Consider the following 72089-nt stretch of genomic DNA (forward strand, 5'->3'; position numbering starts at 1 on the left):
CCAGATGTACACACACACACACACACACACAGGCATGTACACAACACAGACTCACATGGGGACCTACCCACAGACACAAACATATGCCTGATTCTTCTTACTCCCCCTCTTCCCCCCTGAGCACAGTAGTTAAAAGCCAAGGTTCTGGACTCATATCTCAGGTTCAAGTCCCTACTGTCCTACTTGGAGCTATTTGACCTTGGGCAGGTTGTCTTCAGTTTCCCGTCTATTAGAGAGGGCTGTGCAGTGGAGTCAAGAGCATGTTTCGCACGTCAGGACCAGGGTGGCCGCTTGCATTTGTTAGCTGTGGCTTTCCCTTGGGCCCCACCCAGGTCACTGGCTCAGGGCTATTCTAAGAAACGGTAGCAGGGAGAAGGGGTATGGCCAGCCCTCAGGGCTCCATAGAAAATTCATCTCTGTGCCCCCTAACCAGAGCTTGGTGCCAAGCCAGGGACATGGTAGAGACTCAATCCAGGCCTATTGCAGGAAGGTAGCGGGAGGCAGGACCAGAGTGTTGCTCTCAATCTTCTGGTTGTTTCCCTCTGGGAGAGCCTTAACTTGGTTTACAGCCTGGAAAATCTCTATATAGAAGGCCAGGGTCTGTCTCTTTTCTGGACCAGGTAAGCTGGGAGAAAGCCACTGCAGCCTCCTCTAGGTTGGCTGAGGGGCCCCAGGAGGTAAGCCCCTGACTTTGCTGCTGCTCGCCTGGGCCCCATGTTCTATGCTTTCATCATGTCCACCACCCTGGCTGGGCCCTGGCCAAGCCCTCACTTGCTGGTGAGGGCCAAGCCGGGGCCGTGCCAGGCTCAGGGGAGGCCCTTGGCCAAGAACAGCAGAGCCATTCTCAGGAAAGCTGGGGGATTAAGGCGCAGGCCGGCGGGGACTCAGGTATCCGCCTCCTGCTCCAGCCTAGAGATGGCAGGCAGGATGACCTCACAGGTGCCAAGGGCTATGATATGACGGGACTGACATGAGCCCAGAAACGTGGGGACACAGGGCCGCCTGGGCCAGCTTGTTCAGGGACCACCTTTGGAGAGGAACCAAGGCCACCTGTCTCCTGCCCCCTGACCCAAATAGGCCCAGGTCTCCTGACTGTGTCCCTCTTGCCCGCAGGCTGTATCTGTTTCCAGCTGAGCTCCTGTCTCTGATGCTAGGCAGAGCCCTGTCCCAGAGCTCAGAGGCTCTCCACTCCTCTGAGTCTCCTGAGGTTGGGACCCCCACCCCTGAGGAATGGGCAGGGGATGTGGATGGCTCAGGGTGGACACTGCCTCTGCTGGGGCTGCCTTTGCGCCCACCAGGGTGTGTGGGGTTGACAGCCTGGCTGTGCTGCTCAGCCATGGTGTAAGGGGTAGATCCTGGTCAGAGGGCCAGGGCAGGTGCCCTCCTGGGCTTTCTGCATCTGCCCACCAAGGGACCAGGTGCCCAGCTCACTCTGGTATGAGCCCCAGTGTCTGGGTTCTCCTCCGTGCTGGGCCTCTGTTCATTTTACCCCCAGTCTTCAGTGTGTTCCCCTTCTTCCTGTCCTTTCCAGATCCAACCCATCCTTCAGGGCTTGCTTGCTTCTGGTGGCCTTCTCGGACCCTCGGCTGGGTTGAAGGCTCCCTCCTGCTCCCCCAGCCCCCTACTTCTCCCTCTGGTATGACCTTGACCACACTGGCCTGCCACTGTCTGTGCATACCTCTGTCTCCCTCAGGCGGGAGCCCCAGCAGCCCAGCCCTCCCCTCTACTCCCCAGCCTCCCTCGCTTGACCTGAGTGGTCTTGTGGCCCTCTGGACTGTGCCTACTACTGGCTGGGCCCCACTGGAGCAGGTGGCCGCCTGACCTGGCCCAGTGCCCTGTCTGGGCTGCCTCTAGGCCCCTCCCTGTGGGCCCCGGCGGGTGGGGGTGTCTGCAGGGACACTGACTCAGATGTTATTTTGGGCTCCTCCTGGGCCCGGCAAACTCTGGGGCCTCAGGCCTGTTTAGACGGCTGGGCCGGATATGACCGACTCCAGGCACTTAGGCCTCCACGGGGCTGGGTGAAAGGCTGGCCAAGGCAAATGCTGGCTGGGCAGGGGGCGGGCAGGAAGGTCTGGAGGATCAAGGGACCAAAGGGGTGACTGAGGTGCTGCCCACCTCAGGTCTCGTTCTCAGCTCCAAGGTCCCAGCTGGGGGGCTGGCACCTGGGTGCGAAGAGGTCATTCTCTGCTGGATGGGTAGTCCCAGAATCCCCCAAATTAGAGCACCAGTCAGAGGAGGCCAGGCCTCAGAAGACATAGGCTGGATACCCATCACACAGAGACCCCTGTGCCCCCATGGCAAGGGCCAGGGGCCTAGAGAGGGAAGGAGGAACAGGCCCACTTCATATGGGGAGGCCCATCCCACCTGGAGTCTCTGGCCCCCAGAAGATACCCCTATTTAGAGTTGCCACCTCAGAAGCAGCTTGGCCAAAGGCCAAGGGGCAGGTGCCCTGGGCTGTTACCTGGGCTCTGCACCCTGTGCTCAGTGGGTCTCCACTCCCTGTCTTGTGAAAGGAGCCTTTTACACACCCCCACCCTTCAGATCCTGGCACCCTGTGACCCTGTGGTCCAGGACACCCCCCAGGTCTGCTTCTCTGACGTGGCCTTCCAGACAGGGGCTGCTTGATTCCTCTCCCTGACATCATCTGTCCTTAGCCCCTGCCCACAGCCCCAACCCGAAAGTGTTTCAGCCAACATGAAAATCCTTACGCACTGTCCACCATGTCTGAATTGAAAGCTGAGGGGGCTGGAGAGCTGCTGGTAACTCCTGCAGAGCAGGTGACCAGCTGAGGGTGGGGGGCAGGGCCCAGGTGCACATCAGGGCTGCCCCTCCATGGGTTCCATTGCCGGCGTGCTCAGGACTGGCTGGCAGGTGGATGCTCAGTGTCAACCAACCTGCTCTGCGCAGCTTCTGGGTCCCTGACATTCCCTCTCCTGCCTGGGAAGCGTAGCCATTCCCGAGATGATTCAGAGTTTCCTGATGGCAGGGCCTAGGTTTCCCTCTAGAGAAGGGGTGAGTACAGACAGCACCCCACTTCCCCACTGCAGCTTCATTGCCCCTCACCAGGATGGGGACTTCTAGGGCCCTGGAAGACAGAGATGCTGGGTGAGAGGTCAGAGGGGGCTTCTCGGGGAGGGTCCTGTGGCCACTTCTGTGATCAAAGCAGGAAGAGAGAAGGGGGCTTTGGCAGGCAGGAGACCAGTAGAAACAAAAGCTGCCATTCTGGAGTATGAGTGTGGGGACACTGGGGTCCCTTTCTATCCTGTAGGTGTCAGCTACCCAGGCCCAGACCCAAAGGTCCTAACTTTAGACCTCTTGGAGTTGTCAAGTGCTTGAGGGGGCCCATTGTATAGAGAGTAAGACTGAGGCTCAGAGAAGGGTGTGATTTGCTCAAAGTCATGTGGGTGACCAGTATGGGACCTGGCCTTATGTCTCTGTCTCCCACACTCAGGATAGTGCTTGGCCAGCAGGGCCTGGGCCAGGGTTAGGGGGCAGCTGACCTCCATTCTTCGCCGCACTCCCAGCCCCAGGGATATTCCCACCTGGTGTCCCAGGCAGGAAGTGGAGAGGGTGGCCTCCTAGGGACCAGACCCCTCTGGACTGAGGACGCAGCTGGCCCGGGAGGCCCAGGGTTCCGGCAGCCACCCAAGTATGTGGACAGCAGTGTGGACAGCCACTCTCCACGTTCCCAGAGCACGCACCAAGGAAAACACGGAATGTTTCTTGGATGACACAGTCTCCATCCAAAGTCATGCATTCCTGTGGGAGGGCGGTGAGGAGGGGTCGCAGCTGTGTCCAGGCGCGGGGGCTGTGCCTCAGCACGCACAGTGCTGTCTGCACACATGGGTCCCTGGTTCTCATCCACCGCCAAGGGAATCTGCTCTGGGAACCTTGCCGGGTGGCAGTGCCGTGGCATGAAGCTGTGGTCTTGCCTCATGCACGTGCTGATGCCCTGGTTCTCCTTGCCCTGGGCACTCAGCTGGCATGTATCCCTGCCCCCCAGTGGACAGCTGGTACAACCCTGACCTCATATGCCCTCAGCCCTAAGCAGGCACCAGCAGCCCCTGCCCTTGCATATGCTGGCCTTCCCCTGTCCATCCATATGTCCCATGCTCTGTACTTAGAGTGGGAATATCCTCACCTGCTCTGGACACAGGGCTGTTTAAAGGAGTCAGCTAGCTTAGGCTCTGCCACTGTTTGACTATGGCTCAGATAGAGAAGTCACCCTCACCCCAGCCTCTGTTTCCTCTTCGTTAAATGGGCCTGGTCATTCCCTTTGCATGACCACTGTGATCAGGATAAGTGGAAATGGCCAGAATACTTTTTGTCCCTGGGCCCAGAACAGGATTGGGGGGCATTACAGAGAGTGGAGGATGGTATAAGAGGTGATTATGCTGGAGGCCTGATCCTTTGGTTTTTCCATGTAGGGCCTCTTCACAAAAGGAAGGAGTGTCTAGCCTTAAACTTGGAGATGCTGAACCCTCAACAACTCAAGGTGGAACTCAGGGGTGCAGAGAGGGCACACATGGGGCTTCTGCCCTAGAGCTCCCATCAAAGGGGGAGCAGGTTGGAAGAGAGCTGAGTACTGTGTCTAGTGGGTCTGGGATGGGGCAGAGGGCTGAAGGACTTGAGGGCAGACTCTTCCCTACTTTAGAGAGGCAGGAATGACTCCAGAGGAGGGGATTTATAAGACAGGTTTTGAAGGTTGAGCAGGAGTTTGCCAGCAGCTCAGACTGAAGAGGGACTTTAGAGCCAAGGTATCTTGTGCTGCAAAGACCCTCAGGTGGCAAGAAGCATGGGGCATACTCAAGAGAGTGCAGAAAGTTGTGAAGGCTGGACTTAGAAGGCCATGATGAACCCTGAGAGAGGAGGGACTGATCTGACCTGGGGACAGTGATGAAGGGCAGCCTGAAGGAGCTGGGTAGGTTCTGGGGCAGGTTTGCCTTGAGAGAGGATGGAGAGCTGGGCAGGGTTCAGTGGTGAAGCAGAACTTCAGAGGGAGAAGCAGTCTGAGCAGCAGTGTGGGGGTGGCAGCATGGGGAAGGATTCAGGGTCCAGGAGGGCTGGCGGGGGGAGCCGTGCCAGGCCCTAAGAGGCCCTATGCTTCCTTCTGTCCAAGATGGCTGCCTCATTCTGCCCCATCTCAGTGTCTCTGGCTGGTACAGGGGAGCTGGGGTGCACCCCCATCCCCCTTTACATAATTCACATACTTTTGGGCTCTTATCTCTAAGGGTCTGTGGTACGTGCCCACCTTGCCAAGTGGTCCCATCACTCTTACCTCATAAATCAGGCCTGCCTTTCCCCAACACCACCCTGCTCCTGCCACACCCTCCCCATGTTGACCATCCCACCCTGAGTTCCACCCAGCTGGGGAGACCAAGTGGGGTCCAGAGGCAAGCCTTGGCCTGTTCAGAAGCTTCCCGGCTCTACAGCAGATATCCTGGGTGACCTGGTTCTCGGGAGGTGTCCCCAAAGGTCTCCAAAGTCAGTTTCAGTGGCCACCTCTCTTCCCAGTGCCTGAGGGGTGATCAAGCCAGCTTGCTTCCTAGGGGGCTTGACCTGGGGTGGGGCAGGGAGTAGGCAGAACTAGTCACTGTTCTCAGGAGGTCATAAACCAGGCCACCTCCTCTTAGAAACTCAACGGCCTATGTCTGTACTCCACAATGGATCAGAGCCACTGTCACTGCTCTTCCAGCCAGGCCTTACATCCCTTGTCTATAAAACAGGTGCCTTCACTTATTCATTCAACACATACTTGCTCTGCTCTGGGCCCCAGGCATAGAGATGAATGATGAGGAGCTTCTGCTCGAGTCCTCAGGCTAGGGTATGCTAGGCAAGTACAGAGGAGTGTCCCAGCAGGTCTCGTGGCCTGGGACAGAGGGGGCGCTGCAGGGGTCTGAGGCAGAGCAATCAGTCCTCTGGGGAGAACAGGACGCATTTATAGAGAAATTGTGGCTGCGTAAGCACATGGAAAGGGTGATCCAGGTGGAGGCAGTGGTCAGCCAAGGCTCGGGGGGAATGGTTTGGGGGCCTGCCCATGGTTTACTCTATGTGGTGAAGTGCTGGGGTGAGGGATGGGTGTTGAGCAGACCATGGGCATCAGAAACAAGACTTTGCCCTGTAGCACTGGGAGCCACGGAGAGTTTGAGGCAGGGAGCATTACAGTCAGTTCAGTGTGTGAGCAGGTGGGCTCTGGCTGCCATGTGGAGAAGAGGCTGGGGCATATGAGGATCCTGGGGGCTTTGGGGGAGTCAGAGGAGGCCCAAATCAGACGTGCTGTCCAAGACTAACTTCTGACCAAAGGGTCATACTCCCCTTTGCGGCTGCCTGGCATGAGGAAAGGCTGGTGACCTTGTGGAGACAGTCCTATTTGGGCCACCTGGCCAGCACTCCCTGGTATCGTCCCATGGCCAGACGCACCCAGGGCTCTTGCCAGTCCAGGCCACAGAGACTGATACAGAGATGGTCTCACATCTGTCTGTTGTGCCAGACTTGCTGGGCCACAGCCCTCATGCCATTGGCCTCAGGGCTGGAGGGGGGTATGCTCAACCCCAGCCAGGCCTCCTTCCCAGCCCCAAACCCACATGGCCTGTGGACTGCAAGGATGCCCTCAGGTGCCCACAACCACATGCCCACACAGTGCCCTCCTCAGTGCCAGCCTCTTTCCAGGGGCCCCAAGTCCAGCAAGGGTGCAACTGTGAGGGAGGAACAGGGTGCTATGAGGTGAACACGGGGCTGTGGGAGCCCAAAGAAGGCCTTGAGCCTTCCTCAGCAGTTAGAGAAGGCTTCCTGGAGGAAAGGACCTTTCAGCCAAGTTTTTGAGGACAAGGAGAAGTTCGCTAATTTAAAGGGGCAATGCAGTAGGGTAACCACAATTCAGAAAAAGTACGAAGGCAAGGAATATCAGGGTGGAGAGAAACTGAGAGTGGAGAGCAGAAAGAAACAAGCAGGGAGGCCAGTGTGGCTGAGTCCTGCCAGGCATGAAATGCTGGCCTGAGAGCTTGAACTTTTCCATGGAAGTAAGGGAACCACGGGAGGCTCAAAGCAGAGGTGCAAGCAACACGGTCAGATCTGCACCCAAGAATGACCCTCGGGGCATTGCCTTCTCTGTGCAGAACACTAGCCCAGGGGTGCCGGCCTTGGGGCCCAGGAGGGTTGAAGTAGCTTCACAGAGGTGGTACCCCTTGGTCTGGGCATCAAAGGAGAAGGAAGGAAGGACATGTCTGGCCCATGTACAGACTCAAGGCTTGGGCCCAACCCTCTGGTCTACCATTCTCATTCTCTGCTGCCCAGAGTCAGGGTCACCAGCCTCAGAGCTCAGCAGAAGCCCCCAGGGCCACCCCTGTCTCTGGGAGGACAGCAGCTTCAGCGGGCCTGGGCTGTTTGTCCTCTCAGGAAGGCTCCCTCTAGGATTTTCTTCTCAGTGGTGGGCTCCTGAGAAATCGGGCGGGGTAGGGTAAGATGAAGGGAGGCGCAGGCCATTGCCTGAATCAAACACACACACAAAAAATATACTGTGAGCAACATGCATCAGCTTCCGTGACCCTTGGACATAAAGAGAATGTGCTCTAGGATTCTATTTACATCTAGTTCAGACACGGGCGAAACCAGCCTGTGGTGAGTGAAGTCAGAGGCGGCTATCCCAGGTGGTAGAGCAGCGACTGGAGGGGGTGTAAGGGGAGATTTTCGACAGATTCTTTATGTTGTTCTGGGTGCTGTCAACACAAATATGTTCAGTTTGTGAAAATTCACATACGGTTGGCACACTTCTCTCTATAAATAATACAATAGTGGGACTAAAAAGTTCAAAAATTAGTGGCAGTATTTTAATAGATACATATCTGTACATACATATGTGTGTGTGTATGCAGATCTCTGTCTATCCTACACCATCATCATCCATGTATATTTGGGAGAATCTGGCTCTAGCCTTTTCCGTATGCTCAATCGGATTCTCTGCTGGTGGGTGGGCAGAGGGAGGCATGGACTATGGAGTAGTTCCTCCTCTCACCCTGATCGGAGACCCAGAAGGAGAGGGGCTCCCAGGAGATGCTCCAGCCGCAGAGACAAACAGCAGCACTGGCTCGGGCTTGTCCCCTTCCCAGTCCCCACAAGGAGGCAAATGGAGATGGGCCGGGTCACAAGCCCCTCAGGGCGGGCCTGCATACCCCTAAATAAATAACTGTTGATCAACTGCTGCCCAGCTCACAGACTGCTGCCTGCCCTGGCCACGACGCCTGGACCCAGGCGGGAGGACACACCATCTTGTCCCAGTTATCAGGGACCTTCTGGTGAAAGAGCACTTGGCACAGCTGGCATAGACTCAGGAACAAAGCCAGGGGGACAGACAGTTGGACATTCGCGCGCACACACACACACACACACACACACACACACACACACACGTGTGTGAACCCCCCCACAGGCCTGCCAGACTCACACTGATCCCGCTATTGAAAGGGACCTGTCCCACTCTGCACTCAGAATGTCTTGTGGGGACAGGGCTGGTGCTGGCATTGGTGACCATTTGTTGGATGACCAAAGAGGTGAGACACAGACACCTGAAGTGCCCCAGGGAGATGGCCAGTGGGGCGGATGCCCTGGGAGGGGCAGACACGCCCTCGCTGCTTCCCTCCCTGGCTTCCCTGGCTTCCCCATTTTCCCTGTCTGGCCACATCTTGGCAGGAAGGGCTGGCTCCAAAGAGCCTTGGAGAGACTGGAGAGGATCTGGGGAGGGCCCAGGTGGTGTGGGGGGCTGTGCATAGAGCCCCAGATTGGAGATCCTAATCCAGGGCCCTCGGCTCCACTAGGCAGCTATGTGTGTCCCTGTTGCCCACAGCCCCGTCACCCCCTGGTGACATGAGTCTTTCACGCCCCTGAGGCTGGCCAGGGCCCTTCCCGAACCTGCTCTGCCTCCCCCACCATACACACACACACCTTGAAATGGCAAAGGCAGCTTTGCCAGTGACCCCTGACCTCTCCCTGACCCCTCCCCTGTCTCCTGCCGGCCACCCTCATCACATCCCCCACCCTGACTTCATGTCTGCAGGGCTGAGGGTGAGATAAGGTGGGCATTGCACGCTGCTCCCTCCAGGGTACTGACGGGAAGGGCGGGCCGCGCTGCCAACCTGTGGGGCGCCCATGACTCACCAGGTGGGCAGGGCCGCCGCTGCTTCCCGAAGGAAATGCCACTTCCTCTGGATAAGGCTGAAGGCCTGCTGTTCCTGCCTCATGGTGTGTGCATTTGGGGTTTTGTTTTAAGAAGTCCTTCCCCACGCCTATGTTACAGGTATTCTCCAACAGTTTATTCTAGCAAGTTCAGTCTCCCTTTTCATGGTTAGCTCATTCTCTAAGTCATCTGGAGTCACCTTTTTACGACAGATCAGGAGGGGATCCAGTGGTGATCTTTCTCCCTAAGGTGAGCCCTTCTCCCTAACCGGCCCACCCTTCCCTCGTGGACCTGAGGCGTGGGGTGTAACCTCTCTCTGAGCTTGCTGCTCTGCTGTGTCACCCCCACCACATTGCTTTCCTCCCAGGGGCTCTGTCGTATGTACTGAGATGGGCAGGCAAGGCCCCCTTTCTTGTTCTCTTCTTCACAGTCATCTCCCTGCTCACGAATCTTTATTTTTCTGTATGTTTGAGAGTAAGTTTATCGAGTTCCTCAAAAATACCCAGCTGGAATTAGAGATTTCGGTCACTGAAGGACTCTGCAGACTAAGTGATAGTGTGATCTTTGGGCAACAAGGAACTGCCATCTGGAATATACCAGGAACGCTTGCAAAGCAAAGAACAAAAGATGGCAACCCCACGGGGCGACGGGCTCAGGGGCAGGAGGCGTGATGTGCAAAGAGGTAACAGAAACAAGTAGAGAGCACAGGAAGAGACTTGCACTCCCTTATAATGGGAGAAGTGCAAAGTGAAACAATAATGAGATGTTGTGAATGCCCCTCAGAGAGCCGGGCATTCGAGAGGTGGTTTTTGGGAGGGATGTGGGCAGGCGCGGCCCCCTGGAGAACCTTCTCACAGGGCTTCACTAGATCAAGTGCGTGCATACCTTAAGACCCCGCTCTCCCCGCTATCTCCTCAAGGCACTCCCACCCAGGCCCACAGGGGACGTCATGCAGCATTATTTATGGTGGCAGGAAGAGGGGTCCCCTGGGTGCCTGTCACTGGGGTGTAATTACAAAATGTGGCCGCGCCCACTCTGGGCACCACACCACAGCTTGAAGCAGCAAGCCAGGGGAGAAAAGATGATGTTGTTCAGGTGAGTGAAAAAAGGAAGAAAGCAACGCAGCCCATAGCCCAGTTCCACTGTGTCAATAAAAATCCCCCCAGTGATACACATTTTAAAAAATTGACATAAGCTTCACATAACAGAACATCAACTATTTTGCAATGTTACAACCAGTCCAGCGGCTTTTAGTGCATTCTCAGGGCTGGGCAGCCATCACCTCTATCTCACTCCAAGACATGCGATCCCCATGAGGATAGCCCTGTGCCCATGGGGCAGCCACTTGTTGTCCATGTTTTGCAAGAACACACACGAATACAAGGAAAAGAAAGTTGCCCATGTTAGTGGGTGGGGAGGAGGGGGCACTGAAAGGAACCACATATATGTAACCTCTGGGCTTGGGAGCCAGAAAGAGAATGAAAATAGAAAACAGAAAAATGGATATTCCGATTCCCTCTATTTCAGGCCCCCAGGGAGACATGGGGCCCCAGGGGAGCACCTCCATCCCCTCCCACAGAGCAGTAGGACCGGGTGAAGGTTGGGTGGGGAAGGAGATGGGGGGACAGAGGTGGGGGGGAGGAAGCAGGCAGTGTCAGGCAGGGGTGAGCACATGGACACAAAAAAGGTGGACCCCTTGGGGGTGCAAGGTGTGGCACAGTTGGGGTCGCTGGGTGGCACTGGCAGGACCCTGAGGGCTGTGTCAGGTCACACTCTCCACTGGTCCCTGGTCTCCAGGGCAGAGCAGGACCTCATTTTCCGAGCAAGAAACTCAGACATGTGGTTTGCCAGAGGCCTTTTTATTTTTTGGATTTGAGAATTTATTTATATGAAAAGTCTTACCAAGGTATAAACATTCTGGGCCTTTGCACATGCTGAGGACTTAGCTGGAATGTTCCCTGCAAGCCCCCCTCCCACTACATGTCTGCCTGTTGAACTCTGGCTACCCCTTGGGACACCTTCTTCGGATGCTTTCTCTGACCAATGTCCTTCCCCCATCCCAGGATGGTCAGTCTCTCCTGGGAGCACCCACAGTCTCTCACAAGATGGTCACCTACTGCTGCCATGTCAGCCTTCCCTCCACCCCCACTTGGAGGCATGTCTCCGGGACAGGAGGCTGCCTTGTTCTTCTCCAGGTGCCCAGCACCCTATTGGGCAGTGAGCATCAGGTGCGTGGGTGATGTGCAAACGTTTAGTTACACCTGAAAGTGGTCCTGGCTGGGGTGGGGCTGTCTGCCCAGCACCAAGTTATCAGGGTTTGAATCAGGTTGGTCTCCAAGCCCTACCTTTCCTCTCCTCGGCTACCCTAGGAGGCTGGAACAAGGCCTGTTCTCTGTTTGTCCCGGACCTGTGACAGGGAGCCCCGGTCCCAGGGTACAGGGCATCTACCCTTTGCAGGCAGTCAAGACCCTGGACCCCAAAAGGAAGAGAGGAGAGTGGACAAATCAGCTCCCACCTTGGGGGCTTTGTGACAAAGCCCTGCTCACCTCCCTCCATGTCAGCTGCCCTTGGTTGGCTAGAAGGAGGGAGGCATGGGGCAGCCTGCCCGACAGCCCCCTCCCTCAGGCCAGATGGCGGCTGCCATGCTAGGGTCTCAGTAATGGGGCCACTTTCAGACGCTCCACAGGCCCAAGGGAGCCCCTGGCAGCTTCACAGGCCCTGTTTCCAAGCGGGGCACTGTTCCCAGACAAGGGACCTTTCTGGGCCAGTCTGGAGGACCTTGTTTGAGCCCCAGTTTGGGAACATGAGGGAGAGAAGGGATATTTAAAATGCGTGTACTTTGGTTTTCTGTGCAGCCGGCTCCCAAAGTTGCTGCTCTTCTCCTCGCTTGGCAGCGCTGCCCGCCTCGTGCTGTTGACCTTGGCTTCAGGGCTGTGGGGGCTGGAGCTCTCACACCATAAATTCCTGTCTTCTAGGAATCCAGCCTGGGAAAGAAAGGAAACACAGAGGAGAATATTTGATTAACATTTTTCCAACGTGACCACATCACAGAGACGTGTGGCCGGAATTCTCACCCTGGACTGGGCAGGGCAGGATTCGGCTTGCACCCAGCTGTGGGGAGGGTGGGCTGGGCTGGGGGCCCTTCTGCCCTGAAGGAAGGAAGAGTGGGTCTGGGCCGGCAGTGCCCCTTGGGGTGGAATGGTTCTTGGACAGGAGCTGGAGCAGGTCAGAAACTGAGAGTTTGATCACTTGGGAGACCTCCTTTGACCTCAATGGCTCTAGAATTACACCCTGAGCTCGGGATGGACCCTAGGGGTGAGGAACTCTGCCCTTGTCTTAACCATCAGCTCTCTACTTTGGACAGAGCCATCTCAGATCCCAGATTGAACCTTGACCCTAACTCTACACTCAGACCTGGCCCCAGCCCACAGGGACCTCTGACCCCAGCCCCATGCCAGTTCTGGGCTTTCCTCAGTCACTGAGCTGTCACACAGAAATCCTTCACTGTTCCCAAGCTCTGAGCCCTTGTCCTCAGCCTGAGCTGGTTCTATGGGACTGTCCTCCCACCGCTGAGCCTCTGGCCGTCTGCCCACTCTGTACCCCCCCTCCATACAGAAGAGAAGCCACCTCTACCTGCCCCCTGCCTTCTACCTGCCCGATCTCTCAGCCTGCCCACCACTTTTAGGTTTACAGCCTTTTTATCTGTCCCTTCTCATTGGCACTTAAAATAAAAAGAAAACCCTCCTTGAACCCACTGCCACCTCTGGCTGCCCCTTATGTCTCACCTCCCTGTCACAGCCAAACTCTCCAAAAAGCTGTCTGTACAGTTGTTTGTACTCCTTACCTCCCGTCTCCCTCCTCAGCCCAATCTTGTCTGGCTCCTGCCCCCAAGGGTGCCCAAACAGCCCAACTAGCCTCTCCGAGGTCAACGGTGACCTTGTGATCTGGCTGAGCCCCACGGGCATCAGCAGCGTTCAATGCTGTGGACCCCCTACTCCCCAGACCCTCTCTTTCCAGTTTCCTAAGACCCCACTCAGCCATCCTTGGCCCAGACTGGCAGTGCTGTCTCGGTGCCAGTGCCCCTCAGCACCTGGTCACAGAAGTCTACCCAGACTCCCCCTCTTCTGTCAGACTGCTCCCTCTGAAGTGCTCACTGCTCAGCAAATCACACTGGCCCTGTTGCTCAAACCAAGTCATTTTCCATGCATTCCTCTTCCTTCCATCCCAGGTCAACCCATCACCATATCCCAGAAATCTCACCTTGTGAGCATCTCTCTTATTTGGCCACTTCTCAGTTGCTACCCCACTGCCATGCCCATCACCACCCCAGCGCTGTCTTGTTACCCCCACCTCCACCCTCATCTCCACCCTCACCACCTCCCTATGTCTCATCACCCCTCACCTCTTACCCCACCCCCAAGTTGCCCCCCTCCTTCCCACCATCGAACCCTGGTCCAAGCTGCCATCACTTTTCATCCAATCTACTGGTATGGCTTTCCAACTCGACTACCCTCATCTACTCCTGCCTCTAATCCACCTTGATTTTTTAAGAATGCTGGTCTAATCATGTTGCTTGCCTAAAACCCACCAATAACTTCTCACCACTTGAAGGATAAGGGAAGAAATCCTTCCTCAGCCCACAAGGCCCTGTATTGTCTGTCTCCTGCTACTGCAACCATCTCACCTGGGGCTCTCTTGTCCCAACTCTGCTCCAGCCATCCAGGACACACCTGAGAGTCCTGTGCTCCCCTCTCAGCCAGAACTTGGTAAGCCTCTCCCTGGAACCCTCTCTGCCTTGTCTCCCTCTAGCTGGAGCCGTGACTGGCTAACATCTGCTCATCTACCAACTAGCTCAAACATCACCTCCCCCAGGAAGCTTTTCCTCATTTCCAGGGCTGGTCTGGGGCCCCGCTTTGGGATGATGGAACTAGATGAGCGCAAATCACAAGAATCATGATCTCTTGGCTCTCTGACCTCAAGTCTGGAAGCCCCCCAGCTGCAGTTGTGGTGTCTGGGAGCCTACCACCAGGCACATGGCAGTCACTGAAAACCATTGTTAGAATGAATTAGCATAAAAAGAGAGTCTGGTTATACACAGGTCACCCACCTGTGAGCTCCAGGTGGGTGGGTTCCTGGCTTATCTCCCTTTGCGTTTCCAGGGTCTGGGAGAGGACCAGTGCAGAGGAGGGACTGTGAGGTTGGCTGGACTCATGCATTAATGAGAAGCAGAGCTGGTGGGGGGCCAAGAGGAGGAGGGACGCTACCCCAGAAGTGCACACAGAGGTGTGCGCAGGGAAGGGGTGGAGTCCAGACACCTGAGTGCTTCCCCTGTTCAGCGACCAGGAGAACATTGAGGACCAAGCAGAGAAATAGGGAAGGAAAGCGGGCCTAGGGTGTCTGGGGAAGAAAGAGTGGCTTGGCGGGCCGGGAGACCCCTTCAGCCCAGGGGAGAGGTTTGCAGCACTGTACACAAAAGGGCCCTCATTTGACAAAGGGGCTCTGAGGCCCAGAGAGGGTCTCAGCAGCTTGCCCAGGGTCACACAGTGGCCACGGCAGACCTGAATCCTGGGCCAGGACCCGACCACAGGACATGGGCTCAGCCCCCAGAAGGTCATACCTCCCTTGGCAGTGGCCTTCACTTCCTGTGCTCGTGTCACCCCCACTGGGAGCCCGCCCAGCCCTCCTGGAGCCATTACTCCTTCACAGTCTGTTCACAATCCCTGCACTCTACTCCCTGGAGTCAGCTCTACCACTGGCCCCACATTCTTTAGAACTGGCTGACCTCTCCACTCACCTCTACCGTGCACTGCCACCTAGATCCTGTCCTGGACCCTCCATCTCTCTATAACATTAACTTCCATTTCTCTGGGTCGCACAGGCCATCCTTCCCATCCCTGCTGCCATCTTCATCCTGTACCTGGATGAATCCCACCTCCCCCACAGGATCATTTATATGTTGATGTAGCACCTATTGAAATGGTAGGGTGGGGCAGGGGTTGGAAGGAAGCATCTTTTCTCAGAAGACCAGCAAAGGATCCTATATTTTATCTGGAAAAAACACAAAGGTGACAATTTTTTAGAAATTCAAGACAATAGGAGAGAATAAATGGAAAAAGACCTTCTTCATATAGGTAATAATGTGGCACTTACTGTGCATCTGCTGTGTGCCGGACACTGTGCTGCATGTCTCACTGGCATCATCTCACCACATGCTCACTATGGCCCTATGTGAGGCTGTCATTGGGGGCGTCTCTAGAGCCATTCCCACCTCATATTTCTATGTGAAAGGATTTCAGCTAGAGGACATTCCTGTCTTCTCTCTCAGGCCTGTTTCTCCTCCCTGGGAAACTTGCATTTTCTTCTGTGCTATGTAGTAACTTTTGGGGGAAGTCTCTGCCTGGCAAGAATGGAGGGAAGGCCTGGGTGTCCAGTACTACCTATGCCTGGGGTCCAAGTCTGTCTGTGTCAGGGATGAGGGTTAGGGTGCCCACTGAGGCTTTGTTTTATGGCTTGTTTTTCCAATAATCATATCTTTTATTTCTTTTTCTTGCCTTATTTCAATGGCTCGGCCCTCTAGTACCATGTTGAATGTAAAAGGTGGCAGTGGACAGCAATCCACAGTGATAAGGCTGATGTTTTATCTCTGTAAAATACTCCATTTTACAGATGAGGAACTGTGAGGTGACTTGCCCAAGGTCACACATTTATTAGATGGCAAAGTTCCTGTATAAATCCTAGTCAGTTTGACTTCTAAGGCCATATTCTTAACTACTGTGCTATAAAGACTTCAATAAGTGTGTTCTAAAAGAACAATAATTTAACAGTGTGGTAGTAGAGTGAGATCAGAAGCATGCACCATTGGAATAGAATACAAAGCAGCAATTATATATATAAGAACCAATCATATATAAAAATGCAATATATGGTAAAGCAAGTATTATAAAATGAATTAAGTGGTCATTAACTCAGGGTGGGAGGAAATTAGCTAAGACTATATTTAGCACTAAAATTATCTCCAGGCAGATGACAGAGTTAAAACTTATATAAATAAGTAATAAAATCTTACAGTAGCTAGGAGGAAATATTGAAGTCTTTCGTACCTTCTGTAAAAGCATTTATAACTTTCCTTAACTCCCTTAGCTTTTCTTAAATTTCCTGAGGGCTTTATAATTTTCTGAGCAATAGAAGAAATCACAGGGCAAGAGATGAATCTTTTTGGTCTTGGGATGGGTGGTGTGGGGGCATTCCCTTAAGAGGGACCTTGGGATGGGGGATGAAGCCACACTGACCAGCATTATAAATCATCTTTGAAGGCTGAAATGGACACCATCACACTGCTGCCGCGTTGCAGGTGCCTGGAATCTCCTGGCAGCCCTTGGCTGCTCACAGGCCGCACCCTCGGAGGACATGCACACCCTTGGTTCTGCGCTAGATCCCTGGTTTGCACTTACATACCCTTGGATTTGCACAGATACTTCTCTTGGCTTCATGCACCCCAATGGTCTCCTGCAAAAGTACTCTCATGGGGAGTTGCTTTGAGGCATGTGCACACCCATTGGGAAGAGGCAGCTGGTGGCTGGGCACAGGCCAGGGCCCCATCTGTCTGCACAGCCTGGGCCTCTCTGGGTGGTCACCTCACTCCAGAGTGTGGCAGCCAAGGGCCCTGCCAGACCCCAGGCAATGAGGCCTGAGGCCAACCCCGACTGGCCCAGAGGGAACCCAGGGCCCAGCTCACCCTGCTGCTCTTCTCCAGCTCCTGATGCCCTGCCACGCCTCACCTGGGGCCCCTCTCCAGCCCAGGCAGTACGTTGCATCTGCACCTGTTCTGAGCCCTGTCTGCAGGCCCTGAAGGATGAGTGCCATGCCCAAGGTCCATGCCCACCTCACTGTTCCAGGCAAAGACACAGGGTCCTGTCTTCTCCTTCACCTGCAAGTTCAGCTCTGTTCTCCAAGTTCACCTGCCCAGGTTGGCACAAGCCACCTCTACCTCCTCAGGGTCTCCACGGAAGCAGTGCTGAGCCCCGCCTTGGGCTTCTCAGGTCTGCTCCCACTTACCAAGCCCCACACTGCTCTCCATGCCCTTACAGCCAGTCTAACCCCAAACCCCAGGGTCTGCCTGGGCCTGCCGCTGGTCCCAGAACTTTCACCTAGAACTTGAATTCTGTACCAGGCTCTGTCTGGAGCTTGGCTGGTCCCTTGTTCCAGTGGGTTGGCTCCCCTGCCCTACCTCCATGCCTGGAGACTCCAGCCAGAGCTAAGCACAGTGCCTGGCACATTGCAGGCCTTCAATAAATGGTTTGCCAAATTAGTCACAAAGGTGACTCTTCAACAACACCCTCAAATAGTCCTGTGTGCTCCTTGACCCGTCCCCTTAGCCTGGACCCCAGTAGTGGGCTTCGTTTGGCCAGGAGACAAGAACTTGCTTGATGTTCATGCCCCCACCCATCTGCTCCCCACATATACACCCCTTTTTTCTTTCCCTTCCCTAGGGAGGGTGTGTCCTTTCCAGTTCAGAGCGCTTCCTCCTGAACACACAGAGCAGGACCCCAGCACCATAAGGCACCCTGGCCGTTGCCCCTTCTGTGGTCCTGAGGTTTCCTGCGGGTCTAGCTCACCCTGGGCTGAAGTGTCTCCATTCCATTTGCCAGCCTGGGCCTCCCCACAACCCCTCCTATGTCCAGTGTCCTGGTGCTTTTTCTGAGTGGGTCTATTTCTCCCAGGGCTTGACTGAGGGCTTCTGGGTTGCTCCAAGTCCTCTGCACAGGTGGCCTCTCTGGGCAGGAGGTATACAGAGCTGCAGGACACCTCAGCTGCAGGTACACTGAATGGGCTCAGCTGGCCCTTGCTTCCCCGGCCTTTCCTCCTGCAACCTTGTGGTTCAGACCATATGAGGTGATTAGGTGGCATTCATTGCTGCTCTGAGATATACAGAGGGTGTTAAGGTGGGTGTCCAGATGTACCTCTGAGGGCCTCCCAGACTCCCTTTTCTATGACCTGACGGAAAGCCAGGCCTCCCCATGTCTGACCGTGAAAAGCAACTTGACCATCAGCCCCAGCACATGACACCAGTCCAGTGTACCCAAAACAGGACCGAAAGCTTTGGGGAGCAGCCCAGAGTTGGGGAGATGCCTCTATGCTCCAGTGGTACCCCAACCTCTGACTGAGCTGTGTGTCCCCAAATTGGATAGTTAGAGCATTCCCTCACCCAGGCACCCCTCTGAGAAGGGACAAAGCTGCAAGTGGGGTACAGGCTGACTCTTCCAGTGAGTTGCCCCCAAACATGGATTTCGCAAGCCTTTGCTTGAACCCTTGATGGGACGCACAGCCAGCTCTTAGACACCCAGTTTCAGTGCTGCCCAACTTGGTCTTCATGGAGGGAAGAACATGTTTTTAAAACAAAAAAACCCCATCCCATCTGAACTGAACATTTTCTCCTGCTTGTTCAACAGCAACATCTACATTCTTGGGCGGGTCAGTGGCCAAGATATTTATAGCACTGCCCTGGCACTCCATCTTGCTTAATCGCCCAGCCCAACAGGACCCCATCTGTCATGGTAAGTGGGCCTTTCACCAGCCTCTGGCAGGGCCTCAGCTGGCCCAGGTATTCCCAGGCCATGGCAGGAAGGCTGCCCCCTGCCCAGCCTGCACCCCTTGCCCCTCCCCAGTGGGCCTAGCCTCACCAGGGGAGCCCCATACAGTGAGCATGTGACTCAGGCCGTCTGCACAGTCCAGCCCGAGGATGACTGGGGATCCTTGACAGCATCTCCCCAGATGTCCCCAGGCCTCCACCCTGCCTTCACCCTTCCTGTCACCCCTCACTCCATCCTTCTAACTTACAAAGGTGGCCTTGTCACTCCACTGCCTACTGACTTCATGGGTTCCCTGCCCTGCATTAAGAAGCCTCTGAACTCCTTCATCAGCCCTGGAAGGACCATCACCATCCAGGCCAGATGTCCCTGGCCTGCTCTAGCCACAGTGAGCAGCCCGCCATTTCCCAGGAGGGAAGGTGTGTTTGGGCCTTTGTACGGGCTCTTCCCCGTGCCTGGCACTCTCCCCACCCCCTCTCAGTCTGCTTCTCCACTGCAGCCAGAACAGTCATCACACTGGATTGTCCTTATTCAACCTTGAACTCTCCAGGGCCAAGGGTGGGGCTTCTCTGTGCTCCCGGGTGGCTGCAGAATAATCCTTAGCACTGCTGAAAAATCCATCTATGAGTTTGTCCCTTGGGTCCTAAGGACTGAATGGTGTTTGTTCCCCAAATACTGTCTTACATAAATGCCCACTCAGCCCTGTTTTCAAGTCTTTGAGTTGGGGTGGCATGTCATAGTTTGTCAGCGTTTTTACCTTTCCTCATGGGCCATAAAACAATGGTGCATCCATCAGTCAATGACTTCTCAGGCTTGATGGCACATAGCAATGGTGTCCATTACAGTATGTCACTGAGACAGCTGAGCAGTTGGGTAAGACCTCAGATTTGCCTGACCTGGGTTCTGAACCTGGCTCTGCCATATCCTGAATGATATGGGGTGGTTATTCCTAACTTCTGAGCCTCAGTTTCCATATCTGAAAAGTGGGAGCGCTGATACTACCTCCCTCATCAGGAGCTTGAGATGACAGCATTCAGTGAGAAAGAATTGAAGCTGCCGCCAGTGTGCAGCTGTTAATTAATTCAGCAGAGATTTAAGTGCCTACCAGGAACATGGTAGAGAGCAAGGCTGACATGGCTCAACTCTCATGATCTTATAGTTTTCTGCCAGAGATAGAGGATAAATAGATAATTATAAATTGAGGCAAGTTCCTCTAAAGGAGATAAACAAGGGAGACCTAGTGGGATAAAAAAAGTGAGATACAATCCAAGACCTGAAGGACCAGAAAGGACCTGCTGGATGAAGAACTGCAGGGAAGAGCTTCCAGGCAGAGGGAACAGCATGGGCAAAGGCACAGATGTGAAGAGAAGACAGTGCAGGGAGAGGTGAAAGAGGTGAGATAGCACCAGGTCACGAGGGACCTCATGGCCATTGAGGGGGTGTCAGTGTTGTTCCCAATGCAACAGGAAGCTGCTGGAAGGAGGTGAGTTCAAGTTGGGGTGGAGGGGAGAATGTGGATCTGATTTATGTTTTAAGTGGATTCCTCTGGCTCTTTTGGGGGAGGGAGCCAGAGGGGGGCAGAGAGGAGGCTGGCACCATGGCCAGGGGGAGTGGGTGGTGGCTTGGCCGCAGTGGTGGCAGCAGGAACAGAGAGAAATGGATTTGGGATTTATTTTGGAGGTAGAATTGACAAGTCTTGGCAATGGACCGATGCGGGTGGTGAGGAACAGGAGGATCCAAGGATGCCTCCCAGTTTTCTGGCCTGAGCAACTGGGCGGACGATGGTGCCATTTCCTGAGACGGGGAAGACACAGGGAGGAGCAGGTTGGGGAGGAAACCAAGAGTTTACTTTTGGATGTGTTAACTTGAGCTGTTATTTGTCTTTGCCTGGCTAATTGCTGACAGAGCTCCATGGGCCTCAGAGCTGCAGGGAGGCCAGAGAGAGGGGCCAGAAGAGGCCCTGCCCATGTGGGGCCCCATTAGGTGTTTCAAAGCACTGAAATCGTCCAAGCATCCTTTATCCTGGCTTCGCAGTGCCAGAGGCTGAGGAACCTGCCCAGTCCCCAGCGGGGAAGGAACTGATTTGCCCCAACCTCTTCATTCTGTGGCAAGGACTGTAGCCTGGACCCTAGACTCAATGTGGGGGAGCCCACATCTCTGTTGGGACCCCCATTACTGTGAACTCCAGGCCTGCCCCTTCTCTGTCCCCGAGTCCAGCCACCACCTGCACACCCTGGATCCTCTCTGTGGAATTCCTTAGAACAACACAGACTCCAAATTCCCTTTTCCATCCACATCTACTAGAGTGGTGGGCCGGGCAAGTTCTATCTCTGTGACATAGGGGTGGTGACATCAGTGGCCCTCTCAAGGGTGCTGTGAACATCCATGGAGCAAATTCTTATAAGAGCCTCTCACAAAGGCTGCTGAAAAGCCAGTGCATGTGTGGCTCATCTCACTATCTATTTTTGCCCAGCCCCCAGTCAAGCCCACTGTAATGCCCTGAGTGGGACATCCCCAAGCCGGGACCCCCAGAGCCTTTGCTTCTCTCCTTGCCTTCTGCTCTGTGGCATCCCGATGAAGCTTTGATGGTGGGATTCTGGGCATTGTTGACCAATGTGAAGGGAGGGGCACTGAGTCACCCCCTGTTGGCACATGGTGGTCTCTAGGGCCTGCAGGCAGGGCTGGCCTTGTCTGGTGACTGGGGTGGGAGCTGGCAGGGGGCCAGAAAAGGAGGGACAATAAGGCCTTGTCTTTGCTGAGCTTTCTCCGTCGTCCAAGATGTTCCAGTCCCTAGACAAATATGACCTCATTCCTTCTCAGGGCTCCAGGATGGAGGGCAGAAACAGGCCCAGAGTTGAATGCACGCACCCCATTTCACAGACTGGAAAACCAAGTCGTTGAGGGAAAGACCAGAGTGCATGGAGGCCCTGGCCCTCATACCCAACCGGAATTCACACCCTCTTGGTTTGCTGAGCCCAGAAAGGACCTTCCTGGAGGGTCTCAGGAAGAGGGTTTTCTAGGCAACCATGGTCCAGATAGGTGGTGGGTAAGCTTCTGGGTCAGACAGCTCTGACTGGATCCCAGCTCCGCCACCCATAACTGTGTACCCTGAGCAACTCTATCAGCTTCTCTGGGCCTCACCTTCCACATCTGACCAGGGGCCTGGAAGCTCTTTGTTGGCAGGGTTGTCATTGGACATTATTGTCTAAGGCAAGGGCTGGGAATGGCCTGCTTGAAGGCCCAGTCCCCATCCCCAGCTGAGACAGCAATTCCCTGGGGATGGGGATTAGCCAGCCCAAGGCCCCAGGGATCGTTGATGGGCCCCACTCAATGGGAAGGTGTAGTAGCAGCCTGGCATATCCCTCTGACCAGTTTCTAAAGGACATTTTCAGACACTGGCTCTGCTAGGCTCTCACCCAGACCCATGGTGACCCTGACTTCCTATGCTGCTAACCCTGCCCCCTGGGGACACCCCCTGTACCCCACCTCCCCTCTAAAGTGAAATCCAGATGGAAATTCACAGAGGCACTCCAGCCTCGGGTGAGAGCAGGGGTGGGCATGGGGTCAATCTTTATGACACGGTAGGTTTACTGCTCATAACAATAAGCTCTTTTAAAGTCATTTAGAACAACCTCCACTCACAGATGGAGAAAGTAAGGCCCAGAGACAGGCAGTTCTTGGCTTGGTCACACAGCCCATCAGTAGTGGGGGTCCATCCAGAACCTGGTCTTTGGGGTCCCTGTTTGGTTTTCAGAGCTAGCCCCTCCCTGCAAGGCTGTCCCCAGAGACACAGGTGAGAGAAGCAGGCGGCCCATGCTCTGGCCTTTCCCTTGGCCCCAGCTTCCACGGCGGCTGCATTCCCAGAGAGATAAACAAGGGATCAGTGAGAGCAAATGAGTGAAGTAACGGGGAAGATATGAGTGGCCGCGCCCAGCCCCTGGCCTGCCCTGCCCGCTGCCTGACAAGGAAGGCTTTGGGAGAGGCCAGGCACCCCCGGGCTCTGACTGGTGCCAGGCACCAAGGGAGCTCAACTCAGGGCAGGCCTTGGCCGATGCCTGGGCTTAGGACACAAGCCCCTCTCAGAGCCCCCAGACCTTCCCTGGGTCCTGTCCCTGAGCCCCACCCTTCTCCTGGCCTCCTGAGCCCCCCAGCCCTCACTGAGCTGGGATGGTTTCAAATCTGGAGCCTTGGCGATGGGCAACGTCTCACTCCCGGGTACGAGCTCACTGAGCCCCTAGCTGTCTGGAGCAGCACGAGGTTCCCACCCTGGTCCATCTGGGCCTGGGGTTTGGCCCAACACAGCCCATCCACATCTCCGGGCAACCACTGAGCCTCTGCTGGTGAGCAGTAGAAAAACTGTTTATTCCCGAGGCCTTCCCAACCCCTGTGCCAGCTCCTTGCCCCTGCAGCCATCCTGACCTCTCAGTGGAGCCCTGGAGCAGTAGGGGGCGTCTCCAGGGCCAGATGAGAGGCTGGCGCTACTGCCCCAGCCTGGACACCAACCCAGCACCTTCTTCTGCTGAGATGCAGACAAAGAGCAAGTGTTGGCTGGATAGGGCTCCACCCACTGGCCCCCAACCTGGGATCCCAGAGGCTTGCTTGGAAAGGAGAGATGGAAATAAGTGGGCCCTCTGACAGCTGGGAAACATCCAGAGTGCCCACCTGTGTCCTGAGCCAGGAGCCTGGCATGGGTGGGGCATGGTGTGGACCCCCCCAGGGGCCACCTGCCTGGATCACCCTGAGCTTCAGATGCCCTCTGCGAATGGCCCCATGACTGCCCCAGGCCCTGACTATAGCTGAGCTGGGGCTATGTCCAGCTTCCTTCAGACTCCTCTGCCGCCAGCTCGGCAGGGGCTGTGGCCCTGCAAGCCTGGAATTTGCATTTTAGCAACTCTTCAGGCGATTTGAAGCAGGTGGTCTCTGGCCACATCTGGAGAGACTCTGCTCCAATCCCTTCCCTGTTTAGCCATCCCCTCCTGGTTTCTAGGGTGATATGCCATTCTGCTAAGCTTCACTCAACTCCTCACCCCCTGGTCCCCAGTCCCCCACTTTTACAGCTGACTTCCTGTTTCTCCCCCGCCACCCCACCCCACCACGCACCCTCTGCTCTGACCACTGAGAACCACATCTGTTTCCCCAACACACAGTACCCTTCCCTCTTCCATGTGCTGGTCCCTCCATCTGGAATGCTCGCTCATCAGCCTCCTTTCTACCCACGATATTCCTGTTTGGCCTCCCGGAGCAGCTCCACTGTCACTCCGAGAAGCCTTTCCTGACCTCCACCTCATCCTCACTTATTCATCTTCTGCCCTACCTTCTAGTAGCACTTGTCACCCTTTACTAAACTTGCCTACCCCTCCTGGCTGGGCCATATCTGAAGGTCCGGCACAGCGCCAGCCAAGGAGAGTGGGGAGAGCAGCGCAGACCCGCCTTGCAATGACACGCACACCGGGATTCAAACATCTCAGGGATTGCTGAAGTCTTAGAATGCACTCGGTTCTCCTCACCAGTTATCAAAGAAGACTGAGCCCCAGCACGGGAAGTGACTTGTCCAAGGTCACTCAGCTTAGGTTGTGGTGTTGGCCCTAGAACTGTACTGGTCTGACTCCTGTGACCATTCTCTGCATTGGTGGCCACAGTGACTAGGGCATTGAGTCTTGGACGCTGACTCAGACACAGGCTCACCCAGTCCCCAGGCCCCAAATGGGCCTCAATGATACACTCTGCAAGTAGAGTAAGAAAAATTCTGAGAGCAAGGGCTTGCCCAGAGCCTGGGCCCTGGACACCTCAGGCCAGAATGAGAGGATGGAACACAGGAGCCCAGAACACAGTGGCTCCTCACGTGGCACACTGTGAACGTGGTGGTGAGGCTTGCCAGCTCCTGCTCTAATTAGGGCCCAGGGCGACCTCTGGCCAGTGGTCCACCTGCCCCAAGGGGCTGCCTCCCTCAAAAAAGTCACTAGGGAGGGGCTGGATCTTGGAGCTGAAGCTAAACACACTCGATCGCAGCAGATGTGGGACACCCCTGGAAGAGAGCAACGCAGTTTGAGCAGAGCAGCAATGAGGTGACCCTTGACTTGCTGCCAGGAAGCCACTTAGCGGCAGCCACAGGTGCGTCGGAGACACCCAATCTGTTAGCACAGGCCGCATTCCAGCCATGGCTACAAGGGGGGCCACAAAGGGGGGCCAGATGAGGGTCTAGGCACAAGCTCAGAGGCAGGAGGGGCTGATGTTGCCATCCTGAGGGACCCACCTTGCTTGGTGGCAAGCTCCATGTCCTCGAAGCCAGCCTTAACCATTGTCCCTCCACCACCCAGGCTGCCTTCTGTGTCCTTTATCCAAAGAACACCTAGGAGGCTTGGTCCCAGGCCTGCACCTTGGCCACTTCAACTGTGTGGTGACTAGTGGCCAGTCCCCTCACTGGGAACCTTCATTTTTCTTCTCCATAAAATGGACTAAAAATCACCACCTCAAAGGATGCTGGCTGCATCCTACATATGAGGTACTCACAGAAGGGGTGCACAAAGAGAGAGAAATTAGGTTGTTTATCCCCAGCTGGTCATTCCTGGTCATAGCACTGCCAGAGGCTGTCCCTCTAAGGTCTCGGCTACTGGGGTGAAGTGGGGTGACCCTACTGCGTGGACCCTACTGCAGAGCTCTCTCTGCACCCTGTAACACCTTCCCTTCCTGTGCTCCTCTGGGCCTGGAGGCAGGCTGGTCACAGCTCCCCGATCTGCCATGTGAGGCCTCAGCACCTACTTGGGTCCCTTCCCCCCTGCAACTCTTTCTGTAAACTCTCCTTCCCTTAAAGTCACTTCTGTTAATCCCTTTGGGTGTATCTCCTAGATGTGCCTCCAGTGTCCAGCCAAGACCCTCCTCTGTACCCTGGTACAGAACCCAGCATAGCATCTACCGCCCAGAACCTGCTTAGCAAGGGAAATTTGCCCCCAGCACCTTCCCCACCCAGGTAGCTAGGAACTGGGTCCTTTAGCTCTAAGACTCCCACTACCTCCCTAGCCAGCTGACTTTTCCCAGGGGCCTAGGTATTGCCCTTTCCCTTTACCTGCTGTGCAGCCTGGTCCACAGGTCTAGGCTTCTGCCTCAGTTTCCCCACCAGGACAAAGGTCCATGCTGAGCTCCCACTCCCTTGGCCCAGGCCTGCTCAGGCTGGCACTTTCTCCCCTGGGAATTCAGGTATGTCTACCAGCGACTCTCCTGATCTGCCCCCTCACCTCAGCTGTGTGAATCACTGGGTGGGCCATCCTCTGCAGCCCCCTACCTGCACTGCCCGCTGTGCCACGCCCAAGCCTGACCTGATCTGTCTCACCTGCTAGCCGGCACTGTGGGCCTTCCATACCTTTCCTCTGGCTTGCTCCAAAGCCTGCCTGGTGAATGTGTGCTCAGGTCCACCCCCACTCTGTGCCCCCAACAGCTCTCATATGTTCACAAATTGTCTAATGGGTTAGAGAGCAAACACAGTGGGCTATGGAGGCCTTGAATGACAAGCCCAGGGGCTCAAGGTTTAGCCTGAAGGCAGTGGCTCCCCTGAAATGTTCCAGCAGGGGCTGGCAAGGCAGCACGTGGATGACAGATATGATGGCCTCTAGTTTGCATACTCCTTCTCTGGCCCAGTGTCAGTGCCTCTTTCTGCCCAGGGACAGCCTGGACAGCCTTTGGCTTCTTTGTCACCTTCACGTCTAATTTATTTCTGCTCACAACTCCCATCCATCCCTGGGCCATGTTATTGCCTATGATGATCCCACTCTGCATCTACCACTCTCTGACCCTAGCACCCTGAACCCCTAGTTCTGGCTCACAGCATCATGACCTTTGGTCTGTGGACCTTTCTATTTCCATCATCTTTGGTCCTCACTGCCTTTCCTCTCTTCGGCAGATTTCACCTCTCTAGTGATGTATCACTTAGGAAAAGATTAGATCACAAGTGATAGAAAATCAAAAATATAAGAATATTAAACAAAAAAGATATTTATTTTTCTCTTTGAAGAGTTTAAGGCAGTCAAGGGTCAAGAGTGGGGCTTCAAAAATCATCAGAATCCCAAGATCCTTCCTTCTTGCTTCTCTGCTATCTTCACCATCAACATAGAGCATCTACCTCATGGCCCAAAATGGTAGTTCAAGCTCCAGCCATTGCATCTTAATTCCAGTCACCAAGAAAGAAGAAGGGGAAAAGAAAGCATATTCCCTTCCATTTCTATCACCACTTTTCCTTTTTTCTGTTTTTGAGCTTCCTAAAAATAGAGTCATGCAGTATATCTTCCTGTGTACCTGGTTTATTTTGCACAGTAACATGTTTCTGAGATTTATCCACATTTTATTTTTATATGAATCAGTGGTTAGTCCTTTCTTTTTTTTAGTAGCTGTGTGGATTCCATGGTATGGATGTATCTCAATTCATTTATCTATTTTCTGCTGGTGGATGTGTGAGTTGTTTCAAGTTTGCAGCTTTATGAACCAAGCTGCATTGAATGTTGTTATGCAAGTCCTCTGGAAGACCTATGAACTTATTTCTCTTGGATATAAACCTAGGAGTGAAACTGTTGCTTCAGAGGGTAGATGTGTGTTTAATTTTATTAGAAATTGCTAAATAGTTTTCCAAAGTAGTGGTACCGTTTTACACTTACTCCAGTGTACAACACTGTAAAGTACTCTCTACATCCTGTGAACACTTGGAATTGCTGGTCGGTTTTCATTTTAGCCATGCTTCCAGGATGTCAAAAGTGAGGGGTGTCTCACTGTTGTTTTAATTTACATTCCCCTGCTGAATAATGATGTTAAGAATGTTCTCATATACTTATTAACCATTGGGACATCTCTGTGAGGCTCAAGATTCTGCCCATTTTAAAAATAGGGTCTTGAAAATTATTTTGATTTATAGGAATTCTCTCTCTCTCTTGCTCTCTCTCTATATATGTATGTAAGTTCTTTATCAGATATATGTGTATCTTCTCCAGGTCTATGACTTGCCTTTTTACTTTCCTTCTTTTCTATCTTCTTTCATTGAGACATAAATTGAAAGCAATTAAATGCACAGATCTTAAGTATGCAGCTTAATCTTTGTTTTGAAAAATGCATGCATGATAAACTTGCAACTATTAGACAAATAGGTCCTGGGGATTTAATGCACAACATAGTGAATAGAGACAATATTTTATTATAATCATCAAACTAAGAGTCCAGATCTTAATTATTCCAACCACAAAAAAAGAAATGATAATTACGTGGTGTGACAGAGGTGCTAACTATCAATACAATAGCAATCATGTTACAATATATAAATGTATCAAATCAGCCTGTTGTATGCCCTAAATTTACACAATGTCAAATACATTTCAATTTTAAAAAAGTAAACATCTGAAAGAAAGGAAAAGAAAAGAAAAATTCACAAACTAATGTGACCCCTACTCCCATCAGGACACAGAATATTTCCATCACTCCAGAAAGTTCTCTCATACTTTTCCCAATGAGTCTGCAACCCCTGATCTGACTTATATCACCATGTTGCCATAGATTAATTTTGCTTTTAAATTAAGTGACTTTCGATAAGCAGAAGTTTTAAATTTTTATGAAGTCCAATATATAATTTTTCTTTCATTGTCATTGCTTTTTATGTCACTTTTATTAATAAGTTTTACCCACTCCAAAGTCATAAAGATATTCTCCTACAATTTCTTCACAGTTTTAGCTTTCATATTTGTCTATGATCCATCTTGAACTAATTTTTGTGTGTGGTGTGCAGTAGGGATCATTTTTTCCCTTATACATATATCCAGGTGCTCCAGCAGCATTAATTGAAGAGATACTCATCATAGAATTGTAACTGTGCCTTTTTCATACATCTGCTGGCCACATAGGTAGGGTCTATGTCTAGATTCTATTTTGTTCCGTTTTGATTCCTTTCTGTTAGCAATTAAGCAAGCCCAATCTGCCCCTGCCTAAACCTCTCTAGCCCTCTACGCCACACTCTCCTCCACTTCAAAGTCAAGTTATTTATTCCATTCTTCACTTCCTACCTACTTCTACAATTCTCTCTAGGTTCACCAGTGAACATTTTGTCAGTAAATCAGTGGATCCTTTTCATTTTTCCTTTTATTCCATGTTGCCACCACACTGACAGAAGTTTCAACTTCCTGCCCTGTGAAGGCCTTTTCCCTGTTCTTCTGTGACCCATACTTTGGATTTTCCTCCTATCTCTCCAGCTACTCCTTCTGTAGCTACTCCCATCTCTTGCTACTCTCCCTTTTCTGTCTTTAAAGCTTGGGTTCCTTGAGGCTCTGTCCCAGGTCCCCTTTCTCTTTCATTCCCCACAACACCTTCAGTTACCATCCACAGCGACAGTTATTGGCCCTGGCTGCATGTCAGAGCTCCCTCAGATCTCTAGGAAGATTCCAGTGCTATGCAGACTCCCGAGGGATTCTATTGGTCTAGGGGGTGGGGCCAGGCATCAGAATTGTTTGAAACTTTCCAGTTTTCATTCTAATTTGTAGCTAACATTGCGAACCATTGGGGGAGACATTGGAGACTCCCAAGTCCTTCACTCCAGTGTGTCTGTCTCTAAACTGTCCCCCAGCACCGGAAACTCAGCATCCCCCAGTATGAGCTCACCTTCCTCTCCCTTCCAAATACACTGCAGGGCAGTAGCATTTACTTGAGCTGGAAACATGGGGGTTATTTTTGTTTCCTCAACCTCCCTCACCTCAGACATCTTCAAGTCAGGCCAACTCCTTTCTAAATTTTTGAGACAATCCACTTGTCTCTGCCCCAGTGCCTGCAACAAGCTGGGCATTAGGAACATGGGGCAAGCAAGGTGGACTTCATTTCTGCCTTTAGGGGAATTTCAACTCAATGAAATGTAAGTGAGCATGGGAGTAAACAGACAATCATATATTTAATCTCCCTGCCCTGGTCCTGGACGTTATTCCATGCCTCCCTGGTTGCCCACTGTAACTTGCAAATTTATTTGATTCTTTTTTACAGCTTTATTGAATTTCAATTACCAGCAATTATCTAAAATGCACAATTTTATAAGCCAGGGGAAGAAAGACAAGTACCAAATGATTCCTCTCATTTGTGGAGTAGGACAACAAAGCAAAACTGAAGGAACAAAACAGCAGCAGACTCACAGACTCCAAGAAGGGTTACCAAAAGGAAGCAGCTGGGGAGGGTGGGCAGGGTGGGAGGGAGAAGGGGATTAAGGGGCATTATAATTAGCACTTACAATATAGGTAGGTCACTGGGAAGGCAGTACAGCACGGAGGAGACAGGTAATGACTTTAAAGCATCTTACCATGCTGATGGACAGTGACTGCAGTGGGGTAGAGAGGCTTGATAATATGGGTGAATGTTGAAACCACATGTTGCTCATGTGAAACCTTTATAAGGTTGTTTATCAATGATACCTTAATTAAAAAAATACAAATAAATGAATAAATAGAATAAAATGCACAATTTTATACGTTCTGATGATGTATGTATACACCCACGAAATCATCGTCACACTTAAGGCGATGAACACACCATTACCTCCAATGAACAGTTTCCTCATGCCCTTCAGTGGTCCCTTCCTCCAGCCTCCCACTGCATCCCCAGACAACTCACTAGGTTTGTCTGCATTTTCTAGAGTTTTATATACTCTTTTTTTTTGGTCTGGCTTCTTTCATTTGGAATGATTATTTTGAGATTTATCCACATTGTAGCATGTATCAATAACTCATTCATTTTTATCACTGAGTCATAGTCCATTGCATGATTATCCTCCAATTTGCTTATTCATTCACCCATGGATGGACATTTGGGTTGTTTACAGTTTGGGGCTCTTACAAAGCTACTGTAACTCTTTGTGTATCAATTTTTGTGTGTGGCTAGATGCTTTCATGTCCCTTGGAAAATACGTAGCAATGGAACGGCCCCGTCAGGTGGTGGTGATGCCAGGGTTCTTGTTCACGGAGCGGAAGAATGAACTTGCCAACAGTCAAGGTAGGAGAGTAAGGCAGAGGCTTTCATTTAGAGAGAAAGTGAAAAGACAGAACTCCTGGTTCAAGCCAGGAGGGGACAAGAGAGGCCAGGGTGGTGCATTGTCTAGGAGATTTATAGGCTATTGAGAGACAAAGGGCTAGGGATATGATATACACCTGCTAAGTGGTCCCAAATACTTTTGAAGAAACACTAAGTTTCTTATTAGTCTTCCTGGTTATTTACAAAAACTTCACTGCTCTGATTTCCTTCCAGGATAGCAGCTTCCTGGTCTGGGAGCATATCACTTAAGGCTGCCTGCTTTGCTCCCAAGGTGGGCTGTTATTGTTTGTTAAGAAACTTACTTTTTCACTAATTGGGTTTTAAGATGGAATCCTTCCTGTTTTGACTACTGTATTTTGGGTTTATTTGTTACATTGCCCAAGTTGCAACAAATCGTTTGTTTAGGGCTGGAGGATGAAAAGCAGCACCTGGGTAAAGTCAGAAAAATAAGCTGGGCCCCCCCCAGCAGGCGAAAGCAGATCTCACAATGGATTATCTTGCTTTGTTTTTTCCAGAGGCCCTCACCCTACTCTGTCTAAGCCCATGGTCCCTGTCTCAGTGGATGTACAGAACAGCCACGCTGTTTTCCATTGTTCCATTTTATCCTGGCACTGGCTGTGAATGAGAGTTCTAGTGTTTGCCCATTTTTAAATTGGGTTGTTTGTCTTCTTACTGTTGGGATGTAAAATGGCTTCATATATTCTAGATACAAGTTCTTTATTGGATATATGTTTTACAAAGGCCAGTCTGTGCCTGGCCTTTAGCATTTTCTTAATAGTGTTTTAGAAGGGCTGAAGTTTTGTGTTTTCATGGGTCCAACTTAATTGATTTTTTTTCTTTTATTGTTTGGCCTTTATGTATTGTATTTCAGAAATATTTGCCAAACCCAAGGTAGTGAACATTTTTCCCCTATTTTTTTTTTCCTGGAAGTTTCATAGTTTTAGCTCTTACAGACAGGTCTGTGATCTATTTTGCATTATTTTGCAAATGGTGTGAGCTAGGGTGACTTCTTCCAGTCTTACTCCTCTAATCCACTCTCCTCATTGAAGGATGGTTTTGCTCAAATTCAAATCTTATCATGTCACTCCCTGCTTAAACTGTCTCCCGTAAGGTAACCCGACCTCCCTAGGCCAGCTTTGTAAATGCTTCAGCTCACAGCTGGTCCCCATCCACTTCTCCAGCCTTTCTCTTCCTGTTCCATGAACACCAGAAGCCATTTCTTAAACATATCAAATGTCTGTCTCTTGCTTCTGGGTCTTGCGCATGCTGTTCCTTCTGCCCGGAATACCACTCCCCACCCCATCCCCTCTGTTGCCATAAACTACTCGTTTTTATGGGTTCTTCAGGGAATAACTCACAGCTTCCCTCTCCCCTGGGAGCCTTAGACAGGGTCAGAGGGTACCTCTGAGCCCCCATGTCATGCTGACCACCGCTGACCACTGGAGTCATAATTATCTAGTCACCTGTTTTCCGCTCATCGAGCTTCCTGGGGCAAGGAGAGGTGTCCCCTCGTTCAGAACATCTCAAAATATTTAACGACCTGTTCCACCTCAGCTGAAAACCGCCTGCCTGGCCTCTCCCTGTGTCCTTGGTGGCCCCGAGGGTGCTAGGCCTGCCGTGGAGTGAGCCACTCTGGCATTTCTCCTGCATACCTTTCCCTCCACCTGGACATTTTGCTTCCAGGACACACTGATTTCAAGTCTGTTCTTTCAGCGGACCCTTGGGAAAGATGGAGCTGGGGCTGGAGAGGGAAAGAGGGGAGAGAAGCAGAAGCTGAGGTTTTGGCAATGCAGGCCTGGGAAGTTGAGGGAAAATGAGCCCAGGACCTCGGGGCAGGGTGTATGCAGGGCTGCAATCAGGGACAGAGAGGCAGTCCCAGTCAGGGTCTGTGGCGCAGCAGGTGAGGGGTCCTGGGCCCTGGGCAGCTGCAGGGCTCTTGCACGGTCCTCCTTGCTCTGGCCAGGCAAGGGGGTGAGCCCGAGGTCACCCCAAGCCTCTCGCCACGCTCTTAAACAGCCGCCTACCACAGGGACCTGGGAGGCCAAGTGAATAACTCGAAACCATAAAATCTCAAAGGCGTTGAAAGTTTGGACTGAGGAGCAGACGCGGCAAATGGGGCCTTTTCCCAGGCAGCTCGTGTGGAACAAGCAAGACAGATTTATGAGCGTCTGGCTTAAATGTAGCTGTGGGGATGAGGGCGGGGGCTGGTCTGAGATGTGGATGTTTCTAGTGCGCAGGAAAGATGATAAATGGAAATTAATTGCATAGTTCCCATGACCATGACTTAAAATGCACGAAATGCTGCCTCTTTCTTTAGTGTGCTTTGTTACCGCGTCTTTTGGAGGGATATAAATGCATTTATCGGCACTTTAAAAGGCTCTCCCAAGAAATTCTCCCCAGTCCTCTGTTCTCTGAAAGGCAAGCAATTGGAGAGGGATGTTGGCCTCTGTGCGTATGGGGGTGGGTGGGCTGTGAGCCCGTCCTTGGCTGGGACCGCGGACTCCCAGATGTAGCCGCATGGCCTGCCTTGGAGTCACGGGGCATGTTGAATTCTTTCTGGAGAATCTGGACAGTCCTTGAGGCTTCAGGGTGCATGTACACACACACGTGCACACTGGAGCTTTTCCTGAGTGCCACACTTTGCCGGAGGGAGGAATGGAATGAGACACTTGGCTGTCCAGAACCATCCCTCCCTCCAGCCTGTCTCATGAGGATCCGCTCATTGTGGACAACCGGTTTCCAGACCCAGTGGGGAGCCTCCCACCCTCCCCATACCTTCCAGCACAGTCCGAGGAGATGTTGCAGCAGCTCCTCAGATGCCCTCAGCCGGTGTGGAACAGGTGGGAGATCCTCAGGGTGCAGGGCAACCTTGGGAGGTGGGAGGAGCAGAGATCATCCAGGACTGTGCACCTTCGGCCCTGAGGGTCCCAGGGGAGCCCCCTGCCCACCCAGCTTAGTGGAGATGAGTTAGCCAGAGTCAGAAGGCCCAGGCAACAGCTGTACCCTTGGGGGTGCCATGTCCTAGGCGTGACCCTTCTCCCTCCCCAGGCCACTCCTGAGCCACCACTGCTTCAGTCACAGTCACTCCACCCATCAGGTCCTTAGCTAATCCCAGAGGGCCCCAGCTGGTCCCCAGTGTCCAGATTCCTGGGCCTGGTGCCAGGGGAAGCCCCAGGGGCCATAGGAGCAGAGGCTACAGCTCTCTGGAAGGGAGACCCTGGGAATTCAGCCCCATCCAAGGGCAGTAATCCTAGGCATGTGGCCCCTGGGAATTGATGCCTTGGGAGCCCTAGGTGGTGGCCATTGGATTGCCACTGTCAGGTCTAAAACTCAGGTCCTGAGGGACAGGGATGTGCCTGGGAAGTGTTACTCGGCACTGCCTAGCTGTCAGCACACCATAAAGAGAGAGCAAGATCAACAAAGCCCCTTCCATCCCATCCTGCACACCCGCCAGCTCTGCACTGGGGTGTCACCCCACCACCCACCTCTCCCTGACCCAGAGATAGACAAACCCCTCGCCACCTCAGCTGGGGGCCTGGGAGGATGGGTTGCTTACCCCAGGCCCACACAGCTATGAGTACTCCAGCCCCCTCATTTCTGGAGATGGGTGGCACCAACCTTTGTCATCAAACAATCCAGGGTCAACGTGTGACCCCGCTACCCGCTGACTCTGGCATGGTGTCTGAGAACTGCCCCATTACTTTGTTTCCTGGTGACAGAAGAGCTTGGCCTCAGTGCATCCCTTGATCGCCTTTAGAGACACATGGTGATCGCCACTCCCATCCCATTGGCTACGAAAACCTCTAGGCCGCCCAAGGATTTTTCTCTCCAGCCCCATAGAGAAGATTTTTAACCAGAGGAGTCATGGAGGGACTTTTAGGACTTGTCAAATTTCACCTGTATGTGCACAAGTGTGTTTTTCTGGAAAGAGACTCAAAGACATACAACAACAGCTGAGGGAGGAGGGGCAGAGGCAGCCAGAGCCCAGCACGGCCCTTCTCAATGCCCGAAGATGCTGTGCAATCAGTATCAACACTGCCTCCCTTTTACCCAAAAGGAGACTGAGGCTCAGAGAGGTGAGTGACTCAGCCCAGGTCACACTCTTGCGGAGAGAGCCACCTGGGAGCCTGTCCTGGAGGTCTGTGGGCACCCCTGGGCTTAGCTGTCTTCAGCAGAGATGGAGCATGGCTGACATGTATGTGTGCCCAGATCCCTACACGTATGCACGCACACACACACACATGCACACACACGGGGCACATGCCCCTCAGTACACGGCAGAAGAGCGCAGGTTCCCACCCTGCTTACCAGCCAGCTCCTCACCCCCCAGGGGTGATAAGCCCTCCCTGCACTGATTCGGGTGGCCAGGCAAGGTCAGTGAGATGATGGGTGAGGAACCTAGGGGCCTCAGGACCTTGGCAATGAGAGAGGCCTCAGCAGGATGGCATGCGGGCCCCTTCCAGACTGGGGTGTCACCCGGAATACAATCATGAGGCAAATGCGAGCAAGGCTGTAAACATGGGCAGACAATAAGGGAGACAGGCGCTGGGGCTCCATAACCAGCGACTGGCAGGGCCAGAGCTCAGGGCGGCTGAGGGGACGGCAGGCGGGGGGCTGCTCCAGGCTTGGCTGGGACAGCCGTCTCCGGCCGTGCTGGCCGGTCCAGCTCCAAGTTGGCTGGGACGCCTGGCCTCCGCACAATAAACAACAGAGAAAGATAAATCGCAAATGTGTCTGGAACTGGTGGGAGTGGGGAGAGGTGCTCAGGGGTCACCAAAGGCCTCTGTCCTTCCGTGGCGGCCGTCTCCTGGGAGGACAGCCCAGTGCTGCAGGAGGGCTTGGTCCCAGGGCCATGGGACTGCTGGGGGTCTGGCGTAGTGCGCCCAGACACAAGATGTTTTGAGTATGTGGAGCCAGAGAGGGCCTTTGGGGCCAACATCCACCTGGAAAATTCCAAAGTATGGGGCTCTATATTGAATGGAAGGGCTGGAGGCCTCAGGCCGGGGTGGGAGGGACGTTAGGGACCCGCAGAGCCTCAGAGCATCGGCCGCTTGGGGCACCGGGAACCATGGACACGGGCCGTGTCCTCTGTTCTCTAGATGAGGAAACAGAGCAGAGCAGCGAGGGCTTCTCTTCCTTGCCTCCCCTTGCGTTCCCTGACCCAGCCTCAAAATCGCCCCCTCTCCCCAGATGACCTCACACATGGCCATTCCACCTGCCCACCTCCTCAGACTTACTTATGGTGCAAACCCTCTCTGGGAGCTGCATTCTGGACACGTCTCCCTGCCCCAGCCTGGGGCACCTCGGACACCTTGCAGGTGCAGGCCCCAAACGGCCCTCACCAGTGCTTCTGCCCGTGGTCCTCTCCTCAACAGCCCAAGCCAGAATCAGGGAGCTGGGCCTGACTTCCCCAGCCCCCAGCCTCCACCAGGCCCATCAGTTCCTCCCAGAGAATGACCCCAACTCTTCCCTCCCACCCACCCACCATCACTTTGCAGCACAGGCTCCCATATCCCGTGGCCAACACCACAGCCAGGAGGCTCTGTGGGGAAGATGCATCTGAACTTCTTCCTCCCCCCTGCTCCCCTCATCTTCAGGACGAAGGCCCAGTCTTGAGGTGACACAGGGCCCACCTGGCCTCTCCCTCTCCATCCATTATTTTCCCTCCTCTCCCACGTGACACCCACTCTTAGAGCCTCCAGAGGGCCTTAAATTCAGCTTCCCCCCCCCACCAGCTGCTCCTAGAATGTTCCAAAAGTAAGTTAGTCTGAGGGGACTAACCATGCTCCCAAAAGGTCTGAGGAGGAAGACAGCCCTAGCCCCGAAAGCCCTGTCTGAGGGGGTCACAAGGCCCTACACTGGGGGCTCTGACCTGAGGGGAAGTGTGGCCCTTCTCTGACAAGCCTCCGTTCATTAGGCCTCCCTGGGAGGGCCAGTGGGGCGTGGGCCTGGCCCCAACCCACCTTGAGCTCTGGGGAGGGCCTGCCAGCACAGGGCATAACCTTGCATCCGTCTGCAGGAAGCCAGTTGCCCAGGCAATGCCAAAGGTGTGCCAGGCACAGGGCCAGGCCCGATGACAGGGTTGGCCCCACCGGCAGCTGTGTGGCCAATGCCAGGCACACCCAGGACCGGCCCTGCTGTGCTCCAAGGAGTGCAGAGGGCAGGAGCCTGTGGGGCTTTTGGGCAGGAAGGGCAAGTGGGCACCCCTGTGTCCCTGACTCAGACAGTCCCTGCTTCCAGGGCAGAGACCTCCAGGACCACTCTGCTGCCTTCCCATCCCCACAGGACCACACTGGGTGACTTTTACGGGCTGGGTGGAAGGCGGGTGGAAAGGGGTCCCAACTTCCTGCCCCTCTGAGGCTTGATCCCAGTGGCCCACATTGGACTAGAAGTCCCCGGGAGAAGGAAGGGGTGGAGAGTAACCATATCTCAAGCACCCACTATGTGCTTTACCAGCACCACCTCACTGCTTATAAAACCCTATGGGAAATGTCATTGTAGGTTCAGAGAGGGTAAGTGGCTTGCCCAAAAAACACAGCTTGGAAGTAGGAGAGCTTAAATTCAAACCCAAGCTGTCCCATGCACCAGGCTGCCTCAAAACAGGCCTTGGAGGCCGGAGTTGTGTCTTCCCCATCAGACACCAATATCCTGTGCCTTTCCTTGCCTCCTAGGGAGGCACTGGCTACCCTCAAATCCTCTGGCTTTGAGCATGACTGCCCATGGCTGTCCTGCTTGAGAATGTCATCCAGTTTTCAAAGAACATCTGAACAGTACTGAATGCATGGATGAGTAAATGCATCCTCCCTGCCCCATTTCTGGGCCAGGCCCTATGCTGGGCACTGGGGCTGCAGAGAGAAGGAAACAGGGCCAATTCCTGCCTCTAGGGGCTTTTATTTTAGTAGTGAAGACAGGCTGAGACCCACACCGGGGCCCTTGAATGTAACAGTCAATGTGTCCCATGGGCACACAGCGGCAAAATGGGCAGCCAGGCCAGAGGCAGGGAGTCAGCGGCCCGCTTCATAGAGATGGGGGCGTTTGGGCCAAATCTTGAGGGAGGATTTTCCAGGCCAGGGCTGAAGAGGCGCTGCTGAACATCCAAGACTTTCCAGGGGCTACTAGTGTTTCACCTGGGATGTGGGTAAGGTGCACATGGAGCCTAGGGCGCAGGTTCCATGGATGCCTTAAGACACTGGGGCCTTGACAACCGGCTAAGGAGCCAGAACTTTCACTTCAGTCAAAGGATCCAGGGAAGATGTGAGGCTCAGGGTGACAAGCCTGACTTACCACTTTTGCAAACCCACCCTGATGCTGATGACTTTGGACAGGCAGGGTGGGCCTCAGGATGGGTGGAGGTGTCTGACAGTGGCTGGAGAATGATTCCAGTAAGTGATGGAGAGGTTTGTGCTGGAACAACCATGGGGCTGTCATTATGGGACTGCCAGGACTCAGGCAGGCAGCAAGCAGCTGGCAGGTCCACCCTCTGAGAAAAGACACCGAGGAGGAGCAGGAGGAGACAGGCTGACAGGGAGCGACTGGGGGCCATCCAGTGGGAGGAGGTTGGGGGCATGGGCCTCAGCTCTCTTCCCTTTACCTGGGAATTCCCTCCTAAAATGCTGTTACTGCTAGGGCTCTTCTCCCATTTCAGCTAGTTTTCTTCTAGGTGGGTGGTGGGCAGCAGGGGACACTCCTTTGCCCAGGCAGCCTGAAGCCAGGTCCAGGTGCAGGTCTGAGCCCAGTCTTAGCCAGAGGCAGGCACAGAGGCCTCCTGTTCAAAGCATCTGCATGGCCACAGGCAGAACCTAGCACACCTGCTCAGGCCCTGTGGCTGGCCATGGCACGCCATGGGGCTAGGGCTTGCTTGTGCATGCTCCTGGCATGGTGAGCTGTGCCAGGGCCATTGGGAGGGAGGGTGGCGGCCCCAGGTGCTTGGACTTTCTGGTTACCCATGGTGCAGTGGGCAGCACTGAGTGACAGGCAGCCCTGGCCCACAGGTAGCTGGCTCTAGCCACAGTGGATCACCCTGCTCCTGCTCCACCCCAGATCAGTGTCCAGCTCATCACTTGCCCCACGGGCCCTGGTCAGGTGAAAGGAGACTGAGGCTTTCACATGCATCTTGTGGAAGGGCATCAGACAGCCTTGCATCCAGCCCCTATCTTGCTCCAGCTAAGTGCTTGGGGCAGCTTGCTTAACTTCTCTGGGCCTGCTTCTCCCCAGTGAAGATGCTAACTTGGCACATGGCCTGGTGTCTAGTGGGAGCTCACTCAGGGGCAGCATAGATGAAGCAGGCAGAGCCTTCTGGCATGACTGTGGCACAGCGGGGAGGTCTCCTGATAGATCTGTTGCCGTAAATCCTAACATTGTTGTGTCATTCTCTTGACTGTTCCCTCCAGAAGGCCTCCTCTGGAGAAGGGTCCCTGGTAACAGAACCAGTAGGACAGGAAGAGAGGAAAGTCCAGGACTCCAGCCACCCCTTGATTCCCTTGTCTTTGTGGCCTTGGACAGTTTTGCTGAATGACACCAGCAGCCCAGGGTGGCAGGAGGGGAACGTGCTCACAGCTCTGATTCTGCCCTTGCCTGGCCCTTCTCTGACTTTGGTTGTCCTCTGAACCAGGTGGCTGAGTTGGCGGCCTCCAAGGACCCTTTCAACACTTGTATTTCAGTGTCCAGGATCGTTCACACCCACTGGCTAGGCATGGTCGTCTATACATGCCATCCCTCCAGTCTCCAAACCACTTGCTCAGATCCCCCCAGTTGGGATGCCCACCTTTCTCCTCTCTGGTGTCCAAGCCCACCTAGTTCCCTAACACTCACCAGCCTGGTCTTTCCTGGGATCCTTGGCCCTGGGCAACCCCAGTACTTTCTGCTGAGTCCCACAGCCAGCCTTGGAAATGCACACTACCTTCTCAGCCCAGCTCCACTGCCGGGGGGCCGATCTTTTCCCTCCCTGGCCCGGGCCATGGGCTCCAGGGCAGGAGTGGGGCCCTGGCATTCCCATGTGCCCTTCACAGTCTGGGCACCTGCTTCTAAGTCAACAGGAACTCAGAAAAGGAACCCTGAGGCTCCCAGTCCCTGCTCTGTCACTGCAGACTGGGGGACCTTGGGCAATTCTGTCTGTCAACCCATCCCCACCCCTTCTGCAAACTGCATAACCCCCCACTCCCACCTGCATGCCTGGCACTGGTAAGAATTTGAACCAAGTGCTGTGCATGGATGATCTTAGTTAATCCCCGCAGCAGTCTTAAGATGTAGAGTCTGGTGTTTATCCCCTGTTTACAGCTGAGGAAACAGAGGCTGAGCAGAAACATGGTGGCTTCCTCACAGTCTCAGAGCTGGTAAGACAGGGAGGCCAGAAACGCACCCAGGAGGGCAGAGGGGCCATGCGATGCAGCATTCCCTCCGCAGAGCCAAGGCTGTGGGCACACTTTACATCCTGTCACGTGCTCCATGGAGACGGGAGGATTGCTCTGGTCATTCTGCAGGTGGAAAAAGGAGGCCCAGAACGGACAGTGACTTTGGAAGCCACATCAAATCCGTGGCACAGCCAGAGAGAGCACCGACTCCCACGCGGGCTCTCCCCCCACCGGATCTCCTGATTTCCTGAGGTCACATGGGAAGACAAGTGTCCTTGGACTCAGTGCACAGAACCGAGGTGCCCCTGACCACAGGCCACCCATAGATCTCAGGAACTGGCTGCATGGATGGCAAGCTAGTCGGCCCAGACCCCCACCATGGAGCCACCATGGCCACAGAGGGCACACTCCTGACTCACAGGCAGGCATGAGCTCACAGTAGCCAGGACCTACAGTTCCAGCCATGCCCCACGTCCAGGGTCACCTCTCCAATCAGACACATTCCCGGTTGTTAAGAAATGTCTAGTGATGTCAGGGGCTCAGCCTGGAAGCTGGATGGGTGGCAGTAGATGGTAAAATTAGCAGAGTTGAGCATGGAGCTAAAGGTGAGGGTGAAAGAGAGGATGGAGGAGAAGAAAGAGGTGAGGATGGGGGGAGGAAGGAGGAGGTAAGATGAAGACAGGATGGAGGAGAGGAGGGAGGTGAGGATGAAGGGAAGATGGCATTGAGGATGGAGAAGGTGATGGGGATACTGGCGGCGGCGGTGATGCTGCTGCGGCCAGTGGAGCGGGAGGCGACAGACACAGAAGGATAACAGCCAGAGAACTCCTGAGCATAGCTTTTGACCCAGGCGTCTCCACTGAACACAGACACTTGTCCAGCCATGAGCTTCATTTCAGTCTCAGACGCCCTTCGGACCAGCTTGCGTCGCCGATGAGCACTGGCTCCAGACAATACGGGCAACAAGAGGACCCTGTTAGCTTGCAGGCATTAGCTAGTGTGCGTGAGGTGTCAGGCATGACTCAGGCAGCTGACAGCGCAGGGGTTTCCAGCTCAGTGAGAGGCCCCGTGCCAGGATAGTCAGGAGGTGGCCTGGGGACAGGCCCTCCTATTCCAGGAAAGAAAAGAGGCCCTGGCCACAGTCAGGCAGGACAGCAAAGGCTCTACTGCATGGATGTGGAGCAGCCCTGGACCCCTGAAGCCATTGAGGCAGGGAGACAGGGCCCGGCAGAGAATCTGCTGAGAGTGACACTGGAAAGGTGGAAGGGACACCTTGATTGGTGGTACTAGGCTCAGCTTTGGGCCTGGAGGGGGCTGCTAGGAGTGGGAATGATGAGTGGGTGGTGGCATACGAGGCAGGGCACTTGGGGGTCTTGCTGGCAGCAAGGGTGGGGCGATATAGCAGGAAGGCTCCAGGAGGGTCTAAGCATGCATTCAGCGGCAGCCACAGGAATCCCAGCATCTTTGGCAAAAGCTCCCAAATTCCTCCTTGATGGTTATCATCAACACGCGAGTGCTGCGGGTCCGCCATGAGCAATGCTCAAGTTTTCCATTACCCACAGGCAGCTTCCCAGCCCCCCTCCACTGCCCGCCAGCACAGTCCCCCGGCGCACCCACTCTGGCCTCTGCCAGGACCCTGGCAAGGGGCTGCCTATAAGAGCCTGGTGGGGGTGCAGGCCAGCCTCCCCAGCGTGCTGCCCAGGCAGTGGGCCTTGCCAGGTGTCAGACTCAATTTCCCGACCCTTCTTGTTCTGAGGACAAAACATCTCATCCCTCCACCCAGGCCAGGTCCTCCCAGGCTGCCTCCTTGGCAGCATGAAGACCCCTGGGGGGCCAGTCAGACTCACCAGGCAGGACAGGGTGGGGCAGAAGACAGGAAGGTCATTCATCCAATTTGTCGCCCAACTTTCAGCAGGCTGTCGACCGAGGGGAGGCAGTACAGCCAGATGGAGTGGCTGGGAGGGGGCAACTGCAGGTAAGGTGGCTGGAGGTGGTGGGGAGAACACTGGGCCAGAGAGTCCAGAGACTGGGTTCAAGCCCCTGACTCACCCGTCTGTGGGCAAGACGAGGGCCAGCGCTCCACAGGTAAATAACAGGACCTTGGAAGTCTATCCCACCTCCCATTAGTCAGCAGAGTTCCCTCCCACGGCCAACCCCAAAGCCTTGCACAACTTTGCACTCATTTTTTTTTTAATAACAGCTTTATTGTGATATAATTCACAGACCATACAATTCACCATTTAAAGTGTAAAAATCAATGAATTGCAGTGTGTTCAGAATTGTATCATCATCTCCACAGTCAATATTAGAATATTTGATCACACCAAAAAGAAATCTGTACCCTTTAGCTGATACGACTCCCAAGCTCCCAGTCCTTCCAAGCTGCCCATATTCCCATGGCCCAAGGCAGCTACTAATCTACTTTCTGTCTCTACGGATTTGCCTGTCCTGGACATTTCATATAATCATTGCTGCTTTAGAGAGGGAGAGCCCTGGGCAAATAGGATCTGCCTGCTGTTCCCCAACCAGCTCCTCTCTGAGGCCCCATCTTGCTCAGGCCCCTTCCTGCCCAGACCCCAGACCCCCAGGCTGCCAGGACTTTGGGCTACAGACTCTTCCTGTCCCTCCAATCAGCCCTGAGTCCCATTTCTCTCTCCCTCTCAGTGACTCCGTCCTGTTCCTCCCCCACACCCACCAGCCAGCCTCCTGTCCCATGGACCACTGTGACATTGTGCATGTCTCACTTCCTTCCCATCACGGGACTGTTCTAATGTAAAAACCTGATGAAGTCTCCCTGACCCAGCATAAACCTTTCCATGGGTTCTGTGACCCCCAGGGTACAGCCCAAACTTCTGCCTCAGGTGTGTTAATCTGGATTCCCTGGATGCAGAGCAAGGGTGCACATTTGGAAGATGATTCCAAGAGATGGGGGAGGAGCAGGAAGAGCATGATGGCCCAAAGGATGCTGTCAAGGCCTCTGTAGGCAGCAGGGGCTCAATTCCACAGGAACCTCCAGAGATTGCACAGAATGTCACCCATGGTCTGAGTGCCAGGAGACAGGCATTTTCTGATGCTCGCATCCCTCATTGGTCACAGGTTGCTAGCAGAGGAGCTAACAGCCACCCCCACCCCAGGCTCTACTTGCTGTCAGGCCAAGAAGACCTCTGGCTCAGAAAACTCTGAGACAGAGAAAGGTGCTGTGATTGATGCTGTTGCAGCCCTCTGTTCAGATCCCCTTTGCTGGACTGTGCACACACACAACTGAGCGATGAACATCGGCTACTCACAGCTCACAGATGGCCTTTCTCCAGAACACGGTCCTCGACTGATAAGCCATTAGCCTAGAAGTTGATTAGCCTCCAGTCAATGATAACTGAAATAGAGGCCTCTGTACCTCAGGTGGTCAACAGTGTGGTAGAGTTTATGCTCCGGAGCCTTCCTTGTGCATCAGGCCAACACTGACTTTCCCTGAGGCCACTCCTCCTGCCCTCCCTCAGGAAATCCTGCCATTGAATCCTAGACTCAGGCTCTGCTTCTGGGAAGCCCATCTGAGCCAGACACACATGTGTGAGGCAGGGCTGTTAGCATCAGTTAGAGCTGCTCACTAAAGTGAAGGTGGGAATCCAAGGGGGGCTGCTGCACCAGATTTGGAGGCTCCAAGCACAGAGGCCCACCACCTCACTGTGGTCTCGTCTCCCACCTCATTCCTCCCAAACTCCAACCAAATACAGTCATTGATTGGGGTTGAGAATGAAATGTGGCCTTAGGGAAACATTTGCCCACCCCATGCTATGATCATTTTACTTTGGTCTGTACCACAACCCCCACAAGGCCCAAGAGGACAAGAACTTGGCTGCATGCGGGCCTATGGACTGGTTAGGAGGGCAGCCCCGGGAGCCAGGGGGGCCTGGGTGGAATCCGGAAGAGGGTGGTCAAATGACTGATGCTGGAAGGTCAGACTTGAAAAGGGGAGTAAGAGGACCCAAAGGCAGGTACCAGCCTTGAGGACAGCCCACAAGACAGCAGCAGTGTTCTCACATGCCATTTAGGGTCCAGCATGGGTGGATGGGGAGACCAGGCAGCTCAGGGCCAGATACAGAGGCAGGGAGCGGTGCCTGGCCGGACGGGCAGCTGAGACAGGAACTCAGGTCTGTCATATAAGTTCCACAAACAGGGTATAAGGTGAGGCCTGCCTGATGGGAATGAAGCCAATAGCCAAACAGGACGCAGTCAGACCCAAGTCCAGGCTGACTTGAGGCGAACCCCCAGATGGATGATCTACAACAACTTAAATCCCCGTGCCCAAGGGCAGAACTAGCCTATCCTAGAGCCTGGAATGAAGCTGAGCCCAAGGTGAGAGAGCAAGAGGTTCCAGATACAAGGAAAGAGGGTTGCAGGACAGGAGGCAGGTGACCCAACTCTACACCCCCAGCAGATGTGAATAAACACCTACTGACTGGCTAGCTCTCATGCAGTCATTCAACAACTCTGAGCACAAGTTACAGACAAAGCCTGTGCTTAGTGATTCAGAGTCCTGGCCATGCATCCCTTCTGCAATGGCCTGGATGCTGGCTTCCTAAAGACATGTGCAGGTTTATACCACAGCCCAGCACCCCCAGAGTTGAAGGTACCTTGGGACCCAGGCTCATACCCACTGACCATCATGGGGAAACCTGAAGAATAGGGGCTCTTCAGAGTGGAACCACATCTCCCCTTAGGTCACAGCTCTCCAGTAAGGGTCATAGCTCTCCCCTCAGACTGGGGTCTCTCATGGCAAGACTTGGTGTCCTCCTCCAGATATCCTCTTTCCAGAGCATGCTTGTGTGTTCCTCTTCAGACTACTTCACTTTTCAGAGAAGGTACCTGTCTTTCCCCTCAGAACGTTCCCTAAATCATGGCTGTGTCTCCCTTCTCATACCAGTTTCACAGGAGTTCTACCCGCTATGTGCACTTCTTTCTCTCCTCAACCATAAAGTAAAGAAAGCCACAGCTTCCTCACAAAGTTTCTATGGGTGGAAGAAGATGGAAGGAGAATAGTATAACATCACAATATCCAATTTCCAATAAAAACTTACTATATCTACATGATGGAATATTATTTGTCAAAAAAAAGAAAGTACTGACATATGCTATAATATGAATGAATCTTGAAAACATTATGCTGTCACAAAAGATCACATATCAAAGCATAACTCCATTTATATAAAATGTCTATGAAATTTATATGAAAAATCTATGAAAACAGAAAGTAGCTTAATAGTTGCCTAGGGCTGGGGGTAATGGTGGAGGAATTAGGGGATGAGGGCGAACAGGAGCAGGTTTTCCTTTTAGAATAATGAAAATATTATAAAATTGATTTTGTTGATGGCTGGCTATACAGTTCTGTGGTATACTAAAAGCTATTAAGGTGTGCACTAAATCTTATGTGAATTATATCTCAGTGAAGCTGTAAGAAAAAAAACCTTGGTAGACATGCAAAGAAGAAGGAAAATATGTCAATAACCAAGAAAAAAAATCACTGAAACAGATCAAGAAATGATAATCAAATTAGCTGACAACACTTTAAAACAGCTATTAGAAATGTGTTTAAAATTTTAAAGAAAATATAAACATAATGGGGAGAGAAATAGAAGATTTCTCCTAAAAAATAACCAATGGAACTTCTAGAGCTGAAAATATAATGTTTGAAATAAAAACATTCTTTGGATGAGCTTAACAGCAGATTAGACACTTCTAAGAAAAGATCAATAGACCTGAAGAGCAATAGAATCTACCCAAACTAAGTGGCAGAGGGAGGGATAGTAGCAGGGAGAGAGAAAAAGCTGAAAAAGTTTTTAACAGAGCCTTGGAGACCTATAGAACAATGTTAATCCATCTAACACATGTACAGTTGAAGTACCAGAGGGTAAAGAAATAAGGGCTGAACTTTTTTCAAATTTCAAATTTGATGAAAACCATAAATCCAAAGATCCAAGAAACTTAAACAGCTCCAAGAAGAATACATGCTAAAAAAAAAAAAAAACATAGCAAAGCACATCATAATCAAGTTGCTGACAACCAATGATAAAGACAAAATCTTAAAAGCACCCAGAGGGGAAAATGACACATTATAGAGGTTATAAAGATAAAAATGACTGCTGACTTACTGTCAGAACAGTGAAAAACATAGGACAATAAAATGACTTTGTTAGAGTGTTGTCTTGACCTAGAATTTTTTCCAAAAATGAAGATGAAATAAAATAATTTTTTGACAGACAAAAGGTGAGATGATTCATTGCCAGCATACCTTGCACTACAAGAACTTCTAAAGAAAGTTTTTCAGGCTGAAGGTAAAAAGATACCACATGTAAATGTGATATACAAGACAAGGAAAAGCACCCAAAATGGAATATACATAGATATTTTCTTTCATTTTTATTTCCTTATAAGATAATAGACTTTTAAAGAAAAAAATAACATTATATTGTGGGATTTATAACCTACATAGAAGTAAAATGCATGGCCACAATAGCACCATGGACAGAGGGTTGTCATCTTACATTATTCATGAACTGTCAAATATAATTTAATGGTAGATTTGATAAGTTGAGGATTCAAAGTAGAAAATCTAGAGCAATAACCCCCCCACACACAGTGAGAGAACAAGAGTGAGAGCAGGAGAGAGAGAGAAAGAGAGAAGTAGCCAATAGGACAAAAGCAATCATTCAGAAGATAAAACCAAAATAAACCAAAAAAGCCTCAATCCAAAGGAAGGAGAGGAAAGAGACAAAAGTTAGAAAAAAAGCAGAACAAACAAATAGAAAGCAAACACCAAGATGGTAGAGTTAAACCCAGACATATCACTCTGCATCTAACTACGTGAAGTCACAGGACTGGGTCTATCCTACCACCGTAACAAGTAGAAAACCGGACCAAATGTATAACACACTCGTTGTACAACATGGATAAGGGGCAGTGCTGAAATGTGATCCCTAAGAAGGGAAACAAGGTGAACTCTAACTAATCTGGAAAAATTCCCAGATATTAGGAAATTAACTTCTAAATACTTTTAAATAACCCATGGGTGAAAGAAAAATCCACATGGGAAATTAGAAAATATTTTGAACTAAATGGAAATGAAAACACAATGTATCAACATTTATGGGCTGCAGCTCTAAGCAGTACTTGGAAGGAAATTTGTAGCTTTTATTGCTGCACACAGGATGAAATATCTACAGTCATTGAGTAAAGGGTCTACCTTAAAAAGCTAGAAAATGAGAGAGCAAACTAAACCTGAGATAGAAAAATATGAATAATAACAATATTGGCAAAATCAATGAAACAGAAGTAGACAAACAACAGGGAAAACCACTGACATTAAAGTGGTTTTTTTGAATGGTCCAAATCATTAAAGTATTTGAGATCTATTGCTGTAAAACAGTATTACCACAAACATAGTGGTTTTAAACAACACACATTAATTTTCTCATAGTTTTTGTGGTCAGAAGCTCAGGCACAGATTAACTGAGCCCCCTGCTTTAGGATCTTACAAATCAAGGTGTCTCATTTGAGGATGGATTGTAGAAGAATCCACTTCCAATTTATGTGGTTATGGATGTAATTCAATCCTTTGCAGGTTGCTAGACTTGGAGCCTCAGTTTCCAGCTGACTGTTACATGTCCTTGTCACATGCCCCTTTCAAAACAAGAGCTTGAAACATGGCAGTTTAATTCCTCAAAACCATGGGTGGAGGTCTCCTAGTAACATGGATTATTATCACATATAACATAACCACATATGCATAATAATAATGTACAGCCCTTCACCTTTGTCATATTCTATCACTCAGAAACAAGTCACAGGTCACATCTGCACTCAAGGGGAGATCACATAAAGGAATGAACACCAGGAGGTGGAGATTATAGAGATACTCTATGGTCTATCACCACAATTAATAAAACTCAGACTAAATCCTTAAACAAAAATAGAGAATACTGTATTATCAATATTACTAAAGAGGGAAGAGACATCACTAAAGGTTATTTATACACTAAACAGATAATAAGGGAATATTATGAACGATATCATGTTAACATATTTGCTATCTCAAGTGGATTGGACACATTCACTGAAGTCATAAACCAACAAAATTGGCACAAGAAGAAACAGAAACTTAGAAGGAATCTTATAGCTGTAAAAGGCTATTTAAATGAAGCAAGCAAGATCTCAAGTCAATAACCTAACCTCCCACCTTAAGAAACTAGAAAAAGACCAGCAAAACTAAACCCAAAGCAAACAGAAGGGAAGAAATAAATAATAAAGAGAAATAAGTGAAATGGAAAAATAATTAAACCAAAATTGGTTCTTTGAAAAAATCAACAAAATTCACAAGTCATTAGCTAGGCAGAACAAGAAAAAAGGAACAGTCCCATTGTTAAAATTGAGAATGAAAGAAGGGACATCACTACTACAAAAATAAAAGGGATTATAAGAGAATAGTATGAACAAAATTGTACACAAACAAATTAGACGACCTACACGAAATGGACAAATTCGTAGAAAGACTGAAACTACTAAAACTGATTCAAGAAGAAATTGAAAAGCTAATAAGATCTATAACAAGTAAAGAGTTTGAATTAGTAATTTAAAAAAACTTCCCATGAAGAAAAGTTCAGGGCCAGATGGCTTCACTAGTGAATTTTGCTAAATGTATAAAGAATTAATGCCAGAGGAGTGATATCAGCAAAATGGTGGAATAGGAGTTTTCTACCATCCTCCCATAGAACATCAATTTTGATAACCACCCACAGATGAGGGTACCGTTATGAGAGTCAATGAGTACAGCGGAGAAGTTCCAGCACACTGATAGGATAAAAAATTCTGGAATAGTCACACTAAAGAGGGTAATAAAAAACAGTTTCACTTTACCTATGTCACCCCTATCCCAAGTGGCAGAGCTCAGCGCTAAGAGATAGCCTCCTTGGCCCACAATTTCTCCCATGGAGAAAAATGGAAGCATAGTGAGTCAGTATCAAGATACTGCCCAAGAGGCTTTCTTCTTCCTCCTCCTACCCAGAATACTAAGGTGACTGGCCCAGCTAAAGAATTGGGAGACACTGGGAGCACAGCAATCAGGGCTCAGAAGTCATCAAAAGGCTACAGAACTTACTAACTGCTACATGGACTCCCTCACAAACTGCTCGGGATACCACACCTGCAGATTCCCCCATCAGGTCCAAGGCTACTCTAACTCTTTGCATCCCTCCCCAGCCCCTGTGTTCAAGGGGGTTCCTTGAACATGCTCCCATGAATGGTGAATATGAGCCTTTGCAGACAGCTTGACTGGTAAAGGTATTTCTCTTCCAAATCTAGTCAGTAAAGACTGGAAGAGGTGACTCTTCTTCAAGTGTGAAGACAGCAGTGCAAGACTTCGAGGAACAGAACAAATCAGGGAAACATGACACCACCAAAAGAAAATAACGCGTAAGTAACTGACCTCTCCAACATAGAGATCCATGAATTACCTGACAAAGCATTAAAAATAATTGTTTTAAGGAAGCTCAGTGAGCTGCAAGAGAATATGATAGACAATTCAGTGAAACCAGGAAAAAAATACATGAGCAAAATAAGATGTTCAACAAAGAGAGAAATCATAAAATAGAGCCAAACAGATATTCTGGAGCTGAAGATTACAATGAATGAATTGAAAGATGCAATAAAGGCACCAGTATCACACTTGATCAGGTAGAAGAAAGAATCTGTGGACACAAAGGTCCTTTGAAATTATCTGGTCAGAGGAGAGAAAAGAAAAAAATGAAAAGGAATGAATAAAGCCTGTAAGAGTATGGGACACCAATAAAAGAAATAATATAAGCATTATAGGAGCCCCAGAATGAAAAAAAGAGAGAAAGAATGGGGACAGAAAGCTTATTGAAAAAAATAAGCCTGTAAACTTCCCAATTCTGGAGAGAGATTTTGCATCCAGGTACATGCAGTTCAGGAATCCCCAAACAGGTTCAACCCAAAGAGGACTTCAATGAGACACATTATAATCTCACTGTCAAAAATCAAAAAGAGAATTTTGACAGCTGCTAGAGAAAAGAGACTCATCACAAATAAGGGAAGCCCCATAAGGCTATGGGTGGATTTCTCAGCAGAAACATTGCAAGTTAGGAGAGAATGGTGTAATACATTCAAAGTGCTAAGACAAAAACACTGCTTATCAGGAACACTTCACCAGGCAAAGATGGCTTTCAGAAATGAAGGAAAGATAAAAACTTTCCTAGACAAACAAAGCTGAGGATGTTCATCACTACTAGACCTGCTGAAACAAAAGGATGCTAATTAGTAACATGAAAAGATACTAAAGCATAAAACTCACTGATAAAGGTAAATATGTAGTCAATTTCAGAATACTTCAATAACTTCATGGTGGTGTGTAAACTACTTTTAATTTTAGTGAAAAAAGTTATAATGCAAAAAAATTATACAACTGTAGTTACAATAATTTGTTTATAGACACACATAAAATGTGGGGGAGGGAGAGTAAAAGTGAAGTTAAGTTTTAACAGCTTAAAATTGATGGTTATAACAATAAGATGTTTTATGTAAGCCCTATGGCAATCACAAAGCAAAAACTTATAATGGATACATAAAAGATAAAGAGAAAGGAATCAAAGAATATCACTACAGAAAATCATCAAATCACAAAGAAAGAGCAAAAGAGGAAGAAAGGAACAAGTGAAGTATAAAACAGACAGAAAAAATGTGCAATAGTAAGTCCTTATCTATCAATAATTACTTTAAATATAAATTTTCTCCATTCAAAAGATAGAGTGGCTAAATGGATTTTTTAAAAGACCAACTGTATGCTGACCACAAGAGATTCACCTCAGTTTTAAGGACACATGTTGACTAACAGTGAAGGGATAGAAAAAGATATTCCATACAAATGGAAACCAATGAGACCAGAGGCAGCCATGCTTATATTAGACAAAATAGACTTTATGTAAAAAAACTGTAATAAGAGATAAAGAAGGTCATTATATAATGATAAAGGCATCATTTCATCAAGAGGATATAATTACAATTATACATGCAACCAACATCATTTATATATATGTAAATATTAACAGATCTGAAGGGAAAAGTACATAGCAATACAATAATAGTAAGGGACTTCAATATATAACTTTCTTAATGGATAAATCATTTAGACAGAAAATCAAACAGGAAACACTAAACTTCAATTAATGGACCTTATAGACATATACAGAACATTCCATCCAACAGCAGCAGAATATAGATTCTTCTCCACAGTGCATTAAAGGATCAAACATCATGATCAAGTGGGATTTATCCCTGATATGTAAGGATGCCTCAACATGTGTAAATCAATAGAAGTGATGCATCATATAAACATAATTAGGGATAAAAATCATAAGATTAGCTCAATTGATGCAGAAAAAGCAATTGACAAAATTCAACATCCTTTCACAATAAAAACTTTCAACAAACTAAGCAAAGAAGAAACATACCTCAACATAATAAAGGCCACATATGACAATCCCACAGCTGACATCATACTCAATGTCATTCCCAACATTGTCTCCTAAGATTAGGAACAAGACAAGGATGTCCACTCTTAACCACTTCTATTCAACATAGCATGAGAAGTCCTAGCCAGAGCAATTAGCAAAGAAAAAGGAATAAAACCAAAATATATAAAGAGCTCACACACTTTAACAAACAAAAAGCAAATAATCCAATTAAAAAATGGTCAGAGGAGCTGAACAGACAGTTCTCCAAAGAAGAAATTCAGGTGGCCAACAGACATATGAAAAGATGCTCCACATCGCTAGTCATCAGAGAAATGCAAATTAAAACCACAATGAGATATCACTTCACACCAGTAAGGATCACCACCATCCAAAAGACAACAACAAATATTGGTGAGGATGTGGAGAAAGGGGAACCCTCCTACACTGCTGGTGGGAATGTAAATTAGTTCAACCATTGTGGAAAGCAGTATGGAGGTACATCAAAATGCTCAAAACAGACTTACCATTTGACCCAGGAATTCCACTCCTAGGAATTTAGCCTAGGAATGCAGAAGCCCAATTTGAAAAAGACACATGCACCCCTATGTTTATTGCAGCACTATTCACAATAGCCAAGAAATGGAAGCAACCTAAGTGTCCATCAGTAGATGAATGGATAAAGAAGATGTGGTACATATACAGAATAAAATATTTTTCAGCCATAAGAAGAAAACAAATCCTACCATTCGCAATAACATGGATGGAGCTAGAGGGTATTATGCTCAGTGAAATAAGCCAGGTGGAGAAAGACAAGTATCAAATGATTTCACTCATATGTGGAGTGTAAGAACAAAGAAAAAACTGAAGGAATAAAACAACAGCAGAATCACAGAACCCAAGAATGGACTAACAGTTACCAAAGGGAAGGGGATTGGGGAGGATGGATGGGAAGGGAGGGATAAGGGGGTGGGGAGAAAGAGGGCATTCTGATTAGCATGTGTAATGTAGCTAGGGGCACTGGGAGGGCTGTGCAACACAGAGAAGACAAGTAGTGATTCTACAACATCTTACTATGCTGATGGACAATGACTGCAATGGGATATGTGGGGGAAACTTGGTGATGGGGGGAGTGTAGTAAACATAATGTTCCTCATGTAAGTATAGATTAATGATACCAAAATAAAAATAATTAAAAAAAGGAATAAAAGGCATCCAAATCTGAGAGGAACAAATAATATTGTTTCTGTTTGCAGATGACATGAAATGTATAGAAAATGCCAAACACTTCTCCAAAAACCTGTTAAACCAATTAACTGTTAAAATGATTTTAATGAACATTTCTCCAGAGAAGATGTACATATACAAGGCCAATAAGCACAAGAAAAGAAGTCCAACCTTATTAATCACTAAGAAAGTGAAAATCAAAACTGTGCTATGATGTATCAAAACCACTGTTCTGGCCATGAGAAAAAAGAAAGACAATAAAAAGTATTGAGTGTAGATTAACAAGAACCTTCATACATTGCTGGTGGAACTATAAAATGGTGCAGGCACTTTGGAAAACAGTTTGGCAGTATCTTAAAAAGCTGAACATAGAGTTACCAAAGGAGCAGTTCTACTCATATGTATATACCCAATAGAAGGGAAAGTGTATGTTCACACAAAAACTTGAACACAAATGTTCATAGCCACATTACTCATAGCATCTAAAAAGTAGAATCAACTGATGAATGAATCCATGTAATCCATAATGTGTATCTATACAATGGAATAATATTCAACTGTAAAAATGAATGAAATACTTGCACATGCTGTAACACAGATGCACTTGGAAAATATTATGCTAAGTGAGAGAAGACAGCCACAAAAGGTGGTCATATGTTATATAAGTCCATTTATATGAAATACCCAGTATAAGCAAATCCATAGGGACAGAAAGAGGTTGCTAGAGCTTGGGAGGAGGGGAGAATGAAGAGTGCCTGCTGATGGGTAATGGGTTCTTTGAGGGAAACAAAAATGTTATGAAATCAGATAATGGCTATGGTTGCACAACTTTGTGAATATCCTAAACATTACTGAATTTTATACTTTAAAATGGTAAACTTTTTTAGTCTATGAATTATACCTCAATAAAAAATTAAAAAGAAAATCTGAGTAAGTCTACATCTACTAAAAATTATATTTTATAGTTAAAACTTTCCAACAAGGAAAAAATTCCAGGCCCAGATGGTTTCACTGGTAAATCCTAGCAAACAGTTAAGGATGAGGTAATATCAATCCCACAAAATCTTTTATAAAACATAGAAGGAAATTTTCCCAACTAACTGTATGAAGCCAGTTTTACTCTGATATCAAAAACAGAGAAAAACATTATAAAAGGAAAAAAGCCTAAAAAAATGTATAGACAAGGGATCAACAAGCCATGGCCTATAGGCCAAAGTCAGTCTACAATATGTTTATGTAATGTTTAAAACACAGCCATACACATTAATTTACATACTGTCAATTACTGTTCTCATGCTACAGTGGCAGAATTAAGTAGTTGTGGCATAGATTATATGATTTGCAAAGTCTCAAATATTTATTACCTGATTCTTTATATAAAAAGTTTGCTGACATCTGCTATAGACCAATAGCTCTCATGAAGAAAGCTGTGAAAATCCTTTAGAAAGATTAGCAAATCAACCAAGAAATACATAAAACAGATAAAACATCAAGATCAAGTAGTATGTATCCCAAAAATGCAATGTTGGCTTACAAACAGGAAAACAAAAATCAGTTAATGAAAGATAACATATTAACAGATTAAAAGTTAAAAACAATATAGTGATCTCAATAGTTGCAGAAAAAAGCATTTGATAAAATTCAGCATCCATTCATGTCAAAAAACACTTTCAACAAACTAAAAATAGAAGGAAAATTTCCCCATGTAAAAAGTTTGCAAGTCACCACTCTGTCCTTACAACAAGCAAAATGCTGAACAAACTGAAAAATCAACAACTCTTTTTAGCTCCATTACAGAAGTGAGATCAGAGGGAAAACTTTTACCCCCAAAACCACAGAGATAGACAACTGCAGAGATAGGCAAATGCAGAAAATTATAACTTACCAGAGCAGGAACCAGCAGGAACCAGTGTCGTGATAGGAAAACCTGAAACTACAATTGACAAATTGCTGAAGTTTCCATGTGGAAATTTAAGAATAAGAAAATCCAGAGAGATCCAGTCATAGGGTGACCCCTCCACACATACTTTTGTGAGTTTTACCTCCTGGAGCTCCATCGGGTTCTCGCAGTGAATATAAAGGGAAAATCCCCTCATGCTTCTGGCAGGAGGAGGAGAAAATGAACCATTATTAAATATGCCAGAGTATTCTGTTCTTAAGAAAGCCTGTCCTGAGGAGAGACTATCTAACCACAGTCTAACTTGCTGGGGTTTCATTAGAACCTAACTGACTCTGGGAAAGAGAAATATACAACTCCTGCCCTAAGCTGTTCTGGGTATACTGTGCCAACACTAATCAAATGTCCCACCTAAATGGGTAAAAAAAACAACTGATAAGCACTTGTGAATTCACAGTGCAGAGACATATGTTCACTAAAAGACTGAGGCCTAATCATATGTCCATAGAATGCTCCCCCATACCTTACCACTTCATCACTAAAGGCCTATTTACAGCCATTCTTCTCACTAGTACATCATATCCAGCTACCAAGAAAAAAATTACAAGACATAAAAGGCAAAAAAAACCCCACAGTCTGAAAGAACTGTGACATCAGAACCAAACCCAGGTATGGCAGAGGTGTTGGATTTGTCAAACTGGGAATATATAACAACTGTGATCAATATGCTAAGGACTCTAATGGATAAAGTAGATAACATGCAAGAAGAGATGGGCAATGTAAACAGAGAGATGGAAATTCTCAGAACCAAAAGAAATGCTAGAGATCAAAAGCACTGTAACAGAAATGAAGAATGCCTTTGATGGACTTATTAGTAGACTGGACACAGCTGAGGAAAGAATCTTTGAGCTTGAGGCTATCTCAATAAAAACCTCCAAAACTGAAAAGCAAGGAGGAAAAAAGACTGGAAAAATATAAAGCAGAACAAAATATTTAAGAACTGTGAGACAGTTATAAATGCTGTAACATATGCATAATGGGAATACTAGAGGAGAAGAAAGAGAGAGGGGAAAAGAAGAAATATTTCAAGCAATAATGACTGAGAATTACCCCCAAATTAATGTCAAACACCAAACAACAGGTTCAGGAAGCTCAAGGAATACCAATCAGGATGAATGCCAAAAACCTCCACTGAGCCATATCATCTCCAAACGACAGAAAAATTAAAGGTAAAGAGAAAACCTTGAAAGAAACTAGGGGGAAAAGACAGCTTAACTATATACTTATGTATAGAAGAGCAAAGATAAGAATTACATCTGGCTTTTCCTCAAAATAATCCAAACAAGAAAAGAGTGGAGGGGAATATTTAAAGTGTTGAGAGGAAAAAGCCACCAATCTAGAATTCTGTACCTTAGGAAAATTTTTTTTAAGTGAAGGAGAAGTAAAGAGTTTCTTAGTAGACCTGCCTTGTAAAAAATGTTAAAAGAAGTTCCTTAGAGAGAAGGAAAATAATCTAGGTCAGAAACCCATAAAGAAAGGAAGAGCATTAGAGAAGGAATAAGTGAAAGTAAAATAAAAACTTTAATTTTTCTTGTTATTAATTGATCTAACAGGTAATAGTTTGTTCAAAATAATAATAGCAACAATTTATTTGATTATGTGTGCTTAGGCTTATATACATATGTTTATGTGTAAATGAAATGAATAACAGCAATAATACAAGGGACAGGAGGGTGAAATTAGGATTATTTTGGTATTAAAAGGTACTTGCACTATTGTGAAGTGTTAGTGTTACTTGAAAGTGGACTTGAATCAGTTGTAAATATAAACTGCAAACTCTAGGACAACTAATAAACAAAGCTTTTCTTAAAAAAGTATAACTGAGGGGGGGGAGCCAAGATGGCGGCGTGAGTAGAGCAGTGGAAATCTCCTCCCAAAAACACATAGAGCTATGAAAATATAACAAAGAAAAATCTTCCTAAAATAGAGACCACAGGACACAGGACAACATCCAGACCACATCCACACCTGCAAGAACCCAGCGCCTTGTGAAGGGGGTAAGATACAAGCCCCAGCCCGGCGGGACCCGAGCGCCCCTCCCCCCGGCTCCCGGCGGGTGGAGAGAAACCGGAGCAGTTTTTTTTTTTGGCGAGCGCTTTTTGGAAGCCTTAGAGGGACAGGCCCCCGTTGCTGGGGAGGCAGGGTGGCGGGACCGGTGAGGAGGTGCCTGGGAACGGCGCCGGAGGACAAAGAATATCCCGCGTTTCTCCCTGCGAGACCTGGGGGCGGGTGCCTGGGACCGGTGCCTGAGGACGGAGGTCGCGCGTTTTTCCCCTTTTTTTTTTTTTTTTTCTCTTTTTGGCAAGCGCTTTTTGGAAGCCTTGAAGGGACGGGGACCCCAGTGCTAGGGAGGCACAGTGGCGGGACTGGTGAGCGGGTGGCTGGGACTGGCGCCTGAGGACAAAGAATATCCCCCGTTTTTCCCTGCGGGACCGGTGGGCGGGTGCCTGAGACCGGCACTTGAGGACAGAGGAAATCGCGCGTTTTTCCCCTTTTTTTTTTCTCTTTTCTGCGAGTGCTTTTTGGAAGCCTAAAAGGGACAGGGACCCCGGTGCTAGGGAGGCAGGGCGGCGGGACGGGTGAGCGGGTGCCTGGGACCGGCACCTGAGGACAAAGAATATCCCGCATTTTTCCCTGTGGGACCGGTGGGTGGGTGCCTGAGACCAGCACCTGAGGACGGAAGAAATCGCGCGTTTTTCCCCTTTTTTTTTCTCTCTTTTTGCCAAGTGCTTTTTGGAAGCCTTGAAGGGACAGGGACCCCGGTGCTAGGGAGGCAGGGCGGCGGGACTGGTGAGCGGGTGCGTGGGACCAGTGCCTGAGGACCAAGAATATTGAGCGTTCCTTCCCTGCGGGACCGGTGGGTGGGTGCTTTTTGGAAGCCTTGAAAGGACAGGGACCCTGGTGCTAGGGAGACAGGGCAGCAGGACCAGTGCGCGGGTGCCTGGGACCGGCACCTGAGGAAAAAAAAAAAAAAAATCGCGTGTTTTTTCTTTTTTTTTTCCTTTCTGTTCCCTCTCTCATTGTTGCTGTTGTTGTTTTGGTTTGGAGAGTGCTTTTTGGAAATCTTAAAGGGGCAGGACAGGTCACTTAGACCAGAAGCAGGGAATCTGGGGATCTCTGGGCACTCTAACCCCCTGGGCAGCAGGGAGCACAGAGGCCCCTTACGGAGATAAATAGTCTCCTGGCTGCTCCCCCTCTAACGGGGCTCCACCATTTTGGAGGAACAGCCCCAGCCAGGCCAAGCCCACAGCAACAGTGGAGATAAACCCCAAAGCAACTGGGCAGGAAGCAGAAGCCCTGTCTGCGCACAGCTGCCCAGCACAAGCCACTAGAGGTCGCTATTCTCCCAGGAAAAGGCTACAAACCAACAAGAAGGGAAGCTCTTCCAGCGGTCACTTGTACCAGCTCTGCAGACTATCTCTATCACCATGAAAAGGCAAAACTACAGGCAGACAAAGATCACAGAGACAACACCTGAGAAGGAGACAGACCTAACTAGTCCTCCTGAAAAAGAATTCAAAATAAAAATCATGAACATGCTGACAGAGATGCAGAAAAAAATGCAAGAGCAATGGGATGAGATGCAGAGAAAAATGCAAGAGCAGTGGGATGAGATGCAGAGAAAAATGCAAGAGCAGTGGGATGAAGTCCGGAAGGAGATCACAGATGTCAGGAAAGAGATCACAGAAGTGAAACAATCCCTGGAAGGATTTATAAGCAGAATGGATAAGATGCAAGAGGCCATTGAAGGAATAGAAGCCAGAGAACAAGAACGTATAGAAGCTGACATAGAGAGAGATAAAAGGATCTCCAGGAATGAAACAACACTAAGAGAAATATGTGACCAATACAAAAGGAAAAACATTCGTATTATAGGGATACCAGAAGAGGAAGAAAGAGGAAAAGGGATAGAAAGTGTCTTTGAAGAAATAATTGCTGAAAACTTCCCCAAACTGGGGGAGGAAATAATCGAACAGACCATGGAATTATACAGAACCCCCAACAGAAAGGATCCAAGGAGGACAACACCAAGACACATAATAATTAAAATGGCAAGGATCAAGGACAAGGAAAGAGTTTTAAAGGCAGCTAGAGAGAAAAAGATCACCTATAAAGGAAAACCAATCAGGCTAACATCAGACTTCTCAACAGAAACCCTACAGGCCAGAAGAGAATGGCATGATATACTTAATGCAATGAAACAGAAGGGCCTTGAACCAAGGATACTGTATCCAGCACGACTATCATTTAAATATGATGGTGGGATCAAACAATTCCCAGACAAGCAAAAGCTGAGGGAATTTGCTTCCCACAAACCACCTCTACAGGGCATCCTACAGGGACTGCTCTAGATGGGAGCACCCCTAAAAAGGGCACAGAACAAAACACACAACATATGAAGAAGGGAGGAGGAGGAATAAGAAGGGAGAGAAGAAAAGACTCTCCAGACAGTGTATATAACAGCTCAATAAGTGAGCTAAGTTAGGCAGTAAGATACTAAAGAAGCTAACCTTGAACCTTTGGTAACCACGAATCTAAAGCCTGCAATGGCAATAAGTACATATCTTTCAATAGTCACCCTAAATGTAAATGGACTTAATGCACCAATCAAAAGACATAGAGTAATAGAATGGATAAAAAAGCAAGACCCATCTATATGCTGCTTACAAGAAACTCACCTTAAACCCAAAGATAAGCATAGACTAAAAGTCAAGGGATGGAAAAACATATTTCAGGCAAACAACAGTGAGAAGAAAGCAGGGGTTGCAGTACTAATATCAGACAAAATAGACTTCAAAACAAAGAAAGTAACAAGAGATAAAGAAGGCCACTACATAATGATAAAGGGCTTAGTCCAACAAGAGGATATAACCATTCTAAATATATATGCACCCAATACAGGAGCACCAGCATATGTGAAGCAAATACTAACAGAACTAAAGAGGGAAATAGACTGCAATGCATTCATTGTAGGAGACTTCAACACACCACTCACCCCAAAGGATAGATCCACCGGGAAGAAAATAAGTAAAGACACACAGGCACTGAACAACACACTAGAACAGATGGACCTAATAGACATCTATAGAACTTTACATCCAAAAGCAACAGGATATACATTCTTCTCAAGTGCACATGGAACATTCTCCAGAATAGACCACATACTAGCTCACAAAAAGAGCCTCAGTAAATTCCACAATATTGAAATTCTACCAACCAATTTTTCAGACCACAAAGGTATGAAAGTAGAAATAAATTCTACAAAGAAAACAAAAAGGCTCACAAACACATGGAGGCTTAACAACATGCTACTAAATAATCAATGGATCAATGAACAAATCAAAATAGAGATCAAGGAATATATAGAAACAAATGACAACAACAACACTAAGCCCCAACTTCTGTGGGATGCAGCGAAAGCAGTCTTAAGAGGAAAGTATATAGCAATCCAGGCACACTTGAAGAAGGAAGAACAATCCCAAATGAATAGTCTAACATCACAATTATTAAAACTGGAAAAAGAAGAACAAATGAGGCCTAAAGTCAGCAGAAGGAGGGACATAATAAAGATCAGAGAAGAAATAAACAAAATTGAGAAGAATAAAACAATAGCAAAAATCAACGAAACCAAGAGCTGGTTCTTTGAGAAAATAAACAAAATAGATAAGCCTCTAGCCCAACTTATTAAGAGAAAAAGAGAGTCAACACAAATCAACATAATCAGAAATGAGAATGGAAAAATCACGACAGACTCCACAGAAATACAAAGAATTATTAAAGACTACTATGAAAACCTATATGCCAACAAGCTGGAAAACCTAGAAGAAATGGACAACTTCCTAGAAAAATACAACCTCCCAAGACTGACCAAGGAAGAAACACAAAAGTTAAACAAACCAATTACAAGCAAAGAAATTGAAACAGTAATCAAAAAACTACCCAAGAACAAAACCCCGGGGCCGGACGGATTTACCTCGGAATTTTATCAGACACACAGAGAAGACATAATACCCATTCTCCTTAAAGTGTTCCACAAAATAGAAGAAGAGGGAATACTCCCAAACTCATTCTATGAAGCCAACATCACCCTAATACCAAAACCAGGCAAAGACCCCACCAAAAAAGAAAATTACAGACCAATATCCCTGATGAACGTAGATGCAAAAATACTCAATAAAATATTAGCAAACAGAATTCAACAGTATATCAAAAGGATCATACACCATGACCAAGTGGGGTTCATCCCAGGGATGCAAGGATGGTACAACATTCGAAAATCCATCAACATCATCCACCACATCAACAAAAAGAAAGACAAAAACCACATGATCATCTCCATAGATGCTGAAAAAGCATTTGACAAAATTCAACATCCATTCATGATAAAAACTCTCAGCAAAATGGGAATAGAGGGCAAGTACCTCAACATAATAAAGGCCATATATGATAAACCCACAGCCAGCATTATACTGAACAGCGAGAAGCTGAAAGCATTTCCACTGAGATCGGGAACCAGACAGGGATGCCCACTCTCCCCACTGTTATTTAACATAGTACTGGAGGTCCTAGCCACGGCAATCAGACAAAACAAAGAAATACAAGGAATCCAGATTGGTAAAGAAGAAGTTAAACTGTCACTATTTGCAGATGATATGATACTGTACATAAAAAACCCTAAAGACTCCACTCCAAAACTACTAGAACTGATATCGGAATACAGCAAAGTTGCAGGATACAAAATCAACACACAGAAATCTGTAGCTTTCCTATACACTAACAACGAATCAATAGAAAGAGAAATCAGGAAAACAATTCCATTCACCATTGCATCAAAAAGAATAAAATACCTAGGAATAAACCTAACCAAGGAAGTGAAAGACTTATACTCTGAAAACTACAAGTCACTCTTAAGAGAAATTAAAGGGGACACTAATAAATGGAAACTCATCCCATGCTCATGGCTAGGAAGAATTAATATCGTCAAAATGGCCATCCTGCCGAAAGCAATATACAAATTTGATGCAATCCCTCTCAAATTACCAGCAACATTCTTCAATGAATTGGAACAAATAATTCAAAAATTCATATGGAAACACCAAAGACCCCGAATAGCCAAAGCAATCCTGAAAAAGAAGAATAAAGTAGGGGGGATCTCACTCCCCAACTTCAAGCTCTACTACAAAGCCATAGTAATCAAGACAATTTGGTACTGGCACAAGAACAGAGCCACAGACCAGTGGAACAGATTAGAGACCCCAGAAATTAACCCAAACATATATGGTCAATTAATATTTGATAAAGGAGCCATGGACATACAATGGCAAAATGACAGTCTCTTCAACAGATGGTGCTGGCAAAACTGGACAGCTACATGTAGGAGAATGAAACTGGACCATTGTCTAACCCCATATACAAAGGTAAACTCAAAATGGATCAAAGACCTGAATGTAAGTCACGAAACCATTAAACTCTTGGAAAAAAACATAGGCAAAAACCTCTTAGACATAAACATGAGTGATCTCTTCTTGAACATATCTCCCCGGGCAAGGAAAACAACAGCAAAAATGAGCAAGTGGGACTACATTAAGCTGAAAAGCTTCTGTACAGCGAAAGACACCATCAATAGAACAAAAAGGAACCCTACAGTATGGGAGAATATATTTGAAAATGACAGATCTGATAAAGGCTTGACGTCCAGAATATATAAAGAGCTCACACGCCTCAACAAACAAAAAACAAATAACCCAATTAAAAAATGGGCAGAGGAACTGAACAGACAGTTCTCCAAAAAAGAAATACAGATGGCCAAGAGACACATGAAAAGATGCTCCACATCGCTAATTATCAGAGAAATGCAAATTAAAACTACAATGAGGTATCACCTCACACCAGTAAGGATAGCTGCCATCCAAAAGACAAACAACAACAAATGTTGGCGAGGCTGTGGAGAAAGGGGAACCCTCCTACACTGCTGGTGGGAATGTAAATTAGTTCAACCATTGTGGAAAGCAGTATGGAGGTGCATCAAAATGCTCAAAACAGACCTACCATTTGACCCAGGAATTCCACTCCTAGGAATTTACCCTAAGAACGCAGCAATCAAGTTTGAGAAAGACAGATGCACTCCTATGTTTATCGCAGCACTATTTACAATAGCCAAGAATTGGAAGCAACCTAAATGTCCATCTGTAGATGAATGGATAAAGAAGATGTGGTACATATACACAATGGAATACTACTCAGCCATAAGAAGTGGAAAAATCCAACCATTTGCAGCAACATGGATGGAGCTGGAGAGTATTATGCTCAGTGAAATAAGCCAAGCGGAGAAAGAGAAATACCAAATGATTTCACTCATCTGAGGAGTATAGGAACAAAGGAAAAACTGAAGGAACAAAACAGCAGCAGAATTACAGAACCCAAAAATGGACTAACAGGTACCAAAGGGAAAGGAACTGGGGAGGATGGGTGGGCAGGGAGGGATAAGGGGGGGGAAGAAGAAGGGGGGTATTAAGATTAGCATGCATGGGGGGGAGGGAGAAAGGGGAGGGTGGGCTGCACAACACAGAGAGGACAAGTAGTGACTCTACAACATTTTGCTAAGCTGATGGACAGTAACTGTAATGTGGTTGTTAGGGGGGACCTGATATAGGGGAGAGCATAGTAAACATAGTATTCTTCAGGTAAGTGTAGATTAAAAATTTAAAAAAAAAAAAAAGAAAGAAAGAAAGAAAAGGGGGATTACTCCTTAACAGGATAAAACTATTGGTAAATCAAAGATCAACGCATGCTTTAAATATCCTTAATGTTGATCACTTAAAGGGTGTCAGATGATCAGCTATGGAGGTACTCTTTTCTGATAATATTCCTTTCTCTTAATTAAAAAAAAAAAAAAAAAGCAGTTACTGTGTGCTGACCTCCAATGAGTTCTGCACAGTGGTATAGAGGGCATGTCAAAGTGTGGGCAAAGGGTCTGTTTGTTTCTACGCAGAAGATCAAGGCCTAGCTTGGATACCCAGAAAATGAACTAAGATACGATATGAGGAGGAGCTTCCGGCATCAGCACTCTCTGGAGGACTCGTGCCGGGGGATGATCATCAAAAAGCCTCCACAGGTATCCGGACGATGCTGCGGTTGTGGCTGCATCCAGCCCACCATCTCCTGGACTTGCCATAAGAAGGAGGAGGGAGATGTCTAGGCTGGCATGTGCATACAGTGAGACAACGAATTTGACTGGATCTGTACTGTTGGAACTCAACCAGGAGTTGGGAGGGGTGCAAGTTGTAGCACCCCAAAATCTCATGACTATAGACTATCTATGGTTAAAAGAACATATGGGATGTGAACAGATCCCAGAAATGGGCTGCTTTAATTTGTCTGATGGTTCAAGTACAGTTGGAAAATATCCATCATATCATAGATAAATTTTCACAAATGCCTAGGGTGCCTAAATGGTTTTCTTGGCTTCACTGGAGATGGCTGGTAATTATAGATTTGCTTTGTTTATGTCACCGTATTCCTATTATGTCAATATGTGTGTGCAAATTAGTTAGTAGTTTAAAACCTATACATACTTAAGGTACTATACAAGAAGATATGTCAAAGAAATAATCAATCCTCCCAAGTTTCCTTCATATGCTACATCTATAGCTTTTCTTCTTCCTTCCTAATTACAAACTTTAAATAGAATTCGTGCCTCATATCGAATTTACCGAGTATCATAATTCCTCCAGGTGGTAAAGATACCTCGAGACAAGTGCTGGGCATAGAAGCCACAGTGCATAAATCTGCAAAGAAGTAAAAAGCTAACCTTTGCAAACAATATGGCTTCTCTCTCACTTACCAACTTTACATTTCCCTGTATGGCCCCGGAAGATGACTGGTTAGCCAGAGACGGGTAAGATTCCTCAAGGGAGGAACAACCTAAGACAGGCACAGTCGCAGGGGGGCCATCAGGTGAGAATTTGGGGATCAACAGAGGTGAGGCTCAGAACCTCACCCCCCCTGCTTTGAGAGAAATCTTCTGCATCCGTGGATGTCTTGCTGCCCTTGTCTAGCCTGGATTAATACTTAGTCCATAGGCACACACCTGATCATCTGATCATCTACATTTGCCTTCTTACAGCACTAAACTATGTTTTCTACCTTTATCTTGCATCTACCTACCACTTCAGCATTTTATTAAAAATAAAAATAATAATAATAATAGGAGAAATGTGGGATCAACATATAAATCAAGTACAAAAATCAAATGAATATTCATATTTGACCTGATGGTTTATAGGTCATATTGCATGATCAAAACCGAAAGTTTCTGTGATGACTGCCCTTGTACTGTTCACCATGTAAGAATTTATTCACTCTGTAAGAATTCGTTCACCATGTAAGAACTTGTTCGTTATGCTTCAGAAGATTGGAGACTGACGAGAATTAGGCTTGAGATGGATTAATGATTGTACATTGAGCATTGACCCCCCTATACTGAATTTTATTGTTGTTAACAACCATTTGATCAATAAATATGAGAGATGCCCTCTCAAAAAAAAAAAAAAAAAAAAAAAAAAGTATAACTGATATGCTATGAAAATAGAGAATATGCTGATAATAAAATGCTGAATTAGTAGAAGTAGATAATAAAAATGTTGAATTAAAACCACAAAAGACATAAAGAGTGGAAGACAAAATAAGAACAAAAACCAAGGACAAATAGAAAATGGAAACAATTATGGTATGTTTTAGCCCAGCTATATCAATAATCACTTTCAGTGTCAATGGTCTAAATGCACCAATTAAAAGAGATTGCCAGAGTGAATCAAAAAACAAGACCTAACTATTGTTTGGTCTACAAGAAACTTGTCTACAAGAAACCCACTTTAAACATGAACATAAATACAGATTAAAAGTAAATGGAGAGGCAGAGAAAGAGAAAGCTATACTGTGCCAACACTAATGAAAAGGAAGCAGGAGTAGCTATATTAATTTTAGACAGAGCAGACTTCAAAGCAAGGAATGTTATCAGGGATAAAGGAGGACATTACCTAAGGATAAAGAGATCAACACTCCACAAAGATGTAGATGGACCTAACAACAGGGTGCCAAAATATGTCAGGTAAAAACTGATAGAACGCCAAGGGGAAATATAATCCACTATTATATTTGGAGATTTCAACACCCAGAAATGGACAGAGCCAACAGGCAGAAAATCAGTAAGGACATAGTTGAACTCAACACTACCATCAATCAACTAGCTATAATGGACATCTATTGATTATTTCATCCAACAGTAACAGAATACACATTCTTCTCAAGCTCACCTGGAACATTCACCAAGGCAGACAACATTCTGGGCCATAAAACACACCTTAGAAAATTTAAAACAATATAAATTATATAATGTCTGTTGTCAGACCACAATGGAATTACACTAGAAATACATAACAGAAAGATAACTGTAAAATCCCTAAATGTCTGGAGATTAAACAACACACTTCTAAATAATACATGGGTCAAAGAAGAAATCTCAAAAGAAATTTTAAAATATTTTGAACAAAATGAAGTGGAAACACAACATATCAAAATTTGTGGGATATAGCAAAAGCAGTGCTTAGAGGAAAATTTATGGCATTGGATATATTTAAAAAGAAGAAAGATATAAAATCAATCAACTAATTTTCCACCTTAAGAAACTAGAAAAATAAAAGCAAATTAAATCCAAAGTAAGCAGAAGACAGGAAATAAAAATGTGAGTAAAAATAAATGAAACTGAAAATAGGTAATCAATAAATTGTGATTTATTTAAAAATGAATGAAATCAAAAGCTGATTCTTTGAAAAGATCAGTAACATTGATAAGCCTCTAATCAGGCTATCTAAGAAAAAGAGACTCAAATTACTCATATAAAAAATGAAATAGGAAATAGTTGTATAGATCCCCTGGAAGTTAAAAGGATAATAAAGGAATATTACGAACAATTCTATGCCCAAAATGCTATAACCTAGATGAAGTGGATCAGTTGCTCAAAAGACACAATCTGTGAAAACTCACACAAGAAGAAACAGACAATCTAAGTAGGCCTATACCTATTAAAGAAATTGAATCAATAATTAATAACTTACCAAAACAGAAAGCAGCAGACCAAGATGAGTTCACTAGTAAAGTCTAACTATATGAATTCAATTTATTCAATTGATAAGAAACTATTTGGGTTATCTAATTAGTCATTTTGGTGGTTTGTGGTTATTGAGGAATTGGTCCACTGAGCTCCGTTGGGATGTCTCTCACCACTAACACAGAATTGCTTGAGGCTGTGTAATGGGAGATGGGAGAAAAAAGAAACAGAATTTCTCTCCTCTCTCTAAGCACTAGGAGGTCCCTTCCCTTCTCCTCAGGCTGGAAGAAGTTTTCTCCTGGACTTTTTAATGTTCATGCCAATGCCACTTCTTGGTTTCAGCCTGTATTTTTCTCAGGCTGGAGGACACCATAGGAAAAGAATTGGTAGACTCCCCACTGGTTCAGCGGTGCTCCAAATTTATGTCTTTTTTTCCAACATTCCTGCTAATATTGAATTTTTAGAGTCCTCAGGAAGCTGTTCATGTATGCCATCCAGGTTTTGTAGCTGTATTCAGCAGGGAAACAGGGTGGAGTACACTTACTCCATTGTACCCAGTACTGGAACCTAAAGATTTCTTTAGACATGTGAAAGCTGAAAGAACTAATTACCAACAGATCTTCCCTTCAACAAATCAGTTAAAGGAAATCCTTCAGACAGAATAAAAATAATACCAGATGGAAACATGGATGTACATAAAGGGACTGAGAGCATCAGCAATGATAAGTATGTGGGGAGACATAAAAGGCTTTTTCTTATCATTTTCAATCTTTTCAAAAGCTAATTGACTACTTAAAGCAAAAATAATGATAAGTTTTGTGGAGTTGATAACATGGAAAAGCAAAATACATGACAACAAAAACACAAAGGCCTGAGGGGGAAAATAGCAGTGCTGTAAGGTTTTTAGACTCTATTTTAAGTGATGTAATGTTATTCGAAGGTAGACTAATAAGTTAAAGAGGTATACTATAAGCCAAAAAGCAATCACTAAATAATAAAAAATAAAAAAACTGTGAGGGGGATAAAGAGGCACAATAATTCACAATCACAATATAAGTTGGCCACAGGATGGTAGTACAGCATGGAGAATATAGTCAATGATTCTGTAACATATTTTCTATGTTGATAGTAGTTGAACTAGAGAGAGTGAGGATTTAATAATATGGGTAACTGTTGAACCACTGTGCTGTACATTTGGAACCAATATAAGATTGTATATCAATGATACCTCAATAAAAATTAAATAATAAAACTCACAGTTATACTTAATAAACTAATGACTGAAATTAAATAGAATCATAAAAATAATTAATTTAAAAGAAGGCCAAAAACAGGGAAAAGGGAACAAAGTACAGATGGATCAAATAGAAAGCAAATATCAGAATGGCAGACTTAAATCCTGTCATATAAATAATTACATAAAATATAAAAGGTTTAACTTTACTTCTCCCTGTATGGCCCCGGAAGATGATAGGTTAGCCAGAGACAGGTAAGATTCCTCAAGGGAGGAACAACCTAAGACAGGCACAGTCGCAGGGGGGCCATCAGGTGAGAAATTGGGGATCAACAGTGGTGAAGCTTAGAACCTCACCCCCCCTTGTTTTGAGAGAAATCTTCTGCATCCGTGGATGTTTTATTGCCCTTGTCTAGCTCGGATTAACACATAGTCTACAGGCACACACCTGATCATCTACAATTGCTCTCTTACAACACTAAACTATGTTTTCTTCCTTAATCTTGCATCTACCTACCACTTCAGCATTTTATTAAAAATAAAAATAATAATAATAATAAAGGGAGAAATGTGGGATCCACATATAAATCAAGTACAAAAATCAAACGAATATTCATATTTGTCCTGATTGTTTATAGGTCATAATGCGTGATCAAAACCGAAAGTTTCTGTGATGAATGCCCTTGTACTGTTCACCATGTAAGAATTCGTTCACCATGCAAGAACTTGTTCGTTATGCTTCAGAAGATTGGAGACTGATGAGAATTAGGCTTGAGATGGATTAATGATTGTGCATTGAGCATTGACTCCCCTATACAGAATTTTATTGTTGTTAACAACCATTTGATCAATAAATATGAGAGATGCCCTCTCAAAAAAAAAAACTTGGGTTTGGAAGACATTTGCAGGAACTAACAATTAGAAAATGAGGTTTCACAAAAAAACCAATGATTAAATAAAAATTATTTCCTTTGTCTCATTACCAAACTTAAGATTGAAGAACTAACCAAACCATAAGGGTAAAATGTAAAAGTAGGAATACATAGATGGAATTATGAAATAAATTTATTTTATTTAACTAAAAAATATATATATATATATATAAAAGGTTTATACGAAGTGTGGCAAACTATGGCCTGCAGTCCAAACCCTGCCCTTAGCATGTTTCATATGGCTCTTACATTCAGAATGGTTTGGACATTTATAGTGTTGTTAAAAGAGAAGATGAGAAGAGTATGTAGCAAACACCATATGTGGCCCACAAAGCCTAAAATATTTATTACCTGGTCCTTGATCAGAAAATGTTCCTCAGCTGCTGGTCTAAATGTGCCAATTAAAAGTTAAAAGGCAGAGATTGTCAGATTAAATGAAAGAGCAATGCTTAACTATTAGATGAATAAACCAAAATAGGAAAAGAATGAATATATACATATAGGATAATAGAAATATATCTATATCTGTATATCTATCTATTATCTATCTATCTATCTATCTATCTATCTATCTATCTATCTGTCTGTCTATCTATCTATCTATCTATCTATCTATCTATCTATCTATCTATCTATCTATCATCTATCTATTGTCTCTCATTTATCTCCCGTTCCTGGCACAGAGCTCCTAAAACCATTGTAATTTCCTATGTGATAAGAGTCTAAGACTTGGTCTTTGGCCCCAGTTCCTGACACAGAGCTCCAAAATCCCTTGAAATTTCCTGGGTGATAGCAGTGTCTTTTTTCTAATGAGGTTGTTCTTGTTGGGCTCCTGGATGGGGGCTGGTCACCATAAAGACCAAGCCATGGTTAGAAACTTGGAATTTTAAGTTCCTGTGCCCCATTCTTCAGAAAAGAGTGGGCTGGAAGTGGAGTTAATAACTCATGATGCCTATGTGTGAAGCCTCCATAAAATCCCAATAGTATGGGATTCAGAGACCTTCTGGGTCAGTGAACACATGGAGGCACTGGGAGGGTGGTGTGCCTGGACAGGACATGGAAGTTCCATGCCCCTTTCTGCATATCTTGCCCTACACATCTCTTCCATCTGGTTGTCCATCTGTATCCTTTATCATATCCTTTAATAATAAATGAGTAACAGTGTTTCCCTGAGCTCTGTGGGCCACTCTGGCAGATTAGTGCAGATCTATACACTAACAGCAAACTATTGGAAGCTGAAATTTAAAAAACAGTACCATTTACAATAGCACCAAAATAAGAAATACTTGGGTATAAAACTAACAAAACATGTGCAGGATATTTATGCTAGAAATGGCAAAATACTTTTAAAAGAAATCTAGAAAGATCCAAATAAATGAAGAAGCATACCATGTTCATGGATTATGAGACTTGGTGTAGGACATATGACAGCCCTCCCCACGTGATCTGTAGATTTAATCCAACACCAATCAAAATCCTAGCAAGACTGTTGTATATACATATAGATATACACAAGCTGATTCTATTTATACATAAAGGCAAAGGAACTAGACTAACCACAACAAATTTGAAAAAGATAAATAAATGGAGGACCCACACTGTCCTAATTTAAGGTTTACTCTAAGGCAGTAATTGAGGCAGCATAGTCCTGGCAAAGAGAGGCCTGCAGATCAAGGCAATAGAATGTAGAGTATAATAGATCAATGCAAAAGAATAGAAATGATAGAAATAGATCCACACAAGTATGGCTCACTGGTGTTTGACAAAAGTGCAGACAGTCCAATGGAGGAAGGATAATTTTTACAACAAACAGTGCTAGAACACTGGATATTCACACACAAATAAATGAACTTCAACCCAACCTCACAGCTTATATGAAAAAAAAATCTCAGAAAGGTCATAGATCTAAATGTAAAAGTAGAAAACTTTTAGCAGAAAACATAGGAGAAAATCATTGTGACCTTAGGTTGGGCAAAGAGTTCTTGGATATCACTGGCAAAATTAAAAAATTGATTAGGCTTCATCAAAGTTGTAAATTTTTGCTCTGTGAAAGGTACTGTTTCAAAACAGGAAAGGACAAGCCACAACAAAGGAAGAAAATACTTGCAAATATGTATCCAAGAAAGGACTTGCATCTAACATATATAAAGAAATCTTAAAACTCAATAATAATGTGGTAGGAAGCCAAGGAGACAAAGTTTCTGTTAAGGCTTCAGGAATGTAAAGGAATCACAAGGTGCTTGGGTGCTAGAGATTGAAACAATGTAACAATGTATTTCCCCCCCACTGGGTCTCAGTGGTATGGAACAGCTTGCTGATCATAGTCATGGAGGTCCATTAGTTTATAATAGGGCATCTGGGTAACCTTTACAGAAATAGATTAAAATAGAACTAGCATCCTGAATACAACTACAGTGACCTAATAGCTCCCACAGCAACGGTTCCTGGGTGCTGATTCCCCCTCAACCTTGTAGCGAATGTATAAAAGGCATGGCCCTGCTGCAGTCGGGGCTCAGCCTTTGGATAGGAATCCGCTGAGCCAATGCTGGCACCAATAAATGCTGCTTCTCGCCAAACCGTCTTGGTGTCCCGACTCCTTGTTCGTAGTTCCTGCAGTTCCTGCAGTTCCTGCAACAATAAGAAGTCAATCTCTCCTACCTCACCCCACCAAAAATGGGGAAATCATTGAACAGATGCTTCTCTAAAGATAATAAAACCGGTTATGATTCTGACACCAATTCTGATGTGTGTTTTTCCAATCCCACCAAGCAGTCCTTTTGGGTTTTTATGGAGGCTTCATTACATAGGCATGACTGATTAAATCATTAGCCACTGATGACTGAACTCACTCTGTCCTCCCCAGGGGTTGGGGTGGGGGTAGGACTGAAGTTCCAATCCTCTGATCACATGGTTGTCTCCCCTGACAACCAGTCCCCATCATTAGGTTACCTAGGGGCTTTGCAAAAGTCATTCAT

General features: G+C 47.7%; 1 long non-coding RNA gene across 1 annotated transcript; it reads right to left on the reverse strand.

The window, feature by feature from the left end:
- Positions 1-11017: 11017 nt before the first annotated feature.
- On the reverse strand, positions 11018-42232 carry LOC140844057 (uncharacterized). The gene is made up of 3 exons (XR_012122203.1): positions 41987-42232; positions 33565-33657; positions 11018-12153 (listed from the first exon to the last, which is right to left on the reverse strand). It is a non-coding gene; the product is annotated as an uncharacterized lncRNA (long non-coding RNA).
- Positions 42233-72089: the final 29857 nt, after the last annotated feature.

Source organism: Manis javanica, chromosome 10 (genome assembly GCF_040802235.1).
Source record: "Manis javanica isolate MJ-LG chromosome 10, MJ_LKY, whole genome shotgun sequence".
NCBI classification, from domain to species: Eukaryota; Metazoa; Chordata; class Mammalia; order Pholidota; family Manidae; genus Manis; species Manis javanica.